The sequence below is a fragment of the Anolis sagrei genome, chromosome 2 (genome assembly GCF_037176765.1).
Source record: "Anolis sagrei isolate rAnoSag1 chromosome 2, rAnoSag1.mat, whole genome shotgun sequence".
Lineage (NCBI taxonomy): Eukaryota > Metazoa > Chordata > Lepidosauria > Squamata > Dactyloidae > Anolis > Anolis sagrei.
The window spans coordinates 283,199,571-283,271,659 of NC_090022.1; the positions used below are offsets into that span (position 1 = coordinate 283,199,571).

Sequence of the window (72,089 nt, forward strand, 5' to 3'; positions counted from 1 at the left end):
GTTTTCCATGGCCTTCCTCTGAGGCTGAGAGAGTGTGACTTGTCCAAAGCCACCCAGTGCCTTTCAATTACTGAGTGTGGATTCGCACCTTAGTCTCCACAATCACAGGCTGCGCCTACACTATAAAATTAAGGCAGTTTGACACCACTTTAAGGTCCTCATCACATTAGAGAATGAGTCCACTTGAAACCCGGTTGCTGCCTCTTGCAGAATTCTGGGGTTTGTAGTTTAGGGAGGGGCCTTTAAACAGCCACACTAAACTACAAACCCCAGAATTCTGGAAGAGGCAGAAACCGGATTTAAAGTGGATTCATTCTCTAGTGTGATGATTGACCCTAAGGATGGGAATTGTCGTTTTGAAAGGCCTTCTTTGCCAAACCCTGCTGGTGCCTCACGAAAATACAAATCCCAGGATCCCATCGCATTGAGCCATGGTCATCCAAGTGGTATTAAACTGCTTTAATCTTACAGTGTAGATGCACCCAGAGTCCGGCGTTCAAACCACGCTGGCTACTTTTATTTCAAAATAAAAGTGCTTAAGAATTGTAGCACTGAGTTATACCACCTAACCTGTACTAACAGTCAATATTTTTAGGATCCCAAAATATGATCTTTTCCCTGTTCTCTGCCAGTGAGAAAGAGATCCGGTTCTCTGATTTTAGAAATAGTTTCTCTGAAAAGTCGCCTTCCGCTAAATGTATTATCCATTATTATTATTATTATTATTATTATTATTATTATTATTATTATTTAAAATGGTGTCTATATCAAATTGAGTCCTCTGCTCTCGTTCCTTTGCCTCTTGAGAGAGAGAGGGAATGAGAGAGAGAGAGATGGTGGGGTGGGAATGGGGAGCAACCCGGCGCGCGATCCCTTTGTTCCTCTCAAGTTAGGCGTGAAATCTTTTTGTTGCCTTTTTTCAAAAGGGAGGCAAAAGTTGCTGTCGAGCGTCAAAGGGACAAATTTAACTCTCCCGAAAAGGAAGTGTTTCTTTCTTTTTTCCTCCCCTCCCCTTCCAAGTTGGCCTCGGAGTTGGAAAACTCGGACTGCGGTTTGGGATTTCTCTCTCGCTCCTTTATGGAAAGGGAGAGAGAAAAAGGAAAGGAAAGGTGGCCACATTGAACCGAGTTCCCTCTTTCTAGTTCATGTCAAATAAAGATGTAACCTAGCCAAAAACATTTTAAATATATATTTCAAAAGTTGAAGAACTTTTGACCATTGTTGTTGTTGTTATTGTTATTATTATTATTATTTTCAAAAGTTGGAGAAGTTTTGACCATTGCTGCTGCTGCTGTTGTTATTATTATTAATTTCAAAACTTGGAGAACTTTTGACTGTTGTTGTTGTTATTGTTATTATTATCAAAAGTTGGAGAAGTTTTGACCATTGCTGCTGCTGTTGTTATTATTAATTTCAAAAGTTGGAGAACTTTTGACCGTTGTTGTTGTTGTTGTTGTTGTTATTAATTTCAAAAGTTGGAGAAGTTTTGACCATTGTTGTTGTTGTTGTTGTTGTTGTTGTTGTTGTTGTTATTCACAACTTTACAGGCGAGTTTGGAAGGTCAATCTACCGTGAGCAGAAAAGGAGAGATTTTACTTTCTCTGGGTGGGAGAATTACTAAGGACCTCATCACACTAGAGAATGAATCCACTTTAAATCCGGTTTCTGACTCCTGCAGAATTCTAAGGTTTGTAGTTTAGGGAGGAGCCTTTAAGAGCCTCACTAAACTACAAACCCTAGCATTTTGGAGGAGGTAGAAACCGGATTTTAAGTGGATTCATTCTCTAGTGTGATGAGGTAATAGGATTCTATAGAATCCTAGAGTTGGAAGAGATCCCAGTCTAATACTACTACTACTACTACTACTACTAATAATAATAATAAATACTACTACTAAATAAATAAATAAATTCTAGAACTTAAAACATTTAACCTAACAACAACAATAAATTATAGAATCTTAGTATTATTTTTTTTTAAATCATAAATAAATTTAAAAAAAATACAACACTCAAAAACAGGGGAATTCCAGACAAGGAACAATCAGGGACAGCTAACCACCTTCCAACAAAGGATCCCCCAGGCAATAAGAAGCCAGACCTTGAAACTGCTGAGCCATCAAATGCTAATCAAGGTGGCCAATGGAAACATTCACATTTACCTCCAACTTAAAACAGTTAACCTAACAACAACAACAACAATAAGTTATAGAATCTTAGTATTAAAAAACTCTAAAATCATAACAGTAAATAAAAAAACAACACTCGAAAACAGGGAAATTCCAGACAAGGAACAATCAGGGACAGCTAAGCACCTTCCAACAAAGGATTCCCCCAGGAAGTAAGAAGCCAGACCTTGAAACTGCTGAGCCATCAAATGCGAATCAAGTTGGCCAATTGAAACATTGACACCTAACTCGAACAGACAAGAGTTCATTCTCCCACCCTGGACATTCCACAGATATATAAACCCTATTCCCCTAGTTTCCAACAGACTTCTCAACCTCTAAGGAAGCCTGCCAGAGATGCAGGCGAAACGTCAGGAGAGAATGGCCATACAGCCCGGAAAACTCACAACAACCCAAACCTATAGAGTCTTAGATAGGAAGAGGGCAGGACTGAGTGGCCCTTGAGGTTACCTTCCAACTCTCGGATTCTGTGGTTCATCAGAGACCTGTGAAAACGTTTAAACTAACATCCCAAATGAACGAGAATACTTGAAATGAATACCAAACTCCAGCGAATATTTTGAGAGAAATCTTTCCAGGTTTAAGTAAATGACAAATGACCCCGAGTTGTGCCAGCAAAGCCATAGACCCTCCTCAGAGACTTAATCATTATTTATCTCGCCAAGTATTCTTTCCAAATACGTGGATTTAATGTTTCCAAATTCAATATATTGTAAGGGTTTACCTCGCTTCACTACACTAGAGAATGAATCCACTTTAAGTCTAGTTGCTTCTTCCTGTAGAATTCTGGGGTTTGTAGTTTAGGGAAGAGCCTTTAACAGCCTCACTCAACTACAAACCCCAGAACTCTGCAGGAGGCAGAAACCGGATTTAAAGTGGATTCATTCTGTAGTGTGATGAGATCGGAAAAGTGTTGTGGCTTTTCCTGTTCGGTCCCCGCTTAAGTGGCTGGGGGGTAAAAAGGCTGTTGGGAATTGTGGGAGTTGAAGTCCAAAACACCTGGAGGAAAGGCCCAAGTTGGCCCAGGTCAGATCTAACATTGTTTAGAAAGACACCAACCACAACAACAAACAACCTTTCAGTTTCAGGTTAGGCGCTCCTAGAACAAGAATCGGGGCCTCTTTAGTAGGATCCGGGTTCACCTCGAAGTGAAGTGGGTGCCAGGAAAAAAGGTCCCCTTCTTCTTTCTCCAAGTCTCCACCAGGAAGGCCTCGATCCGGCGCGCATTTTCCTCCGGAGTAAAACTGTTCGCTTCTCCGTTTCTGAGATCCTAGTTCCGGAGTAATAGCCTGCAAGGCAGCCCTTCTCCTCTTCCACTCCCAGGGCTTGAAATATATTATCTGCATCCGTCCTGGCCTTTTCTGAGTCAGTGTCGACAGTAAACCCATATAGATTATTTGGCTGAATATATAGATCCATTGAGATCAAAGGAGATACATAAACATATCCTACTGCTTACTGGCTTGGAGCATTTATGTGTTCTTCCTGGCCTCCAAACTGGTGTCAAACTGTGGAGAACCATGGTTTCGACGGAACTTGCCCTTAGTTGAGCTACACACACACACATACAAACACACACGTGTGTGTGTGTATATATATAGATAGATAGTTGTATGTTTCAAGTTCCTAAGTGTTATGTCACAAGGAATAAGAATTATAAGTCCCATTCCCACGGAGCTCCATGCAGCCATGCCGGCCACATGACCTTGGAGGTGTCTATGGACAAAGCCTGCTCTTGGAGATTAGCACCACACCCCAGAATCCGACACGACTAGACTGAATGTCAGGGGAAAACCTTTACCCTAACATATTCCCAATTGAGAAGTCTCTTCTGATGTATTGTCGAAGGCTTTCATGGCTGGAATCACTAGGTTCTTGTGGGTTTTTTCGGGCTATAGGCATTTCTAGAGGTATTTCTCCTGGCGTTTAGCTTGCATCTATGGCAAGCATCCTCACCTCACTACCTCTGAGGATGCTTGCCATAGATGCAGGCGAAATGTCAGGAGAAATGCCTCTAGAGCATGGCCCTATAGCCCAAAAAATCCCCACAAGAACCTAGTCTCTTCTGACTTCACTAGGAGTGCAACTACACTGCACAATTAATACAGTTTGATATCACTTCAACAAACTGCCATGGTTCAATGCATGGCAAAGAGTGCTGGTGCCTTAGCAAACTGCAAACCCCAGGATTCCATAGCATTGAGCCATGACAGCTAATGTGGAGTCAAACTGCATTGATTCTATAATGTAGATGCACCCTGGGATGCCTTGAGAGCACTGTTGTCATTCTCAAAATGTGGCCTAACCCTTACTTTAGAACTACTTTTCTTCTGAGACATTCAGACTGTCTTAGCCTGTTTTTGAACTAGGAGCTAGAAAGTTCTTGCAACAACAACAACAACAACAACAACAACAACAACAACAATAAAAACAACAATCTAGCCTCTCAGTTTCGACAGCCTTACTGATCTACCTTGTAAGGTTGTCCTCCGGTTTACTAAGGCTCCTTCAACACTGCCATATAAAATACAGATTATCTGCTTTGAACTGGATTATATGGCAGTGTAGACTCATATAATCCAGTTCAAAGCAGATAATGTGAATTGTCAGCTTTGATTATGGCAGTGCAGAAGAGGCCTTTGACTATACAAAATCTTCTGAGCAAGTGTGTTTTATGACTGTTGAACACCTGGCATTTCTTTTTGCACATTCAGTTTCATTGTTGTCAAATTGGTCATTAAGGTACACAAACCCAGTGACCCACTCTCAAAACTCCCCTACTCAAGGACTGAAACAAAACACTTGGCAAAGATTCTTTCCTAATCCTCTTTTTCAAAAATTCAGGCTTCTGATTTAGGGAAGTAATTAAGGCCATGGCTTAGGTTTTGAGTTGTTACCTTCACCCCCAATATATATATTCAGCCATTCACCCAGGGTTGTGAGTCAAGGTGGCTCACAAACATGAAGACAGGTACAAATACAGAGTTCAAAATGAAAGTAAAAGAGAGCGCTTTGTGTTTGCAGTCCTGCAGAGCAGTGAACCCACAAAAGGAACATACAACATAAACAGCAGGCAGAAGGTTGGATAAGCGAAAATGTTGGATAATAAGGCGGGATTAAGGAAAAGCCTATTAAATGTCAAGTTAAGTTATGATTTTACAAATTAAGCACCAAAACATCATGTATTATAAAAAATAAACAGAAAAAAACAGTTCAATACACAGTCATGTTATGTAGTAATTACTGTATTTATGAATTTAGCACCAAAACATCACTATCTGTTGAAACAGCTGTGGATCCGGGTGGGAGGCAGACTGTGTGGAGATAATACAGAATGTTGGATGAGCTATGGTTGGGTTACCGCCTTCCTCACAAGTATGTTTGGCGGAGAAGAGTGACAGGGCCTTCTTGATGGTGACCCCTCAGCTATGGAACACCCTCCCTATAGATATTAGATCAACTCCCTCCCTTTTAACATTCCAGAAAAAAGTCAAGACATGGCTTTTTGAGCAAGTGTTTGCAAATGCAGAGTAACTGACATACGACAACAGAACGGCTAGATGAGATCGGACAATGGAGATGCTATGGATTTATATTTTATTGATTCTGTTTAGTTTTTATTATATGTATATAATGTTTTAATTGTATTTATGATATTGTAAGCATTGAAACCCCCTTGAGTCGCCTGCAGGCTGAGAAAGGCGGCATACAAATACAGTAAATAAATAAAATAAATAAAAGAGACTCTACTGTATATTGAATGGTTATATCAAATACTTGATTTTAACTATGCTTTAACTTCTGCATTGTATGTTTTATATGTTGTAAGCCACCTTATGGAGAATGGCAGGGTAAAAATACCTTAAATAAATACATAAACAAATAAATGTTTAGGATTACAGTTGGTCATGCTTGTACATGAGCCATGCTAGTGTGGTGCTTGGACTTTGTCCTTCTCAGTCTTCTTCCGCTCTCACTGTTCTTTCAAAATAAACTCACCTTTTCAGATTTTGCATGGAGGTCTTCTTCCAGCAGCCCTAGCAAGCATTCTTTCTGGGAGTGATGGGAGTTGTAGTCCACCCCATGCAGCAGGGACAGGCTGGAAGGCCAATCTCCAAACAGCTGCTGTAACTGTGGATCAACAGCACCATGCTGGGTGGTTATGTTTCTATTTCCATGCTGATCTGCTCAATGACTCATGAGGCCCTACCTTTGCCACTCTTGTATTTAGCAACCCTACTTGAGGTTGACCTTTGTGAAGAGATCACTCCCCTTGTCATTGGATCCAGTTGGGGAAGGGAAGGGGGGCATCCTTCCCTGAGAAGACTGGCATGATAGGAAGTGCCCCATTGCATCTTGCTGCACTTTCAATGGAGCATCTCTGAGGTGATGATCTAATGAGCTGCCTTTATCCATAGCGGCCTGCGTCCACCTCACCCTTTGCCTCCCAGGGCACAGAGAAGCAAAGGTCAGCACCTCCCGGCCTGGCCAAGCCGTGGCCTTTCTATTAGCATAGGCCCCTTGTTTGGAAGGGCTGTGGGTCCAGAGAAAACAAATGGCATGATCTCATTCAGAGGGAGGGGAGTGGGGGAGGGACTCACCACCTCTCTCTGCTTTCTCTTTCTCTCTTCCTTTAGCACACACATAAACAGAAACACACTGCAATGTTTGCTTGGCTAAATGTGATGGTTAATCATTTCTAAGCCATTTGGTAAAGTTAAACCTATCCATCATATGGAATATATATATATATATATATATATATATATATATATATATATATATAATTTTTCAATATTAGAAAGCTAATTTTTCCACTTTTTACCCGAAAGGTTGTCTCTTGTGTCACCATCCATAGAGTCTTGTGACACCATCTATATGTACATGTATATGTATATATATGTAGGGGCCCCTGGTGGTGCAGTGGGTTAAACTGCTGAGCTGATGAACTTGCTGACCAAAAGGTTGGCAGTACGAATCCAGAGTGGGGTGAGCTCTCACTGTTAGCCCCAGCTTCTGCCAACTTAGCAGTTCGAAAACATGCAAATATGAATACCATTTCAGCAGGAAGGTAATGGCACTTTATGCAGTCATGCTGGCCACATGACCTTGGAGGTGTCTATGGACAACACCACCTCTTTACTGGAGATGAGCACCACCCCCAGAGTCAGACACGGCTAGACTTAATGTCAGGGGAAAACCTTTACCTTTACTTTATATGTATATGTATATCTATTGTTGCGTGCTTATGGTGGCCTTATTACAGGGGTTTCTTGGCACAATTTGTTCTAAAGGGGTTTGACATTACCTTCTTCTGAAGTTGAGAGAGTGCCTGAAACCACAACATATGCCACGTCTATATCTATAAATCCTTAAATCAATGATATCCCTGCCACTGGGGTCTAATTCAACTTTAGTTTTTACTACACAGGGTATGCTTATAAGGGTAACCTTATATCCAGAAAAGATTCAGCCTCTTGAACATCTGCTTGAAACTTTGCAGTAAAATCTGCAGTATACAGACGTTGAAACCACTAGCTGTCTCTGCTTGTCATGCATGTAAAAAAGAAAGTTATCGAAATATAAATTGAACTTTAAACAAGACGATCTTTGTCTTGTTTGTGACTTCAAGTCACCTGTTAAGTAATTGCAACCCCACAAATCTAATCAATTTTATAGTGTTTTCATAGGTAAGGATGCTCGGAGGTGGTATTGCCTGTGAAGCATTTTGAAAAGAGCTGATATTTTAAACAGAAGAAGAAATCAAGCCAAAGCACACCGAGAAAGGAAAAAGCCACATTTTTTTTTAGAAATATTTTGATCATTTGTGTGAATTGCCCCAGTTTCCATCTTAAGGAATAAATATCTGCCAAGTAGCAACAAAAGCACCTGTATATGATTGGTACCTGCACAGTCTGTGTTGGCAGGGTGACTTTTACCAAGTAAGCTCAGTATTGTCTACTCTGCTATGACTGGAAATGGCTCTCCAAGTTTTCAGACCATAAGACCATAGTGTTTTCTGGCTTTATTTGGAGTTATATAGATGGATGAACCTGGGATTTTCCATATGCAAAGATATTCTACCAAGGGTCCAATATCTCTGTGAGATGTTCATTGTGAAAGGAAATAAAACAGCCTATCCTCCTTTTCTTCTTCCTCTTCCTGCTTGTATTTTTATTTACAGATGTTGTGGGATTTTCTTCCCATTTCCTACCCAGATTAATCTTTCCTAGTTGAGGATGATGCTGGTGACCTATATGATGAACAGAGTATTTTATTGCACTGTGATATATCTTTGAATTCTGTAACACTTTTGCATGTGTTGTTGTTATGTGACATAATAAATAAATAAATGCTTCTGAACAATAGAACTTGAACTCTGCTGGATGTTTCTTTACAATCTCTTCTCTTTTATGATGTACATATCACCACAAATCTAGGTTAGACTGTGTTGGGTTTGGGGGCCCTCCCAAAGGCTTCATAGACTCCAAGGAGATCCAGAATTAATGCAGTAAATTAATGTATGACTTTAACTGTCATGGCTCTGTTGTTGTTATAATATTTATATCTCACTCTCATATTAATTGAAACCTAGTGCTATGGAATCATGGGAGTTGTAGTTGTACAAGTCTTTAGCTTTCTCTGCCAGAGTGGTGATGCCTTCCCAAACTACAAATCCCAGAATCGCATAGCATTGAGTTATGACAGTTAAAGTAGTGTCAAGCTGGCCCAGGTCTTGTCCTCCAGCCCCCAGTACTAAAGCTGAGCAGCCATTTGAGAACTAAGGAAAATGTAAAAGGATCCTTTAAAAAATAAACTCTGGTTAGGGAATCATACAAATACTGTAAAAGCATTGATTCCCTTTGCTCCAAAGAGTAAGTGGATGCAGTGGGTAGAAACTATGGGCAAGCGGATGTTGAGAAATGGGTGGAACTGTCTGTTTCACAGTGGAACACCTTACTACACAAGTTGATGGACTGTTCTTCAGTGGACACATTTAAATGGAGGCCGGACAACCACCACTCAGGAATGGCAAAACTACAGCCTGTCTTGTGTATTTCAGATTGAACGATGGTTTCGAACTCAAATTCCAGTTCAGTGATTCTATGTTAAGCATCAGATATTTTCTCTGGAATAGGAAACTCCAAGGAGAGATCATACTTCAAAGGCATGCATATTGCAGGCTGAAGTGTGTAGCCTCATTCCCTAGCCTTTCTAGTTTGCACGTAGCAGGTTGGACAAAGACCTTTCCAAAGGAGGGCAGCCAAGATGATAAAAGGTCTAGTGGAAACCAAGAGCTAAAGGAGCAGGGGATGTTTACCTTGGAGGAGAGAAGACCGAGAGGTAATATAACAGCCATTTAAAAGCATCTTAAGGGATGTTATGTGGAGCAGTGCTTCTCAAACTATCTTGTACATGGGATCAACAATGGTAAAAATGAAACTGTGAACCTGACTTCCCCCTCCAATCCCCAATTTGAAGCCAAATGTTTGCAAATACAGGCTCACTGTGAACCTCTGTGTGAGAACTACATGTAATTGTGTTTGCAGCTTCTCAGTCCAATTTGGTAAGAAGGAAAACATAGCATAGCTCTGGAAAAAATAAGATTCACAGTTGAGAAGGCTTGTGTGTGAGTATTCTTCTACTCTCTCATTTCTGTTCTCTGCAAAAACTGATTGGCATACAGTATGTGCAGTGGACTAAATTCACCTTCACACTAGTGAAATGAAAATATTTGCTAGTGCTTGTGCAAAGCAGTTGCATGATAATGTCCAACTAATTGCATAATGGGATGCATGAGACATTGTACAAGCAATTGTGCAACTGGTTGCACAACTGCTTACACCATCAAAACTTCATTGTCTATTGTTATTATGTTAACTGTGGAAATGCACAAGTGCTAGTACAACACAATGGCTTAATGAGCTACAAGTCAATTTCTATCACCCAGAAAGTAACTTTTCCAAGGACTGATAAATACATAAGTGGGTATGGTTTTCAGACCTTGGACTAATTCTATATCAACTGTTGGATTGCAACTTTTGCTACATCTATTTTGAAATGAGCATGTGCACAATATCCAGAATTGCTAGCAGAACATTAAAAGAAGAAGAAAGACAAAAAAGGACCGTGGGAGAAGATCACCTTTCAGTGCACAATAAAATACTTTATTTAAAAACAATGCATTCAATATCATGTTTTGGCACACGAGTCAATGTGGCAGGCACATCCACACCCAACAATAACATTGTTTAAAGATTCAAAAGGAATCGTTGTAAAATCCCCTCCCTGTCCCCATCCCCACAAGTTTCAAACACTACAATAACTATGTGGAGGTTCTCTACAAGAAAGAATAAAAAGAAAAAAAGTAACTCGGTATCCATTCCAGCCAAACTGAAACTCCTTTCAACTGCTTTGAATACAGCAATTGAAAAGGAAGCAGGTTTCACATGCTTCTCATTGAATGCTCAGGGAGTAGTGATTTTGGCTGGATTGCATCCTGGGATTAACAAATCAGACAAAAATATTTACATGTACATTACATTGTACAGATCACATTCCAATCTCAGAGCTGTGACCCTGTTTCCTACATCTTTAAATACAGAATGTCCTGGGACTGATCCAAGGTTGAAAAAAGCTAGGGGCACAATCCTTTAGGAGTTTCTCTTCTGTAAATTCCATCAAAAGGGATGGAACTCTGCTCATTGTGAGTGAAGTTGATAGTCCATTGGTCCCGCTGTATGAAATCACCATTGACTTCACTAGGACGGCCTCCAACTTTTCATGCCACAGGTTTGGAAACATTGTGCAGCTTTCCACGCCATTCACCTGAGATTATATCCTGACTCTTAAATGTACATTTGCTACTTGAAAAATAAATATTTTCTAATATGGCTATTTAAGAATGAATGTTTGATATGGACAACAGTGTTTTCTTCTTTTTACCTGTGCGAAAATGATGCCATCTCTACATGGCACAGTCAGAGCCTTTGTTCCATCAGTTCAGAGTTGCTTACAATAGGTTGTTTTCTGTTTGCAACCTTCATCCATGTCTCCTTTTCCTTGCCTTTTTGTCTTTTAAATAGTTCTCATGAGTAGGAAAGCAAAAGCAAGTGTTTCAAACATATTCTGTTAGGTGTACACAACTGGACACACAAGCATCATGTGGGACCTTGAAGGAACCTGACCACTCACTTGATGATACAGTCCCACTGAAGTAGGCATCTAAAATTCTCCAATATCTTATGTGAGGCTGCACATAACTGTGGCCTTCCAAGTGTTGTTGACTCCAATTCCCAACAGCCTGAACCATTGTCTAGTCTAGCTGAGATAAAAGAAGGTTGGGTCTAGCCAGATCTAGAAGGCTACAGGCCTCCATTCTTTCATCTAATGCAGTGGTTCTCTGCCTTTGGCTTTCTAGATGGTTTGGGCATCAACTCCCAGAATTCCTGGCAGTGTTGGATGTGTGGCTTCCAAGATTTGAAGTTGAAAATGTCTGGAAAGCCAAAGGGTGAGAGCCATTGATCAGGCAAACCATGCTGCATGATTGCAAGAGGAGAGTTAATTTGCCTTGGCCTATCAAAAGTTATGTAAATCTGCTTTAAATGAAGTCTGTTTTAAATGAAGAAATATCAAGTAGAGCAAACCTACATAAAACCCATGAAAGCTGAAATAAATCATGATTATTTTGTCAATGTTTTGGAACAACCTCTGTTTCCAACTAGGATGGTAACTGGTGACTTCCATGCTCAGACATAGTGTGTTAATTCTGGATTTTATTCTAGATTTTAATGGAGTTTTCCAAGGTGCAGAACCTACATGGTAGGTCCCACAGAGGAAGAAAGGAAGCAATAAACAAGCAAACAAACTACCAAACTACATAATAAATAAATGAGTCCTATCTTCATAAAATAGGTTCAGTACCTTGGATAGTTCATAAACACAGAGAAAGTGGATTTACCACCCCTCCTCTGACTTGGAGGGCACAAGCCATGCTTGGGGATGCAGACCTTTTGCTTTACTTGATTTTAATCCCAACGGCCACCAGCTGCAGTCCTGTGAAAAGTGACAGATGTGCATTTAATTCTAAATCAAATTGTTAGTCTCAGCTAGAGTTCACAGGTTTAGTCAATTGCTGAATGGTAAGTCCACACTTGTGTAAATCCCACCATTCAATAGATTAATACCTGGTAGTATCAATTAGATTGAGGCCTTGGCATTGATAGAATGTTCCTGAACACATATTAAGCCCCATAAATGGGTTTTTACTACCAAAGATCTTGGTTTCACCTAAAAGTGTTCATTTTCATAATTGGGAGTAAAAGAGCTGTTTGCTTGTTCTTATTGTTCATTGGGTTTGTCTCCTGTCCACAAACCACCCAGAGATCTACAAGAAGCTCTCCATCAATCTTCTAATCCTGTTTTATATCTATGGACCAAGGCTTAACTTCAGTTGTGACTTCCATTTAGAGCAGAGTTATTAAATCAATAGAAGTTACATAAATATTGGCCTATGAGGTTCCCATTGATTTGGCATACTCTAGTTGGGAGTATCCATTTGATTTACACTTGCACCCCTTTGACAAATTCTACAAACCAGAGAAATCAGGAGTAGAGTTTTTTTTGTTCAGATAACAGTGATAGAGCAGATTAACATTCAAATGTGGAAACATCATAGGTTTGAAGCACCAGTCCAACAACCAATCTCTCTACCTTACATGCCATTTTGACTGTTGCAGTTGTGGCATGTTTCTTGATGCCTAATCAATCAAGAGCACATGCCGAAGAGGACAAATATAGACTACTACCATTCTTATTTTGTGGATCTGCCATTCTGCATCATGCATATTTTTATGATACCTCTGCAAGTCTTTTGGGGTGAGGATGAAGACATATTACAGACATGGAAGATGGGATATGCATGCACATTGATCATGTAAATATGGGTGCGTGCTTCCTTTCACCACCAGTTCAAAGCTGATCAATTAACTTCATTGAATGCAAGATAGATCTCCATGCATGATGCTGTGACGAAGAACAAAGATGTCAAGATCCCAAGCTAAATGTCTATATACTAAGATGTGCACAGTAATCTTTTGCTCACATAGAAAATGTCCTCAACTATTAAGTTCAATGAAGGGAGCCCAAATGGATGAGTGGAAATTAGTCCCTTCTGCTGAAGCAAATGAAGCACGGCAATTATTCCCAATGGGAAAGCGCTGCACACATATAAGAGCACTTGTGCTAAGAACAGGTAGCTTGTTTGGGGCAATGGTGCCTAGGGGTCCCTGGATGAATGGATTAATCCTCATGCACCAGGATGGGACATTTTAGCCCTCCAAAGGCATGTTTTTGTCGCACAATCCACACAAAAGTACACCCAATTCTGCAGTATTGTCACATGATGAGTTGTAAAGAATATCCTCACATTTCAGCCATGTGCCACATGCAATTTTTTTGGGAAAAAAAACAAGAAAGAAATCCAGGAGAAAAATATTCCCAACTATCTACTCTTTTTATCCCAACCAGTACAATTTTTGGGGGACGGGGCAGGGAAGAGAGGGGAAATGTTCACATTTTATGGCAAACCATGATGCAGTAAAGCAGAAATGATATGTTCTAGTTGTGAATAGGTTGACTTCATTCAAGGGAAATCAATTTTTTCCAAGAGAGATGCAACATTGGTGTTCTCATTCACTAACCCTAACCTTAACCCTAACCTTGTCCTTATGTTAACCTTTAATACATTGGAATTCTGATGCTTTCTTTTTAAAATCCTGGTGGATGAGAGTTAATATTATTTTGATGGACAGCACATTGAAGCCTTGCATTGTGTCATGTGATATTTCCGCTGCTATTTATCACTTGAATCTGTTCATCTGTTCCATTCCATTTGGGATGCTATGTCTATCCTAGCAGAGTTTAATTCATTTGAAAACTAATGTTGCATGAGTGTTCTGTGCCATTCCATGGTCTATGATACTCAAGCATTTAAGTGACTGTTGAATAGCCTCTCTTGCACTCTGGAGTAGAGTTGCTTTGGGCAAACACAATGGTAGTCCTAGAATTGATTTCCAGAGAAAAGAGAAGCTAAGAGGTTTTGTGCTCTTTTCTGTTTTGCCTAACAATTGATCAAACCCAGTTTTTCAGCCAAAAAAAGTACATTGCAAAATATGCGCTTTGCTCTCAGGTGTGTGATGTCTGTAACAAAACTAAGAATATTGATACTTTTTTTTAACAGAATATGATTTACATTGGGTGATCTTGGACTATTGATTTTGAAGTAGAATCCCCTGATGAAAGCTATGGCTGAAAATAGTCAATGAGGTTATGAAATATCAATGACGAATTCCACATGAAAATCAATCACTATCAAATGACCCTTTTCTTGGTCAATACCTTTCTGAATTTCTATTTCTAATGTGTGAATTATTTGATTTACTATTGGAATCTCTCCCCCCCTCCCTTTCATGTCCATCACAATCTTGGGTGGATTTCTACTGAAGTCACCGAGGTGGTTCCTGATTTTTTAAAAATGCATATGCTGCAGGTTGTTCCATTAAATAATGGGTTGATCATATGAAGAGTGACTATCCACTCCATGGTCAGTGGTCAGTGGTGAGTAGGGACTTTTTTTTGTTTTCTTGACTCTTCTCCTATTACAGGTTGTGCCTTTTTAAAAGTCTCTTCACAATATTATTTATTATTTATTTATTATTGAAAACATTTATATTCCACCCTTCTCACCCCGAAGGGGACTCAAGGCGGAGCACAGCATAAACACGGCAAACATTCAATGCCGGGACACAGATTCAATAGCTTCAGTAGAACCAAAATACACATGCCACTTTTAGGGCTAGCATATCTTTTTGTCCTTTCATAAATGATGGGGGAAATCAGTGTCAATGAACTGAAGGAGATTTGGAACTATAGATCCTAGGCCTCCTCTTCTCTACTTCTGATATGCTTCTTTTCCTCTTTTGCTGTTGAAAAAATCATGGAAGAGTAGTCATGGTGGAAATTTTCTACCATTGCCTCCAACAATAGGCCACATTCTCCATCTTCAGAAGTAGTGATGCCATGGAGCCCAGGATCATGGATCTGATGTGACAGGGATGTTTTGATTAGCAGGAACAAGACATCACCTGCCACATGATTGGACTTCCCTGTTTCCTCTGATCTCTGCTGCAGTCTTCATCATAGCTGAATGGGAAATTGACTTTCCTAGCAAAAATATGTTCTTGTGAACAACCCTGTTGTCATATAAATGGTTTGTGGATTACTTGGTCATGAATAGATAAATCAGATCCATTAGAGGACCTGCTCCTGGAGGAAGTGGAAAACACAATTTCTGGCTTGTCAATATGGAACCTGGATCAGCTACCTGCATTTCTGCTTTCTCTTTGTAGAAGACTTCAAAATTTACCACCACTCTACTGTTAGAGATGAAACTGAAAAGGTGAAGACCATCCAATGATTTATTGGGCACAATTCATGGGATTTTCCCCTAACCACAATAGAAATCAGCCCTCCAGATGTTGCTAAATGCAACTTCCAGCATTCTTCTTCATTGGGTAGACTGGCTTGTGCTGTTTTTTAGCAGCACAAAGAGAAAATCCTGGAGGGGCACATTAGTCTCAACTCATCTTAGATCAGCTTTGTGATTTGATGATAACTGCAAAGCAATCACATAAAAGCCTGGCATAGGAAATATATCTCTCCCCTAGAAAGAACAATGAACTTTGGATATCATAAACTTGATTTTTTTCATTGTTTCTATTAATCCAATGATATGTTTACAATTAAAGGCTCTCCACGCCTTCAAATATATTCAAATATAATAAACTGGCCTTTGTTTAAATTCTTAATTTAGGATTTTTTTTTGATAAACTCCTGGATCGTTACTTTTTCTGTTTTTTAAAATACAACTGAAGTTGATAACTCCAAGAGAAAAAATAAGCCTACTTTAAGACATTATTACCATCCTATCTTCACAAACGCAAGTAACTAGATTTCCATGTCATTCTGCCTATCTGCTTCCACCAAAGGTACAAATGTATATCCAATATCTATCAAACTCTGCCTGACATCACATTGATCTCTTACTACCAGTCCCCAAAGCAGCATAGAATATTCATTGATCTCAATGATATTACTAGTTCAATATATTCATACTTGGGTCTGAAGTGGAATTTGATGCTAGCTATTTGTGTAGAGATGGAGAGATGAAAAAATGTGGCTATTACAAATACAATTGTCCACCTAAAACAAATAAGTTAATATCAATTGAGCTTCCAAACCATACATTCCTAATACCAAAGCTTGAAGTTAAAATGTAACAAAATGACTGAAATACCAAAGGAATAGCTTTGATCAATTAAGTGTTCTAGTGATACAAGACCATTCATCACAATGGGACATTTTTCAGCAAAGGACCTTAAACGAAGGCACTGGAATCCTGTTGGAGCCTTACATCCTTGTTGATAGACTTACATCTGTGTGAATTAAAATTGTGCAGTTGATTAACATTTTTATCCAGTAGAGGGCTGTTGTTACATTACTACATAGCAGAGACAGCAAAGTGTGCAATGCACATTAGTGCACAATACACATGCATAATGTTTTACACTGCTTTTTAGATATTTTGCTAGTTTATTCACTTTTTAACTTTTATATTTTGTGGATTTAAACTGTTTTTTTAAAAAAAGTCTATCACAAACTGCCTAGGGTCTGAAATTGGGAAAAGGCAAGAAAATGATGATGATTATGTTGAGGTTGATGATATCACTTCCACCCCCTCAGTGGGTTTGCTGCCAATATTGCTGGGTGATGGGAAGAGATCTTTTGTCTCCCCCTTCCAGTGATCCCCACTGAGATGGCTGTGGTTTTCCAGTAATCTCAGGGAGCAATCTCAGCCAGGATTAGGAGGGAAAGGCAAGTCTAACCTACTAACAGCATGAAAATAGGACCTTGGCTATGGAATCAAGGAAGATTGGGAGTGGCTTCAACCTATTCCATGCACACACCACCAATCCTGACCAATTGTGCTGATCTACTGGCTGTGGGTTGCATGTACACCTTCAGATATCATTGGACTGCACCTCCTATAAGTTTTAGGCAGCATAACCAAAGGTGAAGGATGATAGAAGTTGTGGTGTAGTCGCTTAGGCTCAATGGGGAGATATTGTATTTTCTTTGTCCAGTGCACTCAATTGTGATTGAAATGGCTCTGGCCGCTTAACAGTACCAAGCCTGGAGCAAACAGATACCACAAATGGAAAAAAATGTCTGAATTTCTTAATTATTGAACAGTGAATTAACACTTTAAGTATACTCCACTGATTCAATGGGTCTACTTTTGGGGGATTAACAGTAGGATTCAAGCCAATAGCTCTGAAGCTTGGTGTGGCCACCACTGCTCTATGTACAGAGTTGTCCACAGATAAATGGTAGCTATTAGAGCTTGACCATGATAATTGTGGGATTGTGGGGTTTGCAGTTCAAATATGACTTCCCCATTTGTCAGATAAGTATTTGCAAGATATTTCCAACAACTTGTTGAGGTGTGCAAGGAGGTGAAATGGCCCAAATGCATCTTGTGGATACCTCATTTCTTCCATCAAGGTCAGCATGCGCAGAAAATACCTTTCAGTCTCCATTGAGTTTGACTTGGGAAGAATTCAATCGCCACTTCCTTCGAGAGATTCACCTAATACGGGTGGCAAACCATTCTTTTATGGAACATCAGGATCTGTTTCCAAACTGACCATGAAAGAACAACTCAATAGCAGCAGCACAAAATAGCCGAGATAGCAAACAAGTCCAAATAAGCAAGCACAGGAATTCTAACAGTGGGTATTTTGAGATGTCTGGCAAAAAGTGAAATCTCAATGACTATGAAAATACTTTCAGGAGAACATTCTTGGCAGCAGACCTAGAAATGGAAAAAAAAAACTCTGTCCTAAACAGTTTTGACTTTCTTCCTGTATGAAAAACAGAACTGCTTCTGCAGACCTAAATATGCTTCAGTTGCTTTCCTACGCCTAGGAAAGCGAGCAATAAAAGGGTGGTCTCGATGCACCTCTGAATTAAAAGAATCCCCTTTCTTAATACTTTTTTTTCCTCGTAGATCTCTGTTTTGAAAAACAGTGAATTCATTTTGGGCACTTTTTTAAAAAAACAGAAAAATAGCAACAACAATCATTTGGCACTTCATAAGTTCAATTCTTAGGCACAGTGGGACAGAGTCAGCTTTGCTAGACCTTCGCTATGCATTCGAAACAGCTGTTGGAATTCGGCAGGGAGCTGATGGGACTCTTGCCATTTGGTGGTAAACTTTGTTCCTTTCTTGTCAAAGTAATGATATGGAAGGTCTTCTCGGTTGTTTGGATTAAACCCAAAGGGCCAGAATCCATACAGGTGGATTTCATCACAAATTGCAGAGGCTAAGGTATACATGAGGATCCCTGTGCTGAGTCGCTTGGGGGCCAGGTGCTTGTTCCTCCAATATCTGCGAAGGAATAACAATACAGGATGTGGGAAATAGACCATATAGTCACAGAAATATTTTGACAATGAATGAAATAATAATAATAACAACTCCTGTGCATCTCAATCCCTGGTGTATTTTTAGAGTACATCTACATCATACACAGTACATCTATACTGTAGAATGTAGTTTAATACCTACTTTAATTGCCATGATTCAATGCTATGGGCTCTTAGGATTTGTAGTTTGGTGAGGCACCAGCACTCTTTGGCAGAGGAGGTTAATGACCTTGTAAAACCTCCATTCTCATGACTCCATAGCATTGAGCCACAGCAGCTAAAGTGGAGCCAAAGTGCATTAATTCTACAGTGTAGCTCAGGCATGGACAAACTTTGCCCCTCTAGATGTTTTGGACTTCAACTACCAACATTTCTAACAGCTTACAAGCTGTTGGGTTTTGTGGGAGTTGAAGTCCAAAACACCTTGAGGGCTGAAGTTTGCCCATGCCTAGTGTAGTTTATGGAGTGATCAGAGTACCTGCCCAAGCACTATGATCTCTGGGTGTGCAGAAGACTACACCAAGGAAGGAAGTAATGGCACCAACTGTGCCCCAAATGCTACAAGTACCAGGGTTTGGGTGGCAAAGTCCGGACAGCAAGCTCTTCCTCTTCAACAATGTCAGGCATGTAAACTTAACTACTCTCTCATTCTCTGAACAACATCAGAACAAAAGAAGAATGGAAATGAACTTTAATACAAATTCTAGATTTGTACTTTGCATTGTACTCTACTTGTGACACACTTATTACCAGGACTGATCATTTCTGAACAATGAAAAAATCAGTTTAGGCTAAACACTACTGATAAGAGCAGTACAATAGTGGAAGATGTTATCTGGGGAAATGACAGAATCCCTTTCTTTAATGGTCTTCAGTCCATGGCAGTTTAAATACAGAATATCCTGGTTCTCTAGATATTTGTGATAGCCTTAGCGAGAGGAGCTTCTTGCCCAAACCACATTCTGCTAGCCTTGTGTCCCCTGTTCCTCAACTTTCCTTCCCTTTGAGAAAGTCCCTTCTTCACACCTTTGTAGAACAGCAATGATTCAATTGCTATTGATGGAGAGGGTCCCAAATCCAAATGCTAGGTTTTAAAGGTAAGGCCCACTCTCTTTTAAAAAAACTTGGAGGGTTATTGGTAGTCAAGAATACTGAATTGAATGTTCTGACTTGACAACATGCTGATGTTCCTTCTTCATTGACTTTTCAATACTTCAGGCGCCCCCCTTCCCCAGGCATTTTGCCTTCAGCTTTACCTAGCTTCAGTATTGCTTCTCCTGATCTTTTGTCCAGTTGCTCTTTGTTCTCAGCACCTTGATCTATTTTCATAGCTTGTGGTTCTAGTTTTCCATTGATTCTCTCTCTCTCCTTACACTAGCTCTCATTCTGTTTCCCTGAACTACTCATGTTATGGATCTTGTTTATTTGCCAAGAGATTTAAATCTACAAGGTCTTTTGTAAGGCTGAAACACTAAAATCATGTTTTAGGTTCTTATTGCACTAGACCGTTACCGTGTTATATTCCATTTTAACAACATCTGGTGGAATTCTGGGGTCTATAGTTTAATAAAACCCAAGAGATCTCTGCCTGAAAATACAAAATGTTTCTCCCTAAACCACAAATCTCAGGATTTCATAGGTGTTCAAGTGTGATATAGTGTGTAGTGTGATAGGACCCTCAGTATGATTTTAAGAAAATATAAATGATACAGATTTCTGTTAATTGTTTTGGCTAAGCCAATCTGAGTTATTTTTAAGAGAAAGGAAATATATTAAAAACACAAAAATACATTGATAAATCCAACAATCTCTCTTTTCTTCTAAAATTGTTATTATTATGGATGTTTCCCCTTCTCAGGGCCATTTCATACTTCTCTGATTTCACTTTAACTGCCATAGCAACATATATTGTGGTCTAATCTTAATTGAGTAGTACTTTGAATATTCAACCAGAGAGCTCTAGTGCCTCACCAAAATACAAATCCCAGGATTCCATAAGACATAACCATGGCAGTAAAAAAGCATAGTGCAATAATTGTGTAGTCTGAATTGTGTAGTCTTTCAACTGCAAACAATACAAGCAAGCAATGCCATCCAGTTAAATTGAATGCAAGAAAAAGATGCACCTGTTAACATGTTGCATGATATTTCCAGGCCAAGCCAACTGGACTTTTAACTGTGCTCGATGCTCAATAAAGAAGTCAACCAATGTTCTTGTAATGGTTGCCGATGTGTGGAAGAAGAAGGCTGGGATCCAGAGGATGGCTCCATCAAGCTTCTTCAAGCTTAGAAAAAAGTTATTGCGATCTTGAATGGTCAAAAGGTTGTTGTAATACTTCTCCAGAATGCTAGGATTGAACGTGGTGATGTTGGTTTTCCTCCCAACATCTTTGTGGAATGCCTCTGTTGGGGCAAAATTACAACGGAAAACAAAATCGTATTTATCTATTTCCTGCCCACACTGACTGCCGACCAGGATCCCACTGTTTCCAACAACGGCGCAAATGTTGTAGTGCTTGTTCTGGATTGGCGAGACATCTGGGAGCAACATTCGGAAACTATTACTAATGGAGAAAACATACTTATGGCTGGAATAGTCATAATGCATCAGCTGTCCAATCCGAACCATATTCTTTGTCAAAGAAAAGTTTTTGATCACGTCAACATGCTGAAGTATTTCTCGCCTAAAAATAAAGCAGATATGTTTGATTAAAATGATACCTCTTACTTGTACAGAATTGCTGGCTTTCATTTAGGAAGATTTGAAGCAGGGAACTAATTTCCCCAAATGAAGCATGACACTTTAAGCCTGTCTACAAGCCAACTCCCTTTGAGGTTGACATAACTATGAAGTCACGGTTAAAATATTGGACAAAATATTGGACTGTGTGACTTGGGTAATCCATGTTCCAGACTTCACTGAGCTATCAAACTTAAAGTCCAAACATACACAATATTGCAATATTGTTGTAAGGGTAAAGAATGGAGAAGGGAAGCTGCTCACGCTCCCACCTCCATCGCAGGCGCAATTGGTGGGGATGAGGGAGAGGGCTTTCTCAGTGGTGGCCCCTCGACTCTGGAACTCACTCCCCAAGGACATCAGGCATGCCCTAACCCTGGCAATCTTTAGGAGGAGCCTGAAAACGTGGTTGCTCCAGTGTACCTTCCCAGAATAAGGAAACTCCCAGCAATATGTCCTCGAAATGCACTTTACTATTAATCTAGGAATGCCTGCATGCCCCATCCCTCTCTGAAAACTCTATCCTAGTTCATATTTCATCTGTTCATGCTCAGAATTATTTTAAAATTTTAATTATTACATTTGGCCCAGCCATAGGTTTTAAACGTCGTTGTGTTACTGCTATTGTTTATTGTTTATTTTTTGTTATGAGTTTTATTTTATTGTCTGTATTAATTGTTGTTATTGCTTTTAATCATTGATGTATTGTGGGCTTGGCCTCATGTAAGCCGCACCGAGTCCCTCGGGAGATGGTAGCGGGGTATAAATAAAGATTATTATTAATTATTATTATTATTATTATTATTATTATTATTATTATTACATTCTGCTTTGAGCTCATAGAAGAAAAGGTGAGCTATAAAAGTAAGAAACTGTAGCAATAAAGCAAGAGACCAAGAAAACAAGCAAGAAAAAAATAAATCAACACAGTACTTTTTAACATGTGTTTCCACTCTCCTCTGTTTTCTCCTTATGCTTGGTGTGCTAGTAAGATTTTGCTGACCTGCTTCTATGAATACAATATTTGTATAGCTGGGCTTGCACATGAATTCCAATGAACATGTGCTATAAACGATGCAGTCAAAGCTTCCATGTTCACAAAGTGATATCTGCCATATACTTTACAGTACAGTAAGGACACCCCTCCAAAATAGCAGCAGAATCTATATCTGAAGTTTTACTTATCTGTTTGACAAATACATCTTTTCCTTTTTTGAGTATCCTAATGACTCCATTTGATTCTTTCAAACTCATCTTTCTAAGGTGGGCACATTAGCTATTGCTGGCTCAAAAAGACTCAAACAGACCTTCCTTTCCAACACGAACTCATCTATATCAAACACTCCTCACCATAGAAATTGCCCACCTAAACTTCCAGAGAAAGAAATATCTTTTCTCTCTAACATTTGGGTGTATGCTGAAATTTGGTGATTTGGTGGGTATGTTGAAATTTGACAGTGACAAGGATGGGTACAGTTAACACCTGGTTGTGATCTAAATCCCTCCCAGTGCTTTTAACCCTGGGAAAAAAAACCCTCTCACTGGTTCTCTCGTTGTCTCCAATCCAACGGCATCCTTATCCCTAATATATAACTCGCTTAATCAAGCAAGTGCATTAAGCTAAGCAGTATATAATATCCTTAACAATATGAGTATGACTTAACTTATAAACCTATTAACTATACTAAAGAACATAAACTATTGATTGTACATTACTTACTTGCCATATGGCGATCCACTTAAAACATCGGACCACATCTAACATCCAGATAACTAAAGCATCACATAGTGCCGCTGAATAAGACCCAGCACTGGGTTATTTATTCAGCAACAAAATTCCAAGAAACCATTTATCTGCCAAAGAATGTGAGAGGTACATATTTTCATGTGGAGCCTAATTTTTCTTTCTGCTTTTCTCTGGAATTATTTCAGTAACATCTCACCTTTTAATTTACCAGCACACTTCCTCTCCCAAAGGCCACTCTAGAAGAGTAATTCACAAACTTGAAAAACTGAGGGTCATAAGGACCTACACACAGTCACACACACACACAACTTTTATAGGAATGCAGTGTTCTAAATCCAAAAATGACTTCAGTTTCCTCTATCACATACAATTTTTTCACAACTTACTTTGATATTTCTGAGTTGAAAGATATGAGTGAATGAAATTAATATTGAAATCAGGAGTGAAATTTCTGAAAGAACTGTGTACAATATGATTATTGGTTCTTAAAAAAACTCAGCACCCCAAAATACATTTAAAACACGACAATATTTTAAAAAGTTATTTAATCACAGTCCTGTATTATAATTTTCTTAGTGATATAACATGCTATATTCACATATATATCTTATTTTGAATGGGCTGTTCTTGTCAAGTGCCTTCAAGTTATTTCTAACTTATGGCAACTCTTAGGTGAATCTATTTTGACAATGTCGAAGGCTTTCATGGCCGGAATCCATGGGTTGTTGTAAGTTTTTCCGGGCTATATGGCCATGTTCTGGAGGCAATTTTTCTCCTGACGTTTCGCCTGCATCTATGGCAAGCATCCTCAGAGGTAATGTGGTCTTGTTCAGGGGTATATATGTCTTTGACTTTTTCAGGCTGAGGGAATCCGATAACATTTGCATAGTGACCTGAACAATTTCTTTAAAAAGGAAAATGAGGGTGCAGCCACTGCGATTCTGGAAACTGGAAATATGAGTGAACTCATGCTGATAGATAATTGAAACAGTGTATTATTAGAATCATAGAATCATAGAATCAAAGAGTTGGAAGAGACCTCATGGGCCATCCAGTCCAACCCCCTGCCAAGAAGCAGGAATATTGCATTCAAACCACCCCTGACAAATGGCCATCCAGCCTCTGCTTAAAAGCTTCCAAAGAAGGAGCCTCCACCACACTCCGGGGCAGAGAGTTCCACTGCTGAACGGCTCTCACAGTCAGGAAGTTCTTCCTAATGTTCAGATGGAATCTCCTCTCTTGTAGTTTGAAGCCATTGTTCCGCGTCCTAGTCTCCAAGGAAGCAGAAAACAAGCTTCCTTAAGATATTAAGATATTAATACTTCTCTATCTGTTAACTATTATCTGAATCTCTTTATACATTTGTTAAAGAGATGCAGAAAGAGAAAGGCTCAGTCCTTATGAAACTATACAATTCTAATGACAATATGATGTAATGCAATTAATGTATCACGCCTAACATGAAGTGTAAATAATGTACTGAAACTCAGCAGTCAGACATTGAAATATCTGTGTTTCTTCCTAAGGGAACTATTTGTATATTTATAAGTATCTAAAATAAATACCCTAAACAGTAACAAAGTGTTTGCTCATTTCCGATGTAAATATTCTTAGATTCCAATACTTTGGAATGCTTAAGTGGAGTGTTGATGTTAGTTCTGACTGTCTGATTTAACTATCATCATGAATTGGGCACTCAGGAGGCCAGAAGTTGGTAGTGGAACACCAGATAGAATCCAGATTAATTGATAAGTGCCAATCTGCAATTTCTCAGTCTAAAGAGGTGTGCTGAGGAACCACACGTGTTTTATACTGGCCTATGCTAAGGTAGCATCTGGGTAGCCCCTTGTGCATCACCAAAAAGAGAATTCAGCACTCTCAAGGAGGGCACATACTTTCTTCTAAAATGTCCTACACTCCTACCTTAGAGGGAATTCCCCTGGACTGTGCAAAGTGTGCCAGTGGAATGCAAGGTCTGGCAGTTCTACTAAACTGTGTTTGCCATCTGATTAGCAGACTAGCTAAGAACAGTGATCCCAATCATGAGATGGTTCAGTCACAAAAAATACTGTGTGGAACAGTTATTGTTTACAATAGTGAAGGGATTACCTCCAAGATATTGTTATAAAAATCATTTTGTTTATTTATGTACTTATGTTTTATGGGTTTATGTTCTTGTATGAAGTATCGACACTTGTAGCAGTGGTGCAAAGTAGGACCAGGAATGCTGATTTTAGGGGATATCCTTTGTAGACCTCATTCTGTATCTCAGATGCACTAGACATCATGTGGATACAGCACACTGGGGCAAATAGGTAATAACCAGCACAAACATGGCTGCCCCCTAATGGTTGCACCCTCATTTTTCTTTTTAAAGAAATGATGGCAACTATATTTCCTCACAATGTCTTGAAATGATATAATTATGGAAGTATTGCAAGGGTAAGTAATATGTTCATGAAGAGAAGCTAGTTATGCCAGTTGTCTTTTCCACACCAATGATTTTACCCTTTACAAAATTAATGGTTTCTGTGGATGGGCGTGACTAAAGAAATCAGTTCATTTGGGATGTAATGCTGGAGAAGGATTCTCCAGATACTCTGGGTTGCCAAAAAGACAGATCAATGGGTTCTCGAGCAAATCAAGGCTCAGCTCTCCTTAGAAGCTAAGGTGACTAAGTGTGGAGACTAACAAGAAGCATGATTAACAAGAAGAGGCAATCATGCTTGGTAAGCTAGAAGGCAGTAGGAAAGGACTGCAACACAGATGGATCAAATCAGTCAGGAAAGTCACTGTTCTGAGTTTGCAAGACCAGAGTAGGGTTGTTGGCAATAGCGTGATTTGGAGGTCTCTTATTTATGAGACTGTCATATATCAAAATCAACCCAATAATAAACAACAAATTATATATCTTTTAAACTTGTGTTTTAACTTTCTTATATCATTAGAGTTTTAGCTTTTTCTTGTTTTACTCTTGTTGTGAGCTTCCCTATTACAATATGGATAAAATAAGAAAGAAAGAGAAGCCTCCAGTGGTGCAATGGGTTAAACGGGACTGCTGATCAAAACGGTGGCAGTTCAAATCCAGGGAGCGGGGTGAGCTCCCATCTGTCAGCTCCATCTTCTCATGTGGGGACATGAGAGAAGCATACTACAGGAAGGTAAAACTACTGGGCATCCCCTGGGCAATGTCCTTGTAGACAACCAATTCTCTCAAACCAGAAGCAACTCACAGTTTCTCAAGGCGCTTCTGATGCGAAAAAAAGAAAAGAAGGACTTGCCACAGCAATTCCTTATTACTACCCTAGTCACTTAGTTGGACTGATATATAATGAAACTTTTTTGTAATTTTCTTCAGACCTAGATCTAGTTGCTGCTTCCACTTATAGCAGAAACATTGACATTAACAGATGTTATATAGGTGTTAACCTGTGGAGTATTGGATTTATACCCTACTGTTCTACTGCTTTATGACTCAATTTAGTTTTGTTTTTTTTTTGTCGTGTCAGGAGCATCCTGTTGTGAGAGAATTGGCCATCTGCAAGGACGTTGCCCAGGGGACGCCCAGATGTTTTGATATTTTATCATCCTTGTGGGAGGCTTCTCTCATGTCCCCGCATGAGGAGCTGGAGCTGGTAGAGGGAGCTCATCCACCTCTCCCCGGATTCGAAACTGGGACCTGTCGGTCTTCAATCCTGCCAGCACAGGGCTTTAACCTATTGTGCCACTGGGGGCTCACTCAATTTAGTTGTATTATTATGTTTTTAACATTCTACTATTGTAAACCAACATAACCTCATTCTTAATTATGGAAAGAAATGCAGCATGGGTTTTGTCTACAGTTACTCCCATTTGTTCCTTTCTACCCTTCCCTTTGTAGTTTATCCCACCATTTACATTTGGTAAATGGTAAATTTGGTAGCACAACATTTGGTTTGTGCTACTCTTACAAAGTTCTAAGTCCATTGCTAGCATAATATTGTTGCTAAATAACAGGATAATGGACAAGCACAAAATGCTATTCTTGAGTTCCTTTTGAAGCATAGCATAGCCAGCACTAAATAACATTAATCTTTCTTTGGGATGTGGATTCTGCAGGAGAATTAAAGCTTTGTTTATGCATAGTTCTAAGAAAGAACATTGTTATGGAATCATAAATGGGGCTAAAGAAATCCACATAAGTGGATCCCTTTTAATGTTATGTTCGTTCCATTATTGCTTTTAGGCTTTAGGAACTTCGAGTAAATTGGATGTATTGTTTTTAACAAAAATGGATTTGCTTTTTGAGTATAGCTGGAAATATTTATTATGCAGGATGTGTATTTTTAAGAGTTATTGGAGTGGATCTCGATTTAGTCATGCTCAGAATAGATCCACTGAAATCAACATGACTTCTGTTCTGATTTTTGAGGATTTAGCCTGACTGTGTTTGAATTTGTGATTGTCATGACCTCTGTGTTACCCAGATGGACTAAAATAATAATAATCAGTAAATAAAGATACAAATTGGCATTTCATTTGTTGCAGAAGCTTCCTGTGCAAAGTGGGGGAGGAAGAAGAGGAGTAGAAGAAGATCACTGTTGATGCCCATGTTCACAGGTAGTGGTTTGGATGTGGGAAGGGAACGTCTAAAGCCACCTCAATGACTTGAATCCTACTGGTATTCTGAACCAGGGTAGACTCATTGGCTTGATGAGATTTACCTAACTCTTGACTCACCAGAAAACAATTTTGAGTCAATCGTATATGCTATTTTGGACTCCCCGATGGATGAAGGCCCATATCTCTGTAATTTTTCAGATTGAGACTTTCATTCTTTATCTTGTAGAGCAAAATGAGCAATTTCTAAAGGGCCTGAGGGCTATTTGTGGTCTTTCATGGGTCTTTCTGTGAGCTGGAGAACTGGAAGCAATCAAGATGAATGGGAGGTGCTGCAATCCATGTTTGTGCAATATGTCTGAGAATGCAATTATCACAAATAGTTTAGACTTTTTATTTTAAGAAATGCATTTTCCTTTCCTCCAGTAAAAGAAAAGGATAGAGAGAATTTTTTTTCTGAGTTACACTGAGACCATATAATTGAGACTCTGCTGACTGATGCTTATTTGTCAAGCTCTGTAGATGGCATATAGAAAGCATTTTGTTTTGAGGCTGCAATCTGATTATTTTTCAGTATATTGCTACCATTTGAGGTAAATTAAACGGTGAAGGTCTCACATATTGAACCTTTCACAGGACAGTAATGAGCTTTGCAAGGAAATGTCACCAGCTGTTCTCTTACATCACTGATGCAAAATTCTCAAGTCAACCTTAAATGACATTTATGATAATGAGCTCAAGGTTTTGAAGGGAATGACTCCAGTATCATCGCTTGCCATCTTAAAGCAACATTCATTAGTCTCTCTTTTACAGAGTCACGACTCCTTCATATTATATTTGGGAGCCATAAGGCCAGTTATGAATATTAAAATTTCTCCCTAAAGTGAACAAGGCTAGTACAAATGCTACATGTGATGGGTTTCCATTTGGTCATCAAAAGAAAACTCAACAACTGAGTATCTGAAAACTTCATTACTTATTTGCTAGACTGTCTAATGTCCACTGGTTCTCCTTCTCAAAGTTCAAGGTGAAAATGGATATTATTCATGAAACTGGCATGATTGCCCCCAGTACCTAAATTGAGCGCCTTCCTCTGTAAACGCTGCATTTTGTGTGTAATTTTCTGATATTACTATGTTGTAAATTACTCAATCTCAGTCATGCAACCAATGTTATGAAGTGGGAAGAACTCTCTGGGCTGCAAATCCCATAATTTTCCAGATAGTATGGACAAAATCCACAAGGTCATTGTCTGAAAGTAGAGGCAGAAAAAACTCTCTCAGCATGATGGGGCTTGCAGTCAAACAATATCTAGAGGTCCACATGATTCCAACCCTTCAAGAGCAGGTTATGGCCTCTAATTCAATGAGGCAATGTTTTCACTCTCAAATTAATCTGAAATTTAATGTAACATCAACCTCCTCAAATAGGTTTGGCATGTTGGGTAACCTTTAAAGTTCAGAGAGATGAGTGAATATAGCAACTACTGGCAAAGGAAACCACTGGACATACATCACCTTCAACAGAATTCAAGGTCACGGAAGAAGAATTGTGCATATTATGAGTGACAATGTCTGTCCCTGCTGGCAATGTGGACATTGTGCATTGGACAAATATGTCCAACTACTTCCCTAGGAGGAGTTACATATGCATAAGACAACAGGATTTTAGCTGAAGGTTTGTCCTTTTGAGCAAAATAGGGTTGTGGTAAAAAATAATAATTCAAAACCCACTTTTGGGGAAAATGTGAATGACACATCCCAAGTTCTGGTAGGTGCTATAATTTTGTTTACAGATTTTTTGAATCTATAATTATTCTCTTTATTTTTCTCTGCTACCCAGTGAGCAGAACAAAGCTCCAGAAATTAATTTCCATTCCTTAACTTGTCCAGTGAGATTTTTCTTTTCTGACAACAATTTGTGTTGGAGTTTGCCAGTACAATGGAATACAGAAAGCTTCAGGAAGGTTCCTTGGAAACCATTCAGTGCCGTGCCTCTCAGATAAGCAGACACTACAGCTATATCGAAACGGAGCAGACTCTTGCTTGTTCAGTGAAATTTCATATTGCACTGTTGTCTGCCTTACAAGGTTACACTCAAATGGAATCTGAGCTTATGACATGCCTAACCCAAATGCTATTGTGTTTCCTTTTGCCATTCCAATTTCAAAAGCCACGCAATCTACCATCTACCCTTTTCTTTGTTGAAATAAACTGTAATTAAATCAAGAGTGAACACATCCCCTTTGATCCTGTGGTGCTGTGGTTCATTCCATCTTAGTTTGTTTTATCTAGCTCTGGAGAAGAAATCTCTCGGACATTTGAACAGCTTATTTGTTGAACAGAAGGTGGAATTTCAGGTTGTTCTGCCTTTTACACAAAAGCCGTGTGGGTCTATTTTAACTACAACCAGTTGTGCATGTTTTCTACAGATATCCCCTTTCCTGTAGCCTTGCTTCCTTCTTTGCCCTACCTACCTTCAGCTGCCTTAACCATGATTAAGTTTAACTTAGTTCCTCTTTTACCAAATTCTGCCATCCATTTGACTAATGATGGTTAACATCTTTGCATACACAGACTTTTACTGTGGCTAGGGTGAGAGAAGGGAAATGTCCCAAGAAATTAAGGAGGCCACAGGGAGGAAGAATTGGATTTTGTATCTATTTTACTTATTATAGTTATTTTATATCATGAGCCAGAATGGATGAGTGGTTTCAGCACTGCTCTAGTACTCTGAGAATCTGAGTTCAAGTCCAGGCTCAGCCAGGAAAGGCCACCGGGTGACCTTGGGTAAGGTACATTCCCTCCTCTGAATATATCTTGCCAAGAAGCTCTAGGTTAGTATTGTTACAATTCATTGTTGACTTGGAGACGCATAATGACAATGGAACAATTTTTATACCACTGGTCACATTACAAGAAAAGTACATCATTTTACAAATGAACCAAATATAACACACTGATCTTGTAGTTGTCTCTTAATCCCTTAGCTAGGACAAATCAGTATTAAACATGCATCAGCCCATTCAGCTTGTCCAAAACATCTATCTTTCTTTACAATGTAGCACAGTTGGATCATCCTGGTTTATATCTCTAACAGAACAGATAGCTACCAGACAAAAATGTCTGATGACATTAATAACAAGACTAATTTAAAATGATCAGGGAACAAACAATAGAAACATAAGGGGGAGAAACTCAGAGTCCCGATTTCTTGTTTTCTACCTAATACCTAGGTGTGTACCCTTGTCAGAAAGAGGATGGACAAGGTAAAACATGGATATGTGTTAAACCCACATTGTGATGGCACTCCTTATCAAGCAACGGGTTCTATCTGTTAAGGATTCCAAAGTCTTCTCTATCATTATGAGGAAAATCCAGAGAAAGGATTTAGAGGAGATAACAATCTCATGCATGCAGTTCTTTGCCTCTTGAAGTGTCTGAGGAAAATTGGTGGCTAAAAGATAAATCATAGATGTGGAGAGGGGGGTCTTATAACCTAGCTTTCTCCAATGAATTGGACTTTAAGTATGTTGAGCTATAACTTCCAGAATGTTATGATGGTTGGAAGATTCTGTGACATATGAATATTGCACCATGGAGGGTACATTTCAAGCCAACTCATTCAAACCCCCTTTTGATGTAGGGAAGCCAAAGCAATGATGTCCCCAAATGGCCAAAAAGGTATTGAGATATTTCCATGCCATTTTAACTAACGATGCAAACCATAATTAGGGAAAATGTGAGTCAATGACTCTAACATCATTGCCTGATGAAGAAGTAATGAAAGATTGTAAGATGTATTTTGTACATTTTAGTTGGCCAATAAAGGTGTTATTTTGTGGCTTTTGTTGTATTTTGCTGCGTGGCCAACATGACTACCATGAAGTAACTGTCTCAGAATATTCAGCTTCGGGTTAAAAACACTAAGATTTCCAACTAGTGGAAGCTGGTGGGTTCCATGTCAGTGGAGTGATAAATCTGCTTCAGGTTTTAGTTTGACCTTTAAAGAAGCTATCTAAGATGCTGAGCCTATTTAGAGCTGAGTATAGAACTCCAGAGAGTTCCTCTGAAATTTAGAGGAAAACCTAGAGTAGTTTCGTTGCTTGGTTGACAAGGAACCTATCTGCTGCCATTGTCCCCAGCAAAGGATGGAGATGAACAAAGGATGAACAATGATCCTTCCTTCCTTCCCTCCCTCTTCTTCCCCTTCCCGCTCCCCCTCAGCCATGATTGTTGTTCTTTTTCCCCTCTTCAGCTGACATCAGAGTCATCAGAAAGAAGAATCATGGAAAGTATAACTGAGACTGATGTGTGCTAGAGGTCATATAGATGAGAAAGGATTAAATAAATGGATTAGAAAGAAGCCAAGTGTTTGACTACAGATCTGTAACAACTCTCCCCTCTCTCTTAAATAACAAAAACTTCAGTTTAGTATTCCGCATTTCCCCTTGGACTGAATGACTTGAGAGGTAATTAAAACATGTTAACACATTAGAACTTTTGGATTTAAACCCAGAGTTCATCTCTGAATTTTGGTAATTTATTCCTAGTTGAATTGTAAAGCTGCTGGATATTCTTTAACATTCCCAAGATCACATATTGTGTGGTGGTAAATAATTAGCCAAAGGGCTAATAACGATTGGAATCCCTGGATAAAAACATGTGCTTAACTCCACTGTTTGGGTTGCTTTTCATGCCTCTCACCTTTGCTGCAAGAATGCTGTTCTGTTGAATGTCCATTTGGGAGATTTATCCTGCAATTCATGGTTCAAGGAGTTTGTATTGGGTACAAATGAAGGATCAAGGAACTTCAGTGCAAACTGGGACCTGAAAAGGATCACATATCCATATTTCAGTAAGTACGTCCAAGGATTTACACACAAAATCAAGTTTTAAAAAGTTAGTTTTTGGATGTCTGTTCTTAGAATCACTCAGCTAGCAGGGCAACTCTCTGCTGGCTATGAGAATATGGGAATTGCAATCCCAAAAGTAAGATTTCTAAGCTCCATGACAATCCAGAATTAAATACAGACCAATGGTTCAGTTAATCATTGTCACATAGATGAAGAACGGTGGCACCTTACGGAATCTAAATGTATTTATATGGTTACGTCACATTACTTTTCACTTCAGATGAATAGCTGTGTTGGAGACATTTTCAATAGAATAGCTATGACATTTCCTTCGCCTACCCTTTCAACCTTTCTCATTCTACTGCCTACTCTGTTCTCTTCCTCATACAAATCTGACTCTAGGTTCTTTGTTCCTAAAGTTATTCTGATGATAAATACTGATACAAATGTTAGTTATCTGAGTGAGTAATGGTCTATGGGTAGCTCAAGTGGCACCATTCTATGCACAACAAGGAGGTATCATGAGGCTGGCAGAAGTACAGCCATCCATGAAAAATCATACTGATGATCTACTCATCCAGGTCGGCTCAAGTTTATTTGGACTCCCAATACGCCAACATCCCACACCAAGATGATTTAAAAGCCATCCTTAATACCATCCTTAATGAGGTTATGGCAGACCAAACTCCACTACTTTGTACTTACTTAGCATGTATCTCAAATCTGTGGCACTGCTCTGAACACCCATGTGACACCACAATATAAAAACATATTCATCACTGACCCAGAACATTGCTTCCTCAACACATGCACTCAATGACCTCTCATCTACCCTTGGTTTCTAGATGACTTCAGGCTTACAGAAAGCAAATACTTGAGAAGTTCTACTAGGATTTCAACAACTTTCACCTTTCCATCAACCTGAGCCTGGAACAATTCGCACAACAATTTCACCTTCTTGACACTACTGTGCAACTGCACAATGGACTTCTAAGCTTCACATTCTATCAAAACCTCACTAATTATTACATATACTTACACATTTCTAGTTTCCACCAAGAACCTATTACCAAATTGATTGTTTGCCACTAAACTGTCTGATAGAACCACATCTGTTCAGGCTGATAAAACAGAGACTTAAAATTATTAGATTTATAACACATATTTCTCAAACTGCAAATGCCCACCAAAGAAGTTGAAGAAACAAGGTAAGAATAATACCTTGGAACCATTTACCACAGGAGAGACCAGAAGTACAAAATGATAGAACACCCCTAGTGATCGCCTGCAGTCGCCAGCTGAGACCACTGAACCACAACATCAATGAGCTTCAAACAATTTGAGAGAATAACACAACCCTCTCACAGGCTCTGGGAGGCAGGTTTTCAGTGGCCTTAAACAACTACATAACATGAGGAGTAACACAGGGACATGATACTGCCACAGACCTAAATGCCAACTCTGTCTCTACATCTACTCAAGGATCAATATTACAGGGGCCTAACATCATCCACAACGTTAGAGGTACATTTGCTTGTTCTTCCTCCAATGTGATATATTCCATCCTATGTCAGTTATATCACTCTACATTGGACAAACAGATAAACAGATTTGTTGCTTTCACACATCAAAATTAAAGGCCTCTGTAAACATCTGAAAGATCTGTATCACATTGAAGACTCATTTGAAAATTGAAGGCAAGGGATATGATCTGCATCTTTCTGGATCTTCTTACATTCTATCCCAATCCTACAATAGTGCAAATATACTTTATATCTGACACTATACTGCATCTGAAGAAGTGGGTTTCTATCCACTAACGTTCATGTGAATATAAAAATCAGTTAGTCTTACTCATTTTCCTTTTTCTTGTTCATAAAACATAATGAATCTTTGTATTGATTAGTGCAGTCTCTCCCAGATCTAGTGCAATCCAAAAGCTCTATAATCTCCAGTTAGGACTGGAGGGGGATGGGGATTTTACACAACTTCAGGGATGTATTAATCTCTTTTTGGATAAGTTTTAAAAAGAAGTGACTAGAGGTCTGTTCAGACTTATAAAGGTTCATGCCATTCATCCATCCCATTATTTACATTCTCCCCCTTTTCCCCAACTGGGTCTTTACAAAAGACAGAAAATGACAATAAAGACACACAACAGTAGAGAATAAAGCAGTATTAAATCAACAACAACATTAAAATCATTTAAAATATGGGTTGTTGTATGTTTTTTCGGGCTATATGGCCATGGTCTAGAGCAGTGGTTCTCAACCTGGGGTCCCCATATGTTTTTGGCCTACAACTCCCAGAAATCCCAGCCAGTTTACCAACTGTTAGGATTTCTGGGAGTTGAAGGCCAAAAACATCTGGGGACCCCAGGTTGAGAACCACTGGTCTAGAGGCATTCTCTCCTGACTTTTCACCTGCATCTATTGCAAGCATCCTCAGAGGTAGTGAGGTCTCACTACCTCACGACTTCTGAGGATGCTTGCCATAGATGCAGGTGAAATGTCAGGAGAGAATGCCTCTAGACTATGGCCATATAGCCCAAAAAAACATACAACAACCCAGTGATCCCAGCCATGAAAGCCTTTGAAAATATATTTAAAATATCATCTTAAATCAAAGATTAGAAACAGTATAGCAGCATAAAAAGCTCTGCTCTTGTTAACTGCTGATTCACAAAGGAAGATCTTCATTTGCCATCATCAGAAAGGCAACAATAAAAGAACCATTCTAATTTCAATGGGATGAAATTCCAAAATTTGAGAGCAGGCTCAGAGAAAGCCCTCTCCTTTCTTCCCACCAAACTTTTGAAAATGTTGGGGTAGAGACAATACCTTTGACTTCACACAGGTTCATGCCATCCATACCATGTTTGAAATCTACTGAATTCACTTCCCAGTAAGTGTAGATGAGAACTGTGATTTTTTTTTTACACAAAACATTCCTCCTTTTGCATAAGAGGTAATTTTTTTTCTTTTTCAGTGGAAACTCATATTGATGAAAAACCACAAAAAACTTTAAAATCTCATTATAACAAGTAAAATTAAACAAAGCAGCGAGGTAGACTCTGTTCTGAATCCTAATGCTTAGCCTCTACTGGAGGAGATCTATTAAACCAACCGTAAAATACTGAGTCAACACATATATAAATTTTGCTGATTCAAAAGGTGCATTTCAGATGTGTTGTAGTGAATTGAATGTGGGACAAGGACCTTATATAGATTCACTTTGCTTAGTGTCCTCAGGTTTGTAGGAACCAGAAATAACAATATGCATGCTGGTTTCATTCAGAAAACTCTTCTACCTTGAAAAATGCATGAAAGTGCATGATGGGGTGTCATACCTATATATTTTGCCTCATGCAAACACACATACATACCATCATCCCTCTTTGAGGACATATACAATGGGAAACTCAATAATAATAATAATAATAATAATAATAATAATATTTTTTATTTATTACCCATCTCTCATTTTGGTTTGAGATGCGGCACAACATAGTTAAAATGCCACCATAAATACATATATTAAAATATACACTTATTAAAATTCTTGAGATAATAGTTAAAAAAACACTAAAACATAGAAAGTGATTTAAAAGTCATAGCTAAAATGGACTCAGTTGGCCTGTTGGAAGAGAAAGGTTTTCAGTAGTGCCTTAAATTCTGACAGCTGATTTAGCTGCGAGATTTCTTCCATCAGGTCATTTCACAGTCTTTGGGTGGCCAATAAAAGGTTCCTCTGGGTGATGGACCTAAGTGTTTGGGGCAGATTGTATGAGTGAAGGGGAACCTGTAGGTAACCTGATCTCCAATCATGTAGGGCTTTAAAGGTCAAAACCAACACATATGCCTACATATGTGTTGGGGCACTTTCCAAAAAGAGGTACTTTATATCTTCTTGTTCATTAGAAAAGGCAAATTGGGGGGGGGGGGGTCACATCATAGAAGGATCAATTCAACCAGGAAGCCATAGTCCTGTGTTTTCAGGACATGCACCAAACTGTTGATGACCAGGGCTTTTAGAGGTCTCTCACTGATAAGGTTGACAATAAGTTAAAGCATAAATACTTCCCTGTGAAGATGCCTTCAATTAGGGATGTTGCAGACCAAGCTCCATTCTCTTGGTCATTAATTGGCTGCGTATTTGGCTATGGTAATGAATTATAAGGAAAAAGCAGCTTTATGCTGGTGGCAAAAAGTGGTTCTTTCCCCTGATGAAAATGTGTGGCTAATGGGATACAGAAGCATACACATTAACAGCTGCTTTGGTACACCCAGGAAAGAAAAGACATAGAGGTAGAACTAGAAAATCCTTGGTCTCCCATCAATGATAAAATAGGTACTCCAATGGAGATTTCTACATAGGTCATGTACTTATTGGATTTTAGCCCCAATGTGGTACCTATGTGTTCCACACCTCTAAAGATGTCCATATGTTCTCATACTTGCAAAAACAGAAGTGTCCTATGTTTTTCCACAATAGTCTGTTTCCTATTTTAATGGTTACACTGGACTAAATAAGGATTTTTCAACTAGCACAGCAAATAAACACCACTTTTAAATACCTCTAGCTTGTTGTTTCCTTCATGATAGTGTCTATAAAAATGGAACAATTTCTGTTGCTTTGGATGTAGGATCTGAACCAACTGATTCCATTTAACAGAAACTGAATTTTAACTATAATAATAATACTAAACATTAGAAAGAACATCCTGACCATCCTGATTTATTAAATGCTAGAAGAGGCTGTATTATGACATGACCTTAAGTTGAAACTAAAGGTCCACCAACTAGGGATGTGAAGCCCTCTGAGATGTTTTGAGTCCTAGGACATTTTAAAAGCCAACATATATACATATGTTTCACTGATTCAATGAATCTAATCTGTCCCATAAATATGCAGGAAATGTATCAGTTGTCTTTATGGAATGACAAGAAACATATGAAAATGTGCTACATGAGGAGAGAACATGTTGTCTGAGATATTTTAGGCGCCTCGAGAAACTATAATGGAGTTATTACACAAATTTAGGCAGTTTTACAAACAGTCTTAAAATGTGTTGTGGGCTATTTTATATATTAATATGGCAACATAAAAACACAGTATGCAAAGTATGTTTCAAGTGGTATATAGATAAGTAAATGGACCTTCCTTATACTGTTAGGTCATTGGTCCATAGAACCTAATGAATATTTTTAACTGTGACTGGCAAAGACCCTGTGAATAATTGGTTGAAAATGAATGTAGTATTTCACCTGTTGAAATATTGTAATAAATTTCATTGTAAAAAAATTAGAACAGCATCCCACTAAAATTTTAATAGTGTTCCAGCCAGCAAGACAGGGCTAGAAACCCATAGAAACATTTATTTATTCATATTTTATTTATATGCTACCTTACTTTCTCCCAAAGTGGGATCCAAGGTAGCTTATGGATAAAATTAATTACAATAATACCAACCTAACAACAAAATAAAATAAAAATACAGTTTAAAAAACATCTGAAACAGCTTAAAATTGCTAGAAAAGGATACAAAAGTGAAAAGCATAAAAACAAACCATGAACCCCAATATCCTCCTTAAGAGTAATTATATATTAAAACCCTGTTTGAGCAGAAATGTACTTGACTGTCAATGAATGGAAAGCAAGGATGGGGCCAGGTGGACCTCCTGTGGAGGGAAATTCCAGAGGGTTGGAGCAGCCATTGAGGCTCTTCCTCCACTGTAAAATGAATGCTATTTGGCACACAGTGGTTTCCAACTTTTGGACCTCCTGGTGTTTGGGGCTACAGCTCCCACAGTTCCTAGAAGCTGGTAAACTGGCTGAGATTTCTGGGAGTTGAAGTCCAAAACACCTGGAGGGCCAAAAATTGGAAACCACTAATAAACTGTCATGGCTCAATGCTATGAAATTAGGAGAGGTGCATTTTGGTGAGGAACCAGAACTCTTTGGCAGAGAAGGCTAAAGACCTGGTAAAACTACAATTGTCATGATCTCATAGCATTCAGCTAGAACAGTTAAAGTGTCAGATTGCATTCCTTATACAATGCAGAATGCAGCCAAAAGAAGTCTCTCTCTTGTTCCTCACCAAGTGAGTGATGGGACTGAGGGATCATCTGCACTGTTTGATACCACTTTAACTGCTTCAGCTGAATGATTTTGTAATATACTAGCTGTCTTTGTCAGATAAGTCTAAAGGCCTTGTAAAACTATATCTCTCACTAAAGTGCAACTGTGGAGGAATGTATGTGTTAAAACCTATACGTCATTTGCAAATTATCTTCTGTGGGGTGCATCTGCACTGTAGAATTCATTGTCTGTTGCGACTAACTACTATGGCTGCATGCTAAGAGAGTTGTAGTTTTAACAAGGCTTTTAGACTTCTCTGTGAAAGAATGCTGGTGCCTTACCAAACTAAAACTCCCATGATCCCATTGCATTGAGCCATGGCAGTTAAATTGGTATCAAACTGTATTAATTCCAAAGTATAGATCAGGCATTGGACTTTTATTCCCATAATTCCTAACAGCCTCAGTTCTTTTGCTTTTCCTCCTCAGCTGCTTAAGTGACTGAGGGGGAAAAGAAAGGGGCCCAAGGCCAGGAATTGTGGAAGTTGAAGTCGAAAACACCTGGCAGGCCATAGTTTGCCTATGCTTGGTATAGATGCACCCTGGCATGAAGACAGCTTGCTTTGGAGGATCAGAGAAAGTGAATGCAAATTCAGCACCAAGGACAGCAGCCTCCTCAACAGGGCCCTCCCTGGGAAAGCCTCTCTGCTTCTGTTCTCCCATCTTCAGCACCTCACACTTGCCTGACAGCTCCTCATTCCCTTTCCCTGTCGTGAAGGGGAACAGTTTCCAAATATATTACCAAAGGTGTGAAGGAAAAGGGTGGTGTGAGAACTGTTGTAAAAATATCCAAAATATATTCTGGTCTGTGTGTGGACTGACCAGATCCCTAGGAGCAAGAACCGTGATTCATTTCTTCCCCTCTCCTTTGGTAGGAACATCCCACCCACCTCCCCATTGCTGCTTTGAGCCTCCTTAAAAGAAGAGAAGGCAATAATAATAATAATCATAATCATTACCACAAATGTCCAACGTGTGATCAAATATAATAGCCACCATAGTGATCTTGTCTGCTGTGTACTCATCTTGCTATGTATCAAATAATAATAATAATAATAATAATAATAATAATAATAATAATATAGTCCTAGACATTTGGGAAGTGTTTGATGGGTGATCAAATACAAAACCCAGCATACAGATCTTGTTTGCTGTAGACTACTTTTGTTATATAATAATAATAATAATAATAATAATAATAATAATAATAATATAAGCTACAGAGGAAGACCCAAGCAAGCCTGTTTTTCTGGGTGAGGGAAGACTCTATAATAGCCACCATAGTGATCTTGTTTGCTGTGTATTCATCTTGGTATATATCAAATAATAATAATAATAATAATAATAATATAGCCCAAGACATTTGGGAAGTGTTTGATGTGTGATGAAAAACAAAAGCCAGCATACAGATCTTGTCTGCTGTGTACTAATCTTGTTATGTATCTAATAATAATAATAATAATAATAATTATTATTATTATTATTATTATTATTTAAGGTACAGAGGTAGACCCAAGCAAGCCTGTTTTTCTGGGTGAGGGAAGACTCTGGAAATCCTCTCCAGGATTTTAAAAATATCACTGCAAAACCCATCATCCCACAAAGGAGACTCTATCTCCCTTTTCCACCCTGCTGTCCAGCCTAGGGAGGGAATGGGAGAGAGAAGGGAGGGAGGATGGATGGATGGAGTGGGAGGGAGTAAAGACCCTCTATAGCCTCCCCATAGGGCAGTTGGGGAAGAGGCAGTGGGGGTCTTTCCTTCCCCTCCCCTTCCACCTTACCATCAGCTGAAGCCCAGGGCGCCTGCGCCAAAGGGCCTTCCTGCATCCTCATTCCTTCCTCAGCATCCCTTAGTTTCCCTTCATCACCCTTCCCTCCCCCCTCTTCACTCCATCCATCCATCCACCCTCAGGCCTCCCTTTCTCTAGCCACTGATGCCAAAACCTCCAACCTCCCTGATGGGATTGATGCCCACATTGTAAAAAAAATTAATAAAGGGGGAGGGGGGAGGGAGATTGTGTTATATCTGGCATCAAGGTTGGGGGAAAAAAAGGGGGGGGGGGTCGAGAGATACACCCCAGGGTGTGTATTTAGGAAGGACATTGCTCTCCTTTTATGCCCCCCTCTTCTTCCCCCCTTCCTCTTCCTCCTAAGCCTGTGCAGCCTTTATCTAGTTCCCCAGCTGGTTAAAAGAAAGGAGGAGGGGGAAAAAGGGAGGAGGAGGGGGGGGGATTCCTGAAATAAATAAATAAATGAATATTCTGACTAAATAATCACCCCCCCCCCCCACCCACCCACTCACCTGAATCCGGCGTGGAACATATACATCCTGGGCACCCCCGTGTTGGCATATTTGGGAGTGGTGAAGATATTGTCTTTTTTCAGGGAGACGTAGCTGATGAAGGACAAGATCAGGAGAGCCACGCTGAGCATCACCAGACCCAGGACGCTCACCACTCGGACCATTTTGCAGCTTCGCATGCCTTGGAGGGGGGGAGGAGGAGGAGGAGGAGGGAGAGGAGGAAGAGGAAGATGAGGAGGGGAAGAAAAGGAAGGGGGGGATTTTCCTTTAAAAAAAAAACCACACCCCACACCTCCCACCCACCTTCCTCCCGGCTATGGAGAGCAGCTACATTGGAGTTCACACACAGCAAGGAGGGAAGGAAGGAGCGCGGTGCGCCTGTGTGTGTTTGTGTGTGTGGCTGAGGAAGGGGAAGCGGGGGAAACGCACATATACACTCACCCCCCCCCCCCTCTTTGCCACAAAAGGATTAATTCTAAGCTCACACGCGAAGGGGAGCCGCCAGGAGAGAAGGCAAACCTCATGTAAACAAATAAATATATATATATATATATCTGGGAGGTATGGTCCACAGGGTGGGAATGGCAGAAAAAGCAAAAGAATAAGTGCAACCTGCTGGAAATTCAAGGAGGCTGGCAGATTTTGCAGCAAGCCTCAGATCCCACTGTTGCTTTAATGGAGGAGGCCCCATTCCAGAGCATTAGGAGGTTCTAAGGGTGTCAAAATATTCATAGAATCATAGATTTGGAAGAGACCTTGTTGGCCATCTAGTCCAACCCCCTGCCAAGAAGCAGGAAAATCACATTCAAAGCACCCCCGACAGATGGCCATCCAGCCTCTGTTTAAAAGCCTTCAAAAACCTGATTTAGTGGACCTTTAGTCTGCCTTCCTTCTATCATGGAACTCAATACAGCTTAGGTATTCCTTCCATGGACATGCCTTGGACTGTGAGAAGATCCAACCAGTCCATCCTCCAGGAAATAAAGCCCAACTGCTCATTGGAGGGAAGGAGACTAGAGACAAAGTTGAAGTACTTTGGCCACATCATGAGGAGACAGCAAAGCCTGGAGAAGACAATTATGCTGGGGAAGGTGGAAGGTAAAAGGAAGAGGGGCCGACCAAGGGCAAGATGGATGGATGGCATCCTTGAAGTGACTGGACTGACCTTGAAGGAGCTGGGGGTGGTGACGGCCGACAGGGAGCTCTGGCGTGGGCTGGTCCATGAGGTCACGAAGAGTCGGAGATGACTGAACGAATGAACAACAACATTCCTTCCATGATGTATATGATCACTGAATTTGTTCAGAAGCACATATGCATTGGTGTAGACCCAAATATGAACCATGCGCCTTCTCTGTGGTGGCCCCTCGACTCTGGAACTCACTTAGAATCATAGAATCATAGAATCAAAGAGTTGGAAGAGACCTCATGGGCCATTCAGTCCAACCCCCTGCCAAGAAGCAGGAATATTGCATTCAAATCACCCCCGACAGATGGCCATCCAGCCTCTGCTTAAAAGCTTCCAAAGAAGGAGCCTCCACCACACTCCGGGGCAGAGAGTTCCACTGCTGAACGGCCCTCACAGTCAGGAAGTTCTTCCTAATGTTCAGGTGGAATCTCCTCTCTTGTAGTTTGAAGCCATTGTTCCGCGTCCTAGTCTCCAAGGAAGCAGAAAACAAGCTTGCTCCCTCCTCCCTGTGGCTTCCTCTCACATATTTGTACATGGCTATCATATCTCCTCTCAGCCTTCTCTTCTTCAGGCTAAACATGCCCAGTTCCCTAAGCCGCTCCTCATAGGGCTTGTTCTCCAGACCCTTGATCATTTTAGTCGCCCTCCTCTGGACACATTTCAGCTTGTCAATATCTCTCTTGAACTGTGGTGCCCAGAATTGGACACAATATTCCAGATGTGGTCTAACCAAAGCAGAATAGAGGGGTAGCATTACTTCCTTAGATCTAGACACTATGCTCCTATTGATGCAGGCCAAAATCCCATTGGCTTTTTTTGCTGCCACATCACATTGTTGGCTCATGTTTAACTTGTGGTCCACGAGGACTCCAAGATCTTTTTCACACGTACTGCTCTCGAGCCAGGCGTCACCCATTCTGTATCTTTGCATTTCATTTTTTCTGCCAAAGTGGAGTATCTTACATTTGTCACTGTTGAACTTCATTTTGTTAGTTTTGGCCCATCTCTCTAATCTGTCAAGATCGTTTTGAATTCTGCTCCTGTCCTCTGGACTATTGGCTATTCCTCCCAATTTGGTGTCGTCTGCAAACTTGATGATCATGCCTTCTAGCCCTTCATCTAAGTCATTAATAAAGATGTTGAACAGGACCGGGCCCAGGATAGAACCCTGCGGCACTCCACTTGTCACTTCTTTCCAAGATGAAGAGGAAGCATTAGTGAGCACTCTCTGTGTTCGTCCACTTAACCAATTACAGATCCACCTCACCGTAGTTTTGCCTAGCCCACATTGGACTAGTTTCCTTGCCAGAAGGTCATGGGGGACCTTGTCGAAGGCCTTACTGAAATCCAGGTATGCTACATCCACGGCATTCCCCGCATCTATCCAGCTTGTAGCTCTATCGAAGAAAGAGATCAGATTAGTCTGGCATGACTTGTTTTTGATAAATCCATGTTGACTATTAGCGATGACTGCATTTGTTTCTAAGTGTTTGCAGACCGCTTCCTTAACAATCTTTTCCAGAATCTTGCCCGGTATCGACGTGAGGCTGACCGGACGGTAGTTGTTTGGGTCATCCTTTTTTCCCTTCTTGAAGATTGGGACCACATTGGCCCTCCTCCAATCTGCTGGAACTTCTCCCGTTCTCCAAGAACTCTCAAAGATGGTTGCCAATGGTTCCCAAATGACTTCCGCTAGTTCCTTCAATACTCTGGGGTGTAGTTGATCTGGCCCTGGGGACTTGAACTCATTAAGAGCGGCCAGGTATTCCTGGACGATTTCTTTCCCAATTAGGGGTTGGATGTCCTCCAATCCCTCATCCACTCCATCTTGCTGAGGTTGAAGACTCTCTTTTTGTGAGAAGACCGAGGCAAAGAAGGCATTAAGTAGTTCTGCCTTTTCCCTATTCCCTGTCAGCATTGCCCCATCTTCTCCTCGAAGAGGTCCTATCGCCTCCTTGTTTTTCCTTTTTCTACTGACATAAGAATAGAAGCCCTTTTTATTGTTTTTAATGTCCCTGGCAAGTCTGAGCTCGTTTTTTGCTTTAGCCTTGCGGACCTTTTCGCTACAGGTGTTGGCTATTTGTTTGAATTCTTCTTTGGTGATTTCTCCCTTTTTCCACTTCTTGTGCATGTCTCTTTTGTGTCTTAGCACAGTTAGAAGTTCTTTGGACATCCATTCTGGCTTCTTTGCACTTGTCCTATATTTTCTCTTTGTTGGCACAGTTTGCAATTGCACCTTGAGTATTTCACTCTTGAGAAATTCCCATCCATCCGTAACTCCCTTGTCTTTTAGTATCTGTGTCCACGGAATGCTGCTCAGCGTTTCCTTCATTTTTTGGAAATCAGCTCTCCTAAAGTCCAAAATGCGGGTTTGACTTGTCAAAGACATTAGGCAAGCCCCCATGCTGGCAATCTTCAGGAGGAATCTGAAAACATGGTTATTCCAATGTGACTTCAGTGATTGAACGTAAGGTACTCCCTGGCCAAAAACTTTGCACGAAATGACCTCAGTAGCACTTTATTTATGGTTCATGCAATTAAATCCTTCCTCATTCCCGGATCCCCCTCCCAATGTTTGAAATTGTCCTATCACCCAGTGTTTTAAAATTTTATCCTGAATTTGGCCCTACCCAGCGAAATCTTTTGTGCTTAATGTCTGATTTTATATTGTTGGGTTGCTATTACGTTGTTTTGCATTTATGTATTTTATTTTTTGGTTTTATTATGTTCTTGTGTTATATTGTTGTGTATTGTACTCATGGGTAGGGCTGGGCGGTTTCGTTTCGTAATTTTGTAATTTGTTAAAAATTCGTTATTTTTTTTTATAATGAAGTGATAACGAACCATTCAGGAGCAACTAAAAAACAAAACGAATTTTTAAATTCGTTTCGTAATTGTTTCAAATTTGTTTTGTATTCGTTTCGTTATCGTTTTGAAATCATTTTGTTATTATTTCCGCATGTCTGGGCAAGTTTTATAGTTGTTGTTTGTTTAATCAGTGAAAAAAAATTATAAATATCACACCAACAGTCAACAACAGAGGGAGAGGGAAGCTTCAGAAGTTCCCCCTGTCCCATTTGGAGGTTTTTTAGCGTATTGCGCGGTCGCGTCCGCCATTAACGAATCGATTCATAATTGTTTCGTTATTGTTTCATATTGTTTTGTAATTTACGAAATTTCGTAAATATCGAACTTTTTAAAAGAAAAATTTCGGAATTCTTTAAAAAATCGAAACGCAAAACCCCCCAAAAAACGAATCGATTTTAGAAACAAATTTTTCCGTGGTTGCCCAGCCCTACTGATGGGCATGGCATCATGTAAGCCACACCGAGTCCCCTTGGGGGAGATGTAGCGGGGTATAAATAAATTATTATTATTATTATTATTATTATTATTATTATTATTGTGTTATTTAATTATACCCTATCTCCTCTCTACCCCTGGCCAACTGAATATATCAAGACTATAGTTTCCCACAGTGGACAATACCCATATTTCTCAATATATTTCTTCCTAAATGCACCTGCCAGAGGGCTGGCATTTGCCAGGAGAGTGTGTGGAACTCCTCTGTGATTTAAATCATATTTATTGTTTTAAATAGTTTTAAGCTGTTAATATTGATTTTACCTGTATGCTGCCCAGAGATTGTCTGATATAGGGCAACACTAAAAATGTTTTAAATAAATATGGGTAAAATATTTTTATGTGCAATAACATTGACAGAGATTTTTTTAAAAAAATAGTAGAGATTAAAAAGCCAACTCTGGAGGACAACTATTGCCTTGTTTATGAAATAAGACCTGAGTTGTTGTAGGTTTTTCAGGCTGTATGGCCATGTTCTAGAAGCATTCTCTCCTGATGTTTGACCTGCATCTATGGCAGGCATCCTCAGAGGTTGTGAGGTTTGTTGGAAACTAGAAAAATCGTGTTTATATATCTGTGGAAAGTCCTGGGTGGGAGAAATAACTCTTGTCTGTTGGAGCTAGGTGTGAATGTTTCAATTGGATACTAACAACACTCAAACACAGGGGAACTCCAGACAAGAAACAATCAGAGACAGTGAATCACCTCCCAACAAAGGATTTCCCTAGGCAGTAACAAGTCATACCTAAAAATGGTCAGGCCATCAAATGCTAATCAAGGTGGCCAACTGAAACATTCACACCTAGCTCCAACAGACAAGAGTTCTTTCTCCCACCCTGGACTTTCCCTCTTGGCCTTTAGAAAAAAAATAAAATCATGGTTTTGAGACAAGGCTTTCAGATAATAGGCATAAGGAGCACTGTAGCTAAACATGGATTTTTTTTTTGTCGTGTCAGGAGTGACTCCTGGTGTGAGAGAATTGGCCGTTTGCAAGGACATTGCCCAGGGGATGCCTGGATGATTTGATGTTTTTATCATCCTGGTGGGAGGCTTCTCTCATGTCCCCACATGAGGAGCTGGAGCTGATAGAGGGAGCTCATCCACCTCTCCCCAGATTCGAACCTGCGACCTGTCGGTCTTCAGTCCTGCTGGCACAGGGGTTTAACCCACTGCGCCACTGGGGGCACCTTAGACATGGACTGGAATTATGTTATAGCTGAAGATATTGTGATATTGTTTTATGGTTTTATGTATTACTGTTTTAATGATTACTGTTTTATTTAATTGTGATTTTATTATTGTAATTGTTGGATACAGGCGTTGCATCACTACTATATGTAAGCTGTCCTGAGTCCCTCTTCGGGGGTAGTGAAGAGACAAGATAGAAATACTAGAAATAAATAAATAAATAAATAAATAAATAAACCCAACTTTCCTAGTTTCCAACAGATCTCACAACCTCTGAGAATGCCTGCCATAGATGCAGGCGAAACGTCAGGAGAGAATGCTTCTAGAACATGGCCAATTCTAGAAACATTCAACAACCCACTTATTCTGGCCATGAAAGCCTTTGACAATACAATAAGACCTGAGTTAAAAAGATAATGAACTCTTGGTTTTGCTGCTACCTTTTGTGTGGTTTTTAAGTCAAAGCCTCAGTCTTGAATTGCAGAAGTTAAGGTTTTAGGGTCACGGCCAGGGGATCTCATTAGCTTAACTAGACATTTTTGCTGTTTTTCTCAAAGCAATAATGAGGTTTTCAACAAATTATTTTAGAATGGACGAAAAGAGCTTCATGGAAAGACATGTTTTTGGGAGTTTTGATCCAATTTTAGAAGGGCCTTTCCCTAGAAATTGTCACCTCCCAATCTACCCTTCCTTCCATGCATGTGCACATCTGTTTGCATGTGTGTGCAGAGGAATAAATACTCACATTGCAACAAATTGCTCACAATTTTTCTTCTCTTCTCCATAATCTCATTCCATCTTTAAGCCCCTTTCTTTGTAACCTGTTTTCCCTGAATCTTTACTTGATCTCAGTGTATGCAATTCCATGAATTAAAAACCAGCCCATTAGATTCAGTGCAGGCCTCACAACCACAGTCCCTTGATTTAACTTTTCCCACTTTGGGAATATTATTCATAGAATCATAGAATCACAGAATCAAAGAGTTGAAAGAGACCTCATGAGCCATCCAGTCCAACCCCCTGCCAAGAAGCAGGAATATTGCATTCAAAGCACCCCTGACAGATGGCCATCCAGCCTCTGTTTAAAAGCTTCCAAAGAAGGAGCCTCTACCACACTCTGGGGCAGAGAGTTCCACTGCTGAATGGCTCCCACAGTCAGGAAGTTCTTCCTAATGGTCAGATTGAATCTCCTTTCTTGTAGTTTGAAGCCATTGTTCCATGTCTTAGTCTCCAGGGAAGCAGAAAACAAGCTTGCTCCCTCTTCCCTGTGGCTTCCTCTCACATATTTAAACATGGCTATCATATCTCCTCTCAGCCTTCTCTTCTTCAGGCTAAACATGCCAAGCTCCTTTTTAATGTTTGTGTATATTTATGGTTTTATGTCCCAGCATTGAATGTTGCCGTATATGTGTTGTGCTCCACCCTGAGTTCCCTGCAGGGTGAGAAGGGTGGAATATAAATGTTTTTTAATAAATAAATAAATAAATCATCAGATTTAACTGTGGTGAGAATGCTCCATAACCATAACTAAGACTGATGATGCTACACGTCATCAACCTTTTCAGTAAGGCAGTGTTTCATCCAAAGGATTTCCAGATCAGGGCATTGGGAAATGAAATCTGCAGGACTCACTTGATTGTTTTTTTTTTTCCATCTCAGAAACGACTTGAGAAACTGCAAATCACTTCTGGTGTGAGAGAATTGGCTGTCTGCAAGGACATTGCCCATGGGATGCCTGGATGTTTTGATGTTTTACCATCTTTGTGGGAGACTTTTCTCTTGTCCCCACATGGGGAGCTGGAGCTGACAGAGGGAGCTCATCTGCACTCTCCCCAGATTTGAACCTCTGACTTGTCAGTCTTCAGTCCTGCCGGCACAAGGATTTAACCCATTGCACCACTGGAGGCTCCTTGGTTGTGAGGCATACTGAGAACAAGCTGCCCAGCAATCAGGAGAGAGCTGCATATCATTTCCCATTGACCCAATACTTAGCAACTTGGAAACTCCTTGGTTGGGGGTTATCTGACTGCAAAAGTGGGTTTCTGTGTTTTCAGCCAATGGGTTGCAGCATAGCAATGATTATCTCTGAAGTTGTCCTGGGAAGGAACAGTCTGTGTTTTCTAAACTTTGGCTGACATCAGGAATGAGGAGACTGAACCAGACCTATGATTGTCATAACTCACCCAGAGTCAGATGATTTTGATGGAGATGAAAAGGCAGACTGCTAGGAATCTGCATCTCCTAACAATGGGCTTTCTGGGTCCAAAAGTTGAGACAGAGAGGGTCTCTATTCTCCATCAGAAGAATGCAGATGCTGAAGAACCCATCACCATCATTATTTGAGTGGCAGAAGGAGAGGTGGTGCTTCTTCCAGTGGTTATAAAGTAGGAAATTCTGGCCTAATTAGGGGCCAGTATGTGGAGACAGCTGCCTATAAATCTCTCAACCACTCCATGGAAATTTGGCAGTATTTTTCAGTGTTAGTGGTTTCTTGGCCTTGGACTGACTGCAATTTATGATTCTGTTTCCCTTCTTACTTGCTTTGATTATCTGGATGACTGACTTACTGAACAACATTTGGATAGCATGATAATCATTCTGTTGCTTCTCCCTTCATCATGCAGGACATCCTCTGATTGACCAGGACTGAATTAACTCCTCAACAGCTATTACACTCCATCCACCTGTTTCCTAGGTCACTCACTGACTGGGACACAGGACAATGATCTCGTAATTGTACTGTCTTTCCATGTCAGACTAAATAGTCAGCTATTTATGTACATTCTGGCTGATGTGTGTGAGGTTCAGCCACTTGTCCTGTTTGGGATTTTAAAAACAATTTTTAAAAAAAGGAAAGTAAAAGGTCAGAGATGAAAATTATGCCAATATACAGTTTTATTTGGTCTTTCAACGAAAGACCAAAACCTAAAATCTAAGCTATTACAATGGCAAACATATTGCTGGGAATGTCTGATGTTGCAATGTAATTTATGGTGCACACAGTATAGAACTGTGGTGTTGCACAATGATTATAGGAAGGAAGCGCAGTTTAGCTGCATCATTGCACGAATAAACAACCTGGACAGCAGCCAGGTTGTTAACAGGAGCGGCACTCAGGGAGCGCACAACTCCTCTGTTGCGCCAGCTCCACTGGCTGCCAGTTTGCTACCGGGCACAATTCAAAGTGCTGACTTTAGCCTTTAAAGCCCTAAATGGTTCTGGCCCAGTTTATCTGTCTGAACGCATCTCTTCCTATGAACCATCTAGGTGTTTAAGATCAAATTGAGAGGCCCTGCTCTCGGTCCCGCCTTCTTCGCAGATCTGATTGGCGAGAATGAGAGACAGGGCCTTCTCAGTGGTGGCCTCCAGCTATGGAATGCCCTCCCTAGGGACATTAGATCGGCCCCCTCCCTCCTGACATTTTGAACGAGAGTTAAGACCTGGCTGTTTGAGCAGGCATTTGCAGACACATTATAACTGATTAATTGAGACTCATGGAACGATAGGACGATGCGATGGAAAACGATTTTAATGATGAGATGCTGAGAACTGTATTTTATTATTTTAATTGTTTATTGTTATTCTTTTTATACGGTTTATACTAGATGTAATTATTTTTGACTGTATTTTATCTTGTGGGGCATTGATTGCCAAATGTAAACTGCCTTGAGTTGCCTCCGGGCTGAGAGGGGCGGTATACAAGCATAGTAAATAAATAAATAAATAAAGTGAGCAATGTAGCTGCTGCCTAATTATTTATTTTATGTTCTGCTTGTTCTGCTTTCTCCTAACACAGGCTTTAAGACTACATTGCATAGTATTTTGCATGACAAACTGTTCTTGTAAAGTGAAAGTAGATGGAGGGAGGCAACAGTTCCCAACTGAACCATGGGACACCAGTAATCTTGAATAGAGGGCAGGGGGATTCATGGTATCTGTGCCTGGCAGTGAAAATGTGTGCACCTTTCATGGCAACCTGTTGTTTGATAGGAGTCCCTATTGAATGATGGGACAGTTTGCTTGAGGCCTCATTGCTCATTGTATAGGAGTCCAGCCTGGGATTGTTTCTGTGCCTCAAGAATATGATTATGTTCAGTACTCTTCAGAGCAGGACACTGCAGAGGTTTCCATGTTTGATTCCCATGATCAGGACTCTGCAGATTCTCAGGGGTTTGTGAATGCAGAAGATGGCCTAGAAAATACAGCTAACCAGAGTGAAAGAAAGGATTCTGGGATGTCTAGTTCCCAAGGCAGAGATGTTTTGAGACAGTCTGATGTGAACCAGCTTGAGACTGTAGATAGGGAAAGTAAAAGGAATGTGCTAACGAACAACCCGGAGGAGGAGACAATCTTTGATTGTAGCGGGCAGATATTACAGGATCGCTCCCCGGACTGGGGAGTTAGGCGTTCTGCCAGGATAAGAGAAAGAATTTGAAAGATATTTCTCATGGGAATCGGAATGCTTTTGCCTAGGCCCTTGTGAATAAATATAGGGTCTCTGCAACCCTGTTCTTTAGTGAGTCCAACGTCTAGCTTCATGCCTGTTTCATGTATTTACTTCATGCTGAGACTCATGTGATTTCCTGCTCAAGATCCATGTTCATGCTAATATTTTTGTGTGTAATGTTTCCTGATTTCCTGCAACTGTATTTGGATTTGCTCAAGTTTGCTTCAGGTTTTTCAAGGGACTTTGGCTTAAATCCCTTCTTGGATTTAAGGCCTATTTTCCTGTGGACCTTTCTCTGGATTTAAGAACCTAACCGGTTCTCCTCACTGGAACTTTGCTGATTAAACTTACATGTTTTTGGATTGCTGTTTGAACTTCTTTTTATATTACTTTTGATTGCATTTTACCTTTTGGCAATTGCTTCATTACTTAACAATAAATTGCTTGCTTATTGAAGAAATGGGTGTTTGTGGGTTCAAAGGTGCTCATCACAGCCTTGGTGTGTGACACATTGTCACAGTTCCCTAGCACGTTTGTGCATTGTGTCAGTGACATGGTAGAGTTACACATTTGGTACAGTTACACATTTGAGTTACACATTTGAGTTACACATTTGAGTTACACATTTGAGTTACACATGATGTAGAGTTACACATTTGAGTTACACATGATGCAGGATCTTGGGCACTCTGTTGAGACAATACAGTCCCCCCCCCCCCCCCCCCAATGATGCTGAGAAGCAAAATTGCCTCCAGAACATGGCCATGTAGCCCGGAAAAACCTACAACAACCCATGAAATATTATGATTGTCAATAAGTTGGTTGCATGACATCGGGGAGTAGCAATGGCATTCTCAGTGGATTTGGAAATTTATTTATTTATTTACCGCATTTATATACTGCCCCCTCAGCCCAGAGGCAACTCAGAGCAGAAATGCAACATGTATAACATCAACCTTTCTAACTCTCATCCTCGATACACTAACATTTTAATGGCACCAGAAAATATTTCAGTATTTCTACAAGTTAGTATAACCACTTGAATGAGATCGAAGATTGCCTTCTTTGCCATAGTTGCTAGAAAAGTTTGTTAAAGCTGAAGTTGTACGCTCTTATATGGACTCTTACATGTAATAGAACAGTTTTATTATCTTGATATATTGTTTATAGTTATTGATGTGTATAACTGTTTGTTATGCCCTATGGCTAAGACAATAAAGTTTGTCAATTGATTTATTGATAGGGCCTGCTTTGATTTTTATATATATGAAAAAAAATCCTCCTTCCTCCACAAACTGGAGCAACACCATCTGCTTTATGACAAAAACAACAAAAATGCCCTCAACAACCTCTGAAAAAAAGGACTTTTTCCCTCCTGGCACTTTCCTACACGGACAGTTGTTGGAGTTCAAGTGAAAGTTATGAATGAATCCAATGTGGCTTATCACAAGTCAAGTAGAAAACATGAAAAGACTTGACATCGTATTTGTGGTTCTGCCAAAGTGGCTTTAATTGATCCGGCCCTTGTTGGCTGCCTGGTCTACAGTGCGTCCTGGAACGCAAAAGCCCACATCTTCCCAGGATTTCCCCTCAAACTGAAGACCCAATGAGAAAATGAGGGAGGGAAAACATGCATGGTGCATGTTTCATTCCGTGTTCAAATAATATGGCAAGGAAGAAGAATGGGGGGTCTAGCTGAGGTATTAGCAAAACTGTTCATCCCAGTGCACTCTGGAACACTGGCAATCATATTGCTCTCATGTGCCTTTCCCTGACAATCTGTAAACCAGCTTCCCAGACGAGATGCACTGTAAGTGGCTTCTGATGTTAGATGCATTGTCTCCTTGTAGAGCTGCTGAGAGCAGGACATTGCCAGAATGCTCAAATGTGCTGCAATGGTTCGAACATTAGAGGACAACCTTCTCAAGGACACATGTCAACACACACAAGTTTGGGTTACTTCCACGCTAGGCATGGAAGTTGTCCTCCTTACTTCGTTTGCTTTTTCTAAGAGTTCAGGGACACTGTAGGTGTTAAATTCTTGTATACAGGTGTTTTCCGATGTTAAATTCTTGTATACAAGTATTTTCCAACACTATTCTCCAGTGTTCTTATAGACCTGAGTATTTAAAATGAAGATGCAGCAATAGTGAGTGGACAAAGTATACCATTCATAGGTTCTTATTCCTATTGAGAACTATGAGGAGAGGCGGATAAGAAATAAAATCATCATCATGAAGATTATGATGATGATGTTCTGTATGTGCCAGTTCCCATTGTAGTGATTGCCTGCTCTTCTGAGTTATAGACTTAGTGCCAAATTAATTTGTAAGCTGCCTTGAGCCTTGGCTTTGGAGAAAAGAGGGCATTAAGTAAAATTAACAACGTTTCCTTATTTGGCTCATTTCTTTCAATTCTTACCCACTTCTTTCCTTTCTATTTCACCAATATGATATAGGAAGAAAAATAAGGGGCAGAATCCAAATTTTGGGATACTTGGAACAGGCTTTTGAGCACCACAAGTAGAATAGACTGCAACTGATAGTGATTGACACAAATGCAGAAGTGGTGATGGCTGCTCAAGTTGTGTTTTAACTATTGTTTTACTGTATTGTCGAAGGCTTTCATGGCCGGGATCACTGGGTTGTTGTAGGTTTTTCCGGGCTATATGGCCATGTTCTGGAGGCAATTTTTCTCCTGACATTTCGCCTGCATCTATGGCAAGCATCCTCAGAGGTAGTGAGGTCTGTTGGAAGTAGGAAAAATGGGTTTATATATCTGTGGAATGACCAGGGTGAGACAAAGGACCCCTGTCTGCTGGGGCTAGCTGTGAATGTTTCAGCTGATCACCTTGATTTGCATTCAATGGCCTGGAAGCGCCTGGGGGGAATCTCTTGTTGAGAGTGATTTTATGTGCCTGTTTGTTTCCCCTCTGTTGTTTTACTGTTTATTGTTTAATTTGTCTATTTTGTTAACCTTTTATTAATTTGTCATTTATTTTGCAAACATAATTTATTGTATTTATTTATGTTGTGAGCTGCCCTGAGTCCTTTAGGGGAGATGGGTGCGGGATATATATAAAGATGATGATGATGATGATGATGATGATTAAGAGCAGGTTTGATCTAAGTTAAGGGCAAGTTTTATGGCCAAAATTATGGATTTTGATATGATCCGCAGATAACTTGAGGCAGGCCCATAGCCAGGATTGTGATTCGGGGGGGAGGGGGGGGGCTGAGTCTGAGTAAAAGAGGGTCTAGCAAACCTTTTGTATCATTACCCCAATACCCTCATGCATTGAGTATGGTGATCAGATCATGATATGAATAAACATAACAGTTTAAATAATGCACCAATAAGGCCTTCACGTGGACCACCATGAGAATTTCGGGGGGGGGGGGCTGAAGTCCCTCGAGCCCCTCCCCCTGGCTACATGCCTGAGTTGAGGGCCATTCTGTGGAGAAGGAACAGTACCATTACCAACTCAGTGAGCTGGCTGCTCCTGACCACCACTACTATCCACCCCAGGCGGCTAGAAGCAATGCTAGGACAAAGAGAGGAGAGGGCTCAGTACTTCTTTTAGGTCCTCCTGGGAGGGACTAAACTCTAGTCTTTTACCACTCTGCTCACAGTAGAGATCTTACTTTATTTGAAAATAATTACTTTACGGTACTCACATTGATCCATGGATAAGTTGGCCCAGGATTTTTATTGATTTTTTTGACTAAAATTTCTAGACTTATGTATGAGTATATGGGTTACCTCTTTATGTAAACAACTACAAGTACAACAGAAGTGTATTTAATTATTTAACCCTACACCTGTGGTTTGAAGTGCAACAGTTTAGGAATAATTTATTTTAGTGCTCCACAGAGTGTTGTGTGAATTAGACCACAGTTGGATGCAATAGTTTTAAAGGCATGCATTTGAAACAAAACAACAACAGCAACAGCAACAACTTTTAAGTGAACTATTCAAATAAATCTCATTTGTGAAGTGGTGCATCAAAACAGCTGTTTCAATCCTGGTGATTATACTTACCATCGGAACATGTTCCAGAAGGAAACAAAAGGCAATTTTGGTTTTTTGGGTTTTGCTTCACATTCTTTAGAGATAGCGGGATGTCAGTAGCCCCAAGAGAGGGTGGAAGTAAATGAATCATTGCTAGAAACTGAAGGATATCATCCGTACTGAATGGCGAAAAGGACTCCCGAATAGTATCTTCATTGATTTTTCTATAATTGACACAGAAGCCTGGTTTGCCTTAGGGCTTCTAAACTAAAGATGTGGCGAGGCCCATGTACAGGAAGCTTCTTTTTGCTATGACCAGTGCAAAATTGCACCTCAATTAGTTGCCTTTTTTTCCAAAAAAAAAAAAAAAGATTGCAGACATGCTACTGACAACTGTCTAGGTTGATAAGCTTGCCATTTCCATGGTTCATTCAAGAAAATTAAGCAGCCCTTGTGACACAAACATGCTGAACAATTCACAGCCAATGAGAACTTAACATAACTGCAGTGCAAGCCAAAAATTCATGGTTAACCTGTTGACAAAATGCAGAAGTGGTGATGGTGGCTGAACTGCATCAGACATTGCTGAATTTAAAAAGGGTCAATATGTTCACCTTCCATTAGTTGTACATTGCTGTAGATTCCTTATATATGGGGCATACTGGTATACTGGGAGAACCTAGGGAATGCTTTCTTGAATGTCTGTCTTAACAGTCATCGGTACATGCTACCAAGGAGGTTTGTGTTGAATGAGGCCACAGTCTCATACAACCAAGTTGATCAGGTGACTTGTTGAACTGATTCAAGAAACAGAGCTGTCCACAGCATAGGCAGGGTTGGGTGGATATATCCACTTGCCTTTTCAGAAGAGAAGCTCGCCTCATAAAATAGGAGTAAAGCCCTAATTCAGCCTGTATATGGCTCTTAGGCCCAACTTTTAAGAGTTAAGTATTCTAATTTATTATTTATTTATTTAAAACTTTTCTATCCCGATTTTGTCACCTCTGTAGAGGGATTCAGACCGCCTTACAACAAGGATTCATTGCTACTAATACAAGTTAAAACATCATACAACAATACAAGATTAAAACACATATAGATAAAATACATATATACCAAACCGCCAAGGTAAAAGCCCTGTTTCTAGGTGGATAAATCTCTGAGCAGTCCTACAATGGCATTTAATTGTAGGGGTAGAATTACATCAGTCTGTAAAAGTTTAAAAAACACAGGAAAGTCTGAATCCTGGAGCAGAATTTGGAATTTCCCCTGTGTTGAGGCAGTGCGGACACCCATCTCAGATGCCTAGGTGCCCTCCCCAAGTTCAGACAATCTGGGGAGGTGGGGTGACTGTCCCACCAGAGCTATGCACTCCCTCTCATCTCCTCCAAAAGACAAAATTGGCACTTACGTAAGCTCTGACACGTTTACTTCCTCATCTCTGCCGTATGAATGAACAAGGCAGCTTGGGATGAACAAGCTGCCTCATCCTCTTTCTTTGCAGAGAGTATGACGGAGCTTAGGTTAACATTCCAGAGCTCAGAACTGTTTTTCTGTCTTCTGGGGGAGAGGGAAATTGGGGAGCCAAAGCAACTTTGTTATAACAGCTGTGGGACTAGTGCCCCACCACAGAAGCATTTGGCAGCATCCCTGGTTGGCCACAATGTGGCCCTGAATGGGTATGTTCCATGCCATTTTAAGGCCACGTTTTGTAGAACTGCCCTATAAAATTCTAATTTTTTGTACAATTAGTTTTATATACTTCCAAATCCTTTCCATTCTAGATATGAAAAAATGTTATTACATTTGCAAATTCTGATTTTTTAAAAACAACAAAAATGCATTGAAATGAAATTCTCACTCATTCTTAGCTGAAAGAGAAACTTCTATTTTGACAGTTATGAAGTCAGGAGTACATTTCACAAAATGACAAGGGAAGCTGTAGTTCCAATTTATTTTAATGACCATAAGGACAGAAAGCAGGCAAGCCACATGGTGGCTTAATTAAATAGCATTAAAGAGTTTAAGATTATGCAAGCCTACCCACAGACTCTCTCACATACACAAACATTCTTCTTTCTTTCGTCCTTTTGTCCATTCTTTCCTCTTTTTGCTTTATTAACTCATTTATTTGAGTATTCCTTGCTTAAGAAAACCCTATGATATTAATGCAGTCACCATAAGTAGGAAGCTGACTTGAAGGCACATACAAATAGCATATGCAAGCTTTGACCACAGTAGAAACACAAACATTTATTAAATAAGTCAATATATAAACTTCTGCCAACCTAGCAGTTCAAAAACATGCAAATGTGAGTAGATCAATAGGTACCGCTCCGGCGGGAAGGTAACGGCACTCCATGCAGTCATGCCGGCCACATGACCTTGGAGGTGTCTACGGACAACGCTGGCTCTTCGGCTTAGAAATGGAGATCAGCACCACACCCCAGAGTGAGACATGACTGGACTTAATGTCAGGGGACAACTTTTACCTTTTTAAAATATATAAACATGTATTGAAAATATGGAGATATCCACCCCTTAACCATTTTAACCTTTCTTTAAAAAATCCTCCATAAACCTGACTGTGGGTTCAAAAAGTCATCTAATAAGTGTTAAGTATGTGAAACAGGCAAACCTCAGGGAATATGTCAAACTTTCTAAAGCAAGCATAAGGACTATAATTTGAGATTCCAGGCAGTCTTGGATGACACACATTTCCTTGACCCATTTCAAACTCGTTTCAGAGCAGGATATGGTGTTTAGACTCTATGGTTGCCATAGTGGATGATTTCTGTTTCAACTCTGATGAAAGGTGTGTATTCTCGTTGGTGTTTCTAGGCCTCTCTCTGCTTTTGATATTACTATTATTTGTGGTATTTGTATACCACATTTCTCCACCCCGAAAGGGTCTCAGGGCAGTTCACAGTGTTGGCAATAATTAAATGCCACCGATAAAAACAGTACCAAACATCAAAATTGACCCCCCCCCCTCCCCGGATAAAACATTAAACATTATTAAACACAGCACATAAAATCACGTATCACACAAAGACATCAACCATGGTATCCTTCTGGAATGCCTTGAGGGGCTGGGAATTTGAAGCACTGTGCTGCAGTGGTTACGTTCGTTCGTACCTCTCAGGCAGACTCCAGATGGTGGTGCTTGGGGATAGCTGCTCCTCAAAAAAGGAGGAGCTCGCTGCCATATTTAGAACTAGCTGGAGTTTTTGAACTTGGTGCAAAGGTAGCCCAATGTAAAGCATATTGCAAAAGTCTCACCTTGAGGTTACCAGTATGTGCACAATCATCTTTCAGCCCTTGGCTTTGAGAAAGGGGTGCACCCTCTAGTTTGACAACACCTTAAAGCCATGGCTAATGCTATGGAATTCTGGGATCTGTTTTTGGTGAGGCACTACCACTGTTTTGCAGAGAAAGTCATTGATTTTTTAAAATGATAACTTCCAAGATTCCATAGCACTGAGCTATGATATTGAAGTGGTATCGAAGTGCATTAATTTCATAATGTAGATGCACCCTGGCTGAAGTTTGAAAGATGGGATCACTATTCAATTCATTCTTCCATCCACTGTTACTAAGCACAAACACACACAAACAGCTTTGAGAGAGGCTGCTGCAACTGTTGGATCAAAGGATTTCTAAGTGGTCAGACTGCCCATATTTGACTCAAACAACACTCACCTGACCTCTCTGTGCCTTGTTTCAATGGGTATATTTTTATCCTAATAGGTGAAGAAACCTATGCACTTTCAAGTTTACTGTCAACTCATGATTGTAAAAGGATTTTATTAGGCAAGGGATACTAAGAGATGGTTTTAGCAGTTCCATCCTCTGAGATATAGCCTACAATGCCTAATATTTGTTGTTGGTGAATCCTACATTGCTTCCCAGATGTGATAGGATCTGATGCCTTTGCAAAACCACCTCTGAATATTCCTTGCCTGAAATTCATAGGGTTGTCATAAGTCAACAAACAAGTAATTTGAGGGCAAATAAATCTCCATGGTGACCCCTTCTAAAAAGGACCTACACCAGTATATACCAATTACATGGTACCAGACAATGCAGCGTATATTTTCTAGAGGTATATTTGTCAGATTGTTTCTACTGTATTGTTTACTTTGTGGCAAAAACCAACTGGCTACCCTAATAATTCTGACTCTCTTATTTATTTTATAGTACCCTGAGAACACTGTAATTTTCAGATTGTCCAGAGAACAAGCTGGATTTTTTATCCTCTCAAAACAATCTTTATTTAGCTATTCCAGACACAGGAATGAGGGCAGGCAATGACAGACAAAGAAAATGACTTTTGCAGGCATTTTATTCTATTCTGTGTAATGTTCCTGCCCATCAGAGGAAAAAATAAAACAGGCTTTACTATTGGCTGCTCACAGGGAATTCAGATGTATTGTTTGAAACCCACTTGAAACTTGTTGTTCTCCAAACAAGGTGAGTTAATAAAAAAATGCAAAAAGCCACTGTGGCCCAGACAAAAAGCAAAGAAAAATTCAGATATGACTTTGCTTTGCTCTTCATTAAACTTGGTGAGGCAGACAATATTTGGGCCACCTGGGGCCTTTCTCGGTGCAAAAGATCTGATATGACCTGTGCAGTCACCGAGATGCCTCTGCAATTTATTTTAATGAAAAAACGGAGCTCCGGGAAGCCGCTTCACAATGTGATCCACACCAGGGAAGTCAGCCTGAGTTTTAGAATTTACACCAGAAGGGAATGGCATGAGGTCTGGGAACAATTGCCACCTTCGTGGATAACTGGGTTTCTTCACCTATTAGGATAAAAATATACCCATTGAAACAAGGCACAGAGAGGTCAGGTGAGTGTTGTTTGAGTCAAATATGGGCAGTTTGACCACTTAGAAATCTTTTGATCCAACAGTTGCAGCAGCCTCTCTCAAAGCTCTTTGTGTGTGTTTGTGCTTAGTAGCCACAATCTAATTTTAAGGGCTTCATAGAATTATGGAATTGGAAGAGGTCTCATAAGCTACTGAGCCCAGTCTCCTATTTAGTGCAGGAACTCAAGCTACAGCAATCTTAATGGGTAGTGATCTATTATTTTTGAAGCCTCACAGATAAGGAGGCCCCATCAACTCTCTAGGTCACTGGTTCCATTGCCGAACTGCCCTTATTATTAAGAAATTCCTACTAATGCTCAGTTGGCCTCATAAATACTGATTTAGGATCCAACAGGGTGGAGTAGATGGAGTGCTGGATGGTGACTCTGGAATTCAGCTCTGCCGTGGAAACCCACTGGGTGATGTTGGGTAAGTCATATTCTCTCAACCTCAGAGGAAGGCAATGAATAAATCTGGCTAAAAACCCTCTGGTGATAGGATTGCCATAAGTTGGACTTGATGTGATGGGACAAATCAACAGGACTACCCCCTGTGAAGTAGGCTACACGATCTCCGTAAAAACCATTCTCCTTCACAGTCTAAAATGACCTTAATAGCCTTACATTAGGGCAACAAAAATATCTCTTTACCTGAACTTATTTACAAAATGGTCCTATTGCCCAGTTGCCTTCCCCCGCTGCCAGAGTGAAAGGAGGCACTTTCAATGTTGTGGCCTGAACAGAATGAAGAGGCTTTATTTCTCTCAACAAGCAGGCATACAGAGTGGGAGTGAGTCAATGGGACAAGGGTAGCAGGAAAGGGCTTCAGCAGCTCTCTTCTTCTCCTACTCCATTCTGCTTTCTCCATCAGTCTTGGGCTAGTGCATCAGCTGTTTTCCTTGACCCTTACTTGATCCTCTCTCCTCCTTCCAGTGAGTCAATGAGTGAATGACTGAGGGCGCTTCCAGACAGCAACAAAATGCGGGTTTTGAAACTAATAATAATAATAATATTAATAATAGTTTATTTATAATCCATCTTATCTCCCCAAGGGGATTCAGGGAGGCTTAAAAAACTGGGGCAAAAATATCCCGGCACCTGAGAGCAGGTCCACACACAGACCTGCTAGTCCTGGGAAATGCTCCCCTACCATCCTCACATCTTCCTTTGAAACAGATCAAGATATAGGGCAGATGAGGGACATCTGACAGACGTTTTTTTAAAATTATCTCTGAGATGCACTGAACCTCATACACGAACATGTGAATATCTTAATGTACACACAAGCAGATTTCTTATTCTCTTTCCTCACATAACTCTAAATTCAAGCTCTATTTAATATTATAAAGATCAAATGAAAGGAATGGTTTCAGAGAGTTCTAATTACTTTTTAATTGTGCTTTCTTTGATCCACCTGTATGTCTGTGGCTCCATTTTTTGACCGCCCAATCAGATGATCAGCTGTTTCAGGTTTTTAAAATGTGCATGTGCGCTGGAGCAGCCAACACAGAGGGAAGGGAAGGGAAGCATGTGTTTTACATGACTGCAGGGATATACAGTCATGAGAAGGTACACATTTTTGGCATTGAATTGGGTTCGAAGCGCACCTTTTTAACATGTGCTTTTTAGCTGTTAAATTGATTCCACCTGCACTTTCCCCAAATGTCATTTTGCCACCCCCCTTTTGCCCCAGTTACTTCTGGGTTTTTGGCCATGTGTAGAAGAACCCTGAATGACCAAGTGAGAAGTTTCTGGTATTTATGAGAGGACATGATCTGAAGTATATCCTAAGCGGTTCTACAGGAAACATCTGCAGCCTTACATAACAACAACAACAACAACAACAACAACAACAACCAGCATAGATAGCCATCCACATTTACTGGGTTAAGAGTGCAGGGCCCCCATGAAAGTAGAAAAACTGTGAATAAAACACACTATTTTTGTAACCTGTGAAAATACTTGTCTAGGAATATTTAGGTCTTTCAGCGCAACTCTACTGCCATCCTCCTTTGAAAGCTGACCATAGAATAATGCTGGCAGACTAAGGAATGTCTAGGGGAGTTTTCTCTTTAGGAATATTTAGGCCCTCCAAAACAACAACTGGTGGAAGTTGACAATACAGCTGCACTGGAGGATCTAGAGATCCCTAGAGAGAACAAAACAATAAAATCGGCAAATAATGAAATATGTCAAAGTCAAACCCTCAAATGTGAAGGCCAAACTGTGCACCTCCCCATAATAGGGAAGGCTGTGATCTCAGCCTTTGATGGTCCAACTTTAAGGCCTCTTTCTATTTTTACTTATGGGTCTTTATCTTTAAACAGGACTTGAACGGAACAGCCCTTCATATGGAGGACACCTTGAAAGAGAGGACTACCTTCTGTGAAGTAAGATACAAGACCACCATAAATACCATTCTCCTTGACAGTCTAAAATGACCTCAACAGCCTTGCATTAGGGCAACACAAATCTCTTTTTACCTGAACATCAGAAATGCAGCTCAAAGGGAGGTCTTCACCTGCCCACAGCAAGATGGAAACAGCAGGTCAGAACAAAGGATCTCTGGCATGTACCACTATGGGGCATGGTTTTAGATCATCAGAGGATTGGGGAGGCACAGATCTTTCTTTCTGTGGAGGAGAAAACATGGGTTTCCTACATAAAAGAAGCCAACCACACTTTCACTTTGAAGCTGACCAGAATGTAAAAATCAAATCAAATCCATTGAGTTGAGCGTGCACTTAAGAAAAAGTTCTTGTATTTTGACTTATTCATAAAAAAAGAAAAATATAGGACAGGCCTTTTAACTCCAAAGGAAAGTTGCGCTTTGAAGATTTGCCCCTTCCAAAGTGAACCCTTTTAGGATGAGATTTCCCTTTGATGCCAGCGATGGAGCCTCAAAGGAGCGCTGCTTAAAATAGGGTTGTGTGGTTTCTCCTCACACTTTTTTCTTTGAAAAAAAATCTTTTAAAAACATATGCTTGTTAGTCTTTGCTAGAGTGTGAAGCCCTATGAATTCATTATCAAAAGCAGTTTTATTAATCTTCTGACTTCTAATATTATGACTACGAGCAATGCTACTTTTGTACACTCAGCAAACATGTCTTCCCCTGGGAAATGTGTAATAAAGAACGAGCTTGTACTCACATAATTGTCTTCTCTTCAAGTCCTTTGGTCTTATGAATGCTGGGGGCTTGGACTCTAAATGTGCAGTCCTATGCCTGCTTACACAGAAGCCGAACTGGGGTGTGTGGGGTGGGGGATAATTTTTTAACTACAACTCCCTAATTCTTCATGATCACTAGCTCAGTGGTTAAGGAATTCTGGGAGTTGCAGTTCAAAGTAGGAAAAAGGACTTCCCCAAATCCTGCTCTGCAGTTTTTGTTCATTTTTATAATGATTTACTCCATTGTAACTGTGTTACAAGCATGTGGACAATTTCAACAGAAAGAATTTCAACATGAAAATTTCAACATGAAAATCAACAAAATCTGGCTACCAATATTAAAAAAAACCCCTCTAAAATTACAACAGCAAGACAACAGAGAGTAAACAATCAGGCACATCTAATCACCTCTCAACAAAAGATTCACTCAGGCACTGCCAAGCCATCAAATGCTAATTAAGGTGGTCAATTGAAACATTCACACCTAGCTCCAGCAGTCAAGAGTCCTTTGTCTCACCCTGGTCATTCCACAGATATATAAACCTTTTTTTCCTAGTTCCAACAGACCTCAATACCTCTGAGGATGCGTGCCATAGATGCAGGTGAAACGTCAGGAGAAAAATGTCTCTAGAACATGGCCATATAGCCCAGAAAAACCTACAACAACCCAGTGATTCCAGCCATGAAAGCCTTCGACAATACAATATCTATCTGCTTCAAAATGATGCTAATGCATAAGCAAATGCTTTCTAATATGTAATACAGTGGATGGGACTGGAGGGCAGAATGAAAGACTTACAATATCAATAAGAGAAACTCAGCCAAAATGATTGCCCTGAGGCACAAGGAAGCGGAAAAGGATGCCTACCTGGTTAAATAACAGAATCAAGGTGTCTGTAAGTGGAAACAGCCCAAGAAAAGTAACAGATTGTCATAGATCCAATGTAACGACAACAAGGAACACATTGTTGAAACTATAAAAACCCTCATAAAAAGAAGACAGAAGTAGGAAACCAGGGAAGGAGGCAATGGGATTGAGAAAACATTGCATGAAATGAATATGGGGAGGAAGAAGCTAAAGAATGTGCTGACTCCAGTCTACAGTTTAGAAAACTCTTAGAAGATATATGCACTTGATTTCATTGTCTCTTGCAGTATAGCTAAATGAGAATTATACCAAAGCAGAAAAGGAAGGAATAACAGATGATGGAAAAGGGGGAAGAAGATACAAGACTTGAATGGCAAGGAATGAGGGGCGGGGGAACGGGTGAATGCTCTCTTAATTCTCCATTTGGTCCCAAGTTTGTTTTTGCAGTCATGAAGCCCTCTAGATACCATAGATAGTGCTTACTCTGTCTCAAAACAGAGAGTAAAGTATTGTCCTGGAAGTAAGCAATTCAACTTTAAAATAATTTGCTGCCCCCTTACACCAAGAAACAGCTGTTGGTCTCTCTCACTCTTCACTTTTCTCTGTCTCTCTTTGTGCATGCATGGACAGTCGCGTTGGCATCTCTTGCATTGTGTTCCCAACAGAAAATTCTACCCTTTGCAGTTGCCCATTCTTGTCCTAGTGCATTTTGCAATAGCAGAGAATCTCTGCAGGTCACCCAATAAAACATATTCCATTTACTAAAATCTAATGTTTACCTTTTTGGCTATATGTCCTCACCCAAATAAAGGTGTGAATTCGCATAATACAGGGATCTTAGTGCTAAAGCAAAGCCAATGGGGAAGCTGTTTAAGGAGCACCCAGAACTCCTATTTGAGGGACCTCATCTCTAATTTAATGACCATGGCTCAATGCTATACAATCCTGGGATTTGTAGTTTGGTATTTATTTAATTATCATGTCAGAAGCAAACTGAGGGTACAGTTGTAATTTATTTTAAAACACAAAGTTAAAAACTTGGCATTACACTAAATGTCCTTTGACCAGTAGCTGGCCACTTGGAGTGCCTCTGGTGTTGCTATAAGAAGATCCCCCATTGTGCTTGTGGCAGGGCTCAGGCTGCATTGCAATGGGTGGTCTGTGGTTTGCTCTTCTCCACATTTGCATGTTGTGGACTCAGAGGCAGCCCTAGGTAATTTTCAATGGTAAGCAAACATTATTTTGGCTCCCTCCCCCAACCAATCACTGATATATATTTTCTGTTCATCATGGGAGTTCTGTGTGCCATATTTGGTTCAATTCCATCATTGGTGGAGTTCAGAATGTTCTTTGATTGTAGGTGAACTATACATCCCAGTAACTACAACTCGCATATGTCAAGGTCTATTTTCCCCCCGAGTGCCTCAAGAGCGCCCCTGGGCAAAATGAACTATACTGCAAATGCTTACTTTGCGTAATGGGTTGAGCCACCCCTGTGTGGACTCCACTTTATAGTCCCATTTCTTAAGGTTGACTCTGTGTCTGTTCAGTGCCTTCCAAGTTGCCCAGTCTTCTGTGTGCCCAGGAAGGAGTCTCTCATTCAGTATTGGTCATGGATTGAGGTTCTGGGTTTCCGCCTGCCACTTTTGGACTCTTGCTCGCTGAGGTGGGCCTGCAAGTATCTCTATAGATTCTAAAAAGCTATTTCTTGATTTAAGACATTGGTGTGCTGGCTGATATCCGAACAGGGGATGGGATGGATATGTCACTGCCTTTCATTATTGGATGCTATTTCCCAGTGGATGTCAGGTGGTGCAATACCAGCTAAACAGTATAATTTCTGCAGTGGTGTGAAGCATAGACATCCTGTGATAATGTGGCATGTCTCATTAAGAGCCACATTCACTCTTTTAGCGTGGTGATGTGTATTCCACACTTGGCATGCGTATTCAGCAACAGAGTAGCAAAGGCCAAGAGCAGATGTCTTCACTGTGTCTGGTTGTGATCCCCAGTCAGCTTCCATATGATATTATTTCTAGCACTCACTTTTTGCTTTTTTTAACATACTTTTTAAACATACTTGCAGCATGTAATTTAGTGAGACATCAGCTTTCTACGGCAGAGAAGGCTCAAGGCCTTGTTAAACTACAGCCCCCATGACTCCATAGCATTGAACCAAGGCAATTAAAGTGGATTCATCCTACAGCATAGATGCAACCCAAGGTTTTCTTCTCCATTGCTGGAAGCTTTGGTGTTCTAAATGATAAAGAGCTCACTTTTTGCCACTGGACATAACATTCAGCAAATCCGTCTTTTTGGTTTCAGGGTTTTGAAAATACCTTATATTGTAAATGCTACCTAGGGTCCCCTGCTGGGAGAAAGGGGAAATATTCATTCATTAATTAAAACATCTTGCATCAATTTGGCTAACAAGTCTTATTGGGCAAAAGCTTCATGGATTGCTACCCAGTTCTTCTAAAGTTCACTTTGTCCAAATGATTACATTTGATTAGAACTGACAAAGAAGAGCTATATAACTTTTTAAAAAGTGATGAGTAGAAACTACTTTTCAATGGGATTGCACTATCTAATCTCATAGGATTTTTAAAAACAATCATGTTTTAAAAAATAAGAATTGATGGATTTTGATTTGCATTGGTTTTATACACTCTTTTAACTGATGTTACATGTTGTGTTATCTATTTTTGTTCTCCACCTTGATCCACAGGGAGAAATAACTAAGAAGAAATGATGATGATGATGATGATGATGATGATAATGATGGCACGATATGAGGATTTAAAGACCGAACTGCAAAGACCGAACTGCAAAGACTCTGGCACAAGCCAGTCAAGGTGGTCCTGGTGGTGATTGGCACACTGGGTGCAGTGCCTAAAGACCCTGGCCTGCACTTAAACACAATCGGCGCTGACAAAATTACCATCTGTCAGCTGTGAAAGGCCACCCTACTGGGATCTGCACACAATATTTGCCGATATAGCACATAGTCCTAGACACTTGGGAAATATCTGACGTGTGATCCAATACAACAGCCAGCAGAGTGATCTTGTTTGCTGTGGATTCATCTTGTTGTGTTTCAAATAATAATAATAATAATAATAATAATAATAATGGCTCACAAATGGAACTTTGCAAAAGGAGACAGAGGGCATGATTCTGGCAGCATTAGTACAAGCCAGCATAGTGATCTTGTTTGCTGTGGATTCACCTCTCAACAAAAGTTTGCCCCAGGCACAGTCAGGCCATTGTATGCTAATCAAGGTGGTCAGTTGAAACATTCACACCTAGCTCCAGCAGACAAGAGTCCTTTGTCTCACCCTGGTCATTCCACAGATATATAAACCCTTTTGCCTAGTCCAACAGACCTCACTACCTCTGAGGATGCTTGCCATAGATGCAGGCGAAATGTCAGGAGAAAATGCCTCTAGAACATGTCCATATAGCCCGAAAAAACCTACAACAACCCAGGGATTCCGGCCATGAAAGCCTTCAACAATTCATCTTGTTGTGTTTCAAATAATGATGATGATGATGATGATGATGATGATAATAATAATAAGCCAGCATTGTGATCTTGTTTGCTGTGTACTAATCTTGTTGTGTATCAAATAGTAATAATAGTAATAGTAGTAATAGTCATAGCAGCAGTAATCTTAACCAGTTTTGACCAGGGTTTTTTTTTACTGCTCTTTTTTAGTAATTTAATTTGTACTTTCATTGTATTGTTTTTAAATTATACTGAGTGCTGTCTTGGGAGGAATTTCTGTGAAATACAACTTATCAATAATGTAAGTAAGTAGATAGATAGATAGATAGATAGATAGATAGATAGATAGATAGATAAAATGTAATTGTTTGGATAAAGAGCATCTTAATCCTTTACCTATCCTTACACCTTGGCAGAATGTGATTCAAATCTCTCTCCTTTTAAAACCTAAGGTCTGCTTTCATGGGCTTTACACTAGACAGGGTTCAGATGGAACAAAAACCTCTGGGCATGATGAGGAGCAAATGAGAGCAGCTAAATCTGTCCTTTGGAAGTTTCCAGTGCTGGCTGCTGGGATGCGGCAAATGCAAGATAAGCAGCGGATACAATGTGCAGAAGTGACAGTATGTTTTGCACAGCCCTTGGTCGGGGCGAAGGGCAGACGTTTCCTAGTTCGCCTATGACAGCACAAACCCCCTGAGCTGAGGTGCTGTCAAAGAGATCCCTCCTGGGATGCACTGAATGCAGGAGAAGGATTTTCTGACTCTTTTGTTCCAGAAAAATGAAAAGCCTGGCTTGAATGTTAGGTGAATGGTCAAATGAAGCAGTCTTTTTTTTATTATCTTCAACCACATGCCCTATGGGGGTATTTCCTACTATTTAGAATGAAATGCTGTAAAGAACTACAGTCAGACCAAGCTGTACCACTTTGAAGGAATATCAGATGGACCAAACACTACCATTTGGAAGGGAGAAAAACAGAATTGCAGAATTTCATGGAAGAAGATGATATTGGGGTTTGTTTTTTTAAATAAGGACTCAGTAGCAAATTGCTATTTATTTAGTAATGCAGACTTCAATGACATCCCCACTGATTCTGAAAGGGAAAAAGAAAGCTTTGTTGAGAACATACAGCAGTATACTGGAAACTAACTGAATTATAATTGCTTCCAGTATATTGCAGTATGTTGCATCCAGATGCTACACAGATTTGTGGTTTGGGATTTGGGAAGTACCTGATGGCTGACGCTGGGTGGATGAAATCAAGATCACTTCTTTGTGCATTTTACCTTTGTGTGTTTTGTGGTTTACTTAGCCCAACCTTCCTAGTCAATCTTCAGGAAGCTAGAGAAATTATGTCATCAGTCTAGTAAATAAATAGACGCACAAGAATGTTGAAAAGACTAATAACCCAAAGTACACACCACAAATACTTTATACTTTGTTTGAAGACTTCAGCTTTCCCTTGCGCTTCCACTTCTCTATATTACAAAACAGTCCATATAGTCTGGTATGCTAAATTGAGGCATATTTAAGAAGCTCTGTTAGGCTGGGGCACATTTCCTTAGCTGTGTGAAGCTGTTAACTTTAATGTCATTTTCACCAACTTGGTGCCTCCCATGTGCATTATACTGCCATTGTCAACCAAATGATCATGATGACTGAGGATTATGAGACCTCAAATTTATACAGATGGAACCATGCTTTGTTTAGATTATTGGAAATATTTCCAGAAAAAAATCAATTTCAAAGTATATGGAAAACCTATAACAAAGAATATGAATACAGTCCAGTACAGGTTCCTGCACTTTCATGTAATGCAAACCAACAAAAAAAAGTAAGAGTTTTCTAGCTCTTCCAAGTTATTCTATGGTATACTTCTACTGGATGCTACCATACAGTCAATTTCTGATGGAGGTCATCCATTTAATTGAGAAGCTAGACTTGACCACGGTGGTCCACGCTCTTGTTACATCTCATATAGACTACTGCAACACACTTTATGTGAGGCTACCTTTGAAGACTGTTCAGAAGCTTTATTTATTTCCAATATTTCAATATTTAGCCTATAAAACCCTTAATGGTTCTGGCCCAGCTTACCTGTCTGAATGCATTTCCCCCTATGAACCAGGACGGACGTTAAGATCTTCTGGGGAGGCCCCACTCTTGGTTCCACCTCCTTCACAGGTGCAGCTGGTGGGGACGAGTGACAGGGCCTTCTCAGCGGTGGCCCCTCGACTATAGAACCCCTTTCCTAGTGATGTGAGATCAGCCTCCTCCCTCCTGGCATTCAGAAAACAAGTAAAATCCTGGCTTTGGAACCAGGCATTTAGAGACAAGCTACAATGCAATAGCTAGCTAGCTGATAATTATTATGACTGCAACTAGAATGGCTCATAGACTCTGATTATGGACTATGTACTTGTTTTAATTGCTGTTTTAAATTTTGGATTAACTGTATTTATCTGTTATTGTTTTTTGCTTAACGATTTACTGTTTAATGTATTTCTGATTTTTTATATTTGTACTTTGATGTAACATCGAATTGTGCCAAGATGTAAGCCACTCTGAGACCCCCTTGGGATGAGCGGGGCGGGATAGAAATATGGCAAATAAATAAATAGGGCTTGGTATCACAGTTGTGCTGTACTGAAGACTAGTAGTAATATTTCAGATTTTAGTCCAGACTTTAAAAGTGATAGTCAAGATTTTTTTTTTTTTGCTGGAGTGTGGGAAGGAATAAGGATCAGCACCATGGATAGCTCCTTCAAGGTTTAAATTTAAACAGAGTGAATAGATCACCCAATTGACAACAATTCAATGCCATACATTCATTAAAAATACAATTAAAATAATCAACATAGTAATATCAAAACATATAAAAACCATTAAAAACAAATAATCATCAGTGCCGTCCTGTTAAAGTCATTATCCAATAGCATTGTCTGGTCATTCCATGTTCAGTATCCAAAGTTTCATGTTTATCTATTCTGATACAATTCCAAAAGCTTGCTCAAAGAGCCAAGTTTTTATTTTTTTTGGGAAGTCAAGAGGCAGGGGGCCGATCTAATATCCCTGGGGAGTGAGTTCCACAGCTGGGGGCCACCACTGAGAAGGCCCTGTCTCTCGTCCCCTCCAAAAGTGCCTGCGAAGCAGGTGGAATTGAGAGCAGGATCTCCCCAGAAAATCTTAAGCTTCTAGATGGTTCATAAGGAGATATACATTTGGGCAGGTAGGCTGTGCCAGAACCATTTAAGGCTTTATAGGCTAAAGCCAGCACTTTGAATTGTGCCCAGAAGCAAATTGGCAGTCAGTGAAGTTGGTGTAACAGAGGAGTTGTGTGCTCACTGAGCCCTGCTCCCATTAGTAACCTGGCTGCCACCCACTGGACCATTTGAGACTTCAGAACAGTCTTCAAAGGCAACCCCACATAGAGCGTCTTGCAGTAGTCTATATGGAATGTAACCAGAGCATGGACTACCATGGCTAAGTCAGACTTCCCAAGGTACAGGTGCAGCTGGTGCACAAGTTTTAACAGTGCAAATGCCCCCCTGGTCACCGCCAAAACCTGAGGTTCAGTGGGAGTGTAACCTGTGACTTCAGTGGGAGTGTAACCGCATCCAACACAGGCTGTAACCCTGTGCCCTGTTTGGCCTTATGACTGACCAGGAGTCTTGTCTGTCTTGTCTGGATTCAATTTCAATTTGTTCTCCCTCATCCAGATCGTCACAGCGGCCAAGCACCAGTTCAGGATCTGAACAGCCTCCTTAGTAGTAGGTGGGAAGCAGTTATCTGTGCACAGGTGACACCGTACTCCAAAACTCCAGATGATCTCCCCCATCGGCTTCATGTAGATGTTAAACAACATGGGGGACCATATTGAACCCTGCGGGATCCCCAGAAAACAATGATTGTGGGGTTGAGCAGGTGTCCCCCAACAACACCTTCTGGAATGACCCTTTAGAAAGGACCAGAGCCACTGCAAGACAGTGCCCCCAAGGCCCATTCCCACAAGGCATCCCAGAAGGATACCGCGGTTAGTGGTATCAAAGGCCACGGAGAGGTCCAACAGAACCAACTTATTAAGAAATAAGTTTCTATGACATAAATGTCTTTCCATTCTATGGCCCAAAAACAACAAAGGCAAGGCTTCTCTGAGAATAAAATATTGGCATTTGTTTTATTTATGTGATACTTATCTTAGCTACAGTTTGAACTAAATTTGCAAGTAAAGAAGTGGAGAAAAGAAGGAGAAGGTTCTATAAGCGTGTCACTGGGGGTCATGCAAGCAGCAGAGTTCTCTGTTTACACTCCTGGGTGCTAATCAGATGTGTGAAGCATCAGAGGAGATA

General features: G+C 40.1%; 1 protein-coding gene across 2 annotated transcripts; it reads right to left on the reverse strand.

Annotated features, from left to right (window-relative positions):
- Positions 1-10,334: 10,334 nt before the first annotated feature.
- On the reverse strand, positions 10,335-41,749 carry ST8SIA3 (ST8 alpha-N-acetyl-neuraminide alpha-2,8-sialyltransferase 3). Of its 2 annotated transcripts, none has more exons than XM_060761310.2 (5): positions 41,732-41,749; positions 41,120-41,300; positions 32,529-32,651; positions 20,863-21,420; positions 10,335-18,698 (listed from the first exon to the last, which is right to left on the reverse strand). In XM_060761310.2, the coding sequence occupies exons 2-5, from the start codon at positions 41,296-41,298 to the stop codon at positions 18,416-18,418; spliced, it is 1,143 nt and encodes a 380-aa protein (XP_060617293.1). In that variant the 5' UTR covers positions 41,299-41,300; positions 41,732-41,749; the 3' UTR covers positions 10,335-18,415. The 2 variants fall into 2 exon arrangements, with proteins under 2 accessions (XP_060617293.1, XP_060617294.1); XM_060761311.2 differs by lacking the exon at positions 41,732-41,749 and adding an exon at positions 41,423-41,564.
- Between the last annotated feature and the right edge of the window lie 30,340 nt (positions 41,750-72,089).

What these genes read in the sequence shown, in the direction of transcription:
- ST8SIA3 (XM_060761310.2), bottom strand. Translation starts at nt 41,298, where the DNA reads ATGCGAAGCTGCAAAATGGTCCGAGTGGTGAGCGTCCTGGGTCTGGTG. An exon ending in ATGTTCCACGCCGGATTCAG is followed by an intron (nt 32,652 to 41,119) that starts GTGAGTGGGTGG and finishes GATCCTTTTCAG; the next exon opens with GTCCCAGTTTGCACTGAAGT. An exon ending in ACAGCATTCTTGCAGCAAAG is followed by an intron (nt 21,421 to 32,528) that starts GTGAGAGGCATG and finishes CTTTATTTTTAG; the next exon opens with GCGAGAAATACTTCAGCATG.